Source organism: Silene latifolia, chromosome 7, assembly GCF_048544455.1.
Source record: "Silene latifolia isolate original U9 population chromosome 7, ASM4854445v1, whole genome shotgun sequence".
Classification (NCBI taxonomy): Eukaryota; Viridiplantae; Streptophyta; class Magnoliopsida; order Caryophyllales; family Caryophyllaceae; genus Silene; species Silene latifolia.
This window is the reverse complement of record NC_133532.1, coordinates 125,663,199-125,724,146: the sequence shown is the minus strand read 5'-3', so window position 1 is coordinate 125,724,146 and position 60,948 is coordinate 125,663,199. Positions and strand designations below refer to the sequence as shown.

General features: G+C 40.0%; 3 protein-coding genes and 1 non-coding gene across 4 annotated transcripts; all 4 read right to left on the bottom strand.

Annotated features, from left to right (window-relative positions):
• Nucleotides 1-1,013: 1,013 nt before the first annotated feature.
• Nucleotides 1,014-13,069, bottom strand: LOC141590736 (cysteine-rich receptor-like protein kinase 8). The gene is made up of 4 exons (XM_074411300.1): nt 12,838-13,069; nt 2,328-2,452; nt 1,349-1,559; nt 1,014-1,255 (listed from the first exon to the last, which is right to left on the bottom strand). The coding sequence occupies exons 1-4, from the start codon at nt 13,067-13,069 to the stop codon at nt 1,014-1,016; spliced, it is 810 nt and encodes a 269-aa protein (XP_074267401.1).
• A 3,294-nt stretch (nt 13,070-16,363) lies between these two features.
• Nucleotides 16,364-26,370, bottom strand: LOC141593028 (cysteine-rich receptor-like protein kinase 10). The gene is made up of 7 exons (XM_074413961.1): nt 25,810-26,370; nt 20,400-20,543; nt 19,886-20,001; nt 19,280-19,490; nt 18,174-18,411; nt 17,110-17,260; nt 16,364-16,886 (listed from the first exon to the last, which is right to left on the bottom strand). Exons 1-7 carry the CDS (start codon nt 26,258-26,260, stop codon nt 16,581-16,583), a joined length of 1,617 nt encoding a protein of 538 aa, XP_074270062.1. The 5' UTR covers nt 26,261-26,370; the 3' UTR covers nt 16,364-16,580.
• A 3,195-nt stretch (nt 26,371-29,565) lies between these two features.
• On the bottom strand, nt 29,566-34,453 carry LOC141590735 (cysteine-rich receptor-like protein kinase 6). The gene is made up of 6 exons (XM_074411299.1): nt 33,504-34,453; nt 32,233-32,406; nt 30,681-30,805; nt 30,151-30,361; nt 29,821-30,061; nt 29,566-29,731 (listed from the first exon to the last, which is right to left on the bottom strand). Exons 1-6 carry the CDS (start codon nt 34,333-34,335, stop codon nt 29,566-29,568), a joined length of 1,749 nt encoding a protein of 582 aa, XP_074267400.1. The 5' UTR covers nt 34,336-34,453.
• Nucleotides 34,454-37,684: 3,231 nt separating this feature from the next.
• On the bottom strand, nt 37,685-37,791 carry LOC141593683 (small nucleolar RNA R71). Its single transcript, XR_012521753.1, has one exon. It is a non-coding gene; the product is annotated as a small nucleolar RNA R71 (small nucleolar RNA).
• Between the last annotated feature and the right edge of the window lie 23,157 nt (nt 37,792-60,948).

Below are 60,948 nucleotides of genomic sequence, written 5' to 3'. Positions count from 1 at the left end.
AACGAGAGAAAAAAAACGAGATTTCAATAAAGAAATACGGCATATTTACGAAGAATAATACCTAGCTCGATACCACATTGTGAATTGAGAAATATATCAGATTGTATGAACAAGGTAAATTGTTGTTATCGGATATTTTGCACACCATTTTGGCCTTTGCGAACCTTGATCTAATATAATTCTTTTTTATTTCAAAAAAACATACTACATGCTCATTATGGCTGACTTAGGCCTTAGGGAATATGAAACTCGTACCTTACCAACACACAGGATAAACCCACGACGTAGTCAATAATGGATAAACCCACGACGTAGACAATAACGCGGAATATCCACAGTTTTTTGTCGATTGTTATTTGGTTCACCTAGGTTCGAGTTCAGTGACTGAGTCCTCATTTACCGATAAAGGTATTGATTTACTTGCTGACTGGTCTGAGTTATTAACTTCTTTAGGAAAAGATGTGATTACCATTGGTCTTGCAAAGAAATCTTATTGATGTGTCACTGGTAGAGTAATAGAGTAACAGTCTAATGTCAGGACGACATTAGCCATTGTCGGTCTATCCTCTACGGATTCTTGGACGCACATCAAACCGAGTTGTATGCATCTTATAACATCGGTATTATTTGAGCATGAATCTCTTATTACTGGATCCACAAATTCTAGTGGCGTTCCTGCTTCCCATTGTCTCCAAGCCTACAAATATCGATCACATTCTCTTTGTCACAATTCTACTAAAATTTTTTTGTTTTTGACTACATATTACGAAGTACTTACATAGCTTAGAAGGTCCTCGGCATTACCAGCCTGATTAAATGTCCTGACTTTTCTTCCACTGATTATCTCCAAGACAAGCACACCGAAACTATATGCATCTGATTTCATGGAGAATTTCCCTTCCAACACATACTCTGGCGCCATATATCCACTACAAATTATTTTAATCAAAGTTAAACAAATAATTGGAATGCATAACAAAAATTTAATTAAAATAAGTAACCGTATTTACTTACTATGTTCCTACGACTGCGTTTGTATAGTTGCTTTGGCTGTGGTCAACACCAAAAATCCTAGAGGTGCCAAAGTCGGAAATTTTAGGATTCATCTTGTCATCTAACAAGATATTACTTGCCTTAAGATCTCGATGTATGATTCTGAGTTGAGAATCATGGTGGAGATAAAGCAACCCACGAGCAATGCCTCTTATAATGTTGTAGCGCCTTTCCCAGTCAAGGAGTTGTCGATTTTCCTGAACTAATATATCATAGATAATCATATGTCATTTACATGTATTATATTTTAACTCGGTCATCATATATAACATGGACGGAGTAATGAATAACGTACCAAAGATAAAATTGTCAAGGCTTTTGTTCGGGAGATATTCGTATACAAGTAGCTTCTCTCGTTCAGTATAGCAAAATCCCAACAGTCTCACCAAATTCCGATGTTGAAGCTTGGCTACCACCAATACCTCAGTTTTAAATTCTTGTATGCCTTGCCTAGAGTTTGCAGATAATCTCTTAACCGCTATCAATTTCCCATTCGATAATGTACCCTACACGGAAAAAAATTCTCGTATAAGATAGTTTTATCCAAATCTTTTTTTTTTTTTGGATGAAAGGAACATGCATTAAAAGTGAGAAAAGCGTTTAGAGTACATCACGGGGGCGGGTCGGGGGATAGAGGCTCAGAGGCCAAAACAGAGTCACTAGTACAAAGATCAACAACAAAGGGAGGGGCAAGAGCCCACTCAAAACAACCTAAAAGGGGACTAGTATCATGGACGGAATGGTGAGCAATAGCATCCGCCACACGGTTAGCAGTCCTCTTCTCAAAATTCAGCTTCAAATGGGGTGAGTCCTGCAAGAGGGCCCTACACTCAAGGATGATGTTAGTATAAGGACCACAAGGGGCAGTAGACAGCAAGATAGAGTTAACGGCATCCAGACAATCAGACGCAATCAAGACATTGTTCACAAGGACACTAGAACGTAAAAGCCCATCACGGATAGAAAACACTTCACACAGGGAAGGGTTGCTCCCAGGGAAGCGAAGTGACCAACCTATAACCCAAGACCCAGAACAGTCTCTAATGACACACCCCAGACTGGCTAAACAAGAAGAGGGGGAAAGGGCCGCATCAACGTTGGCTTTGAGCCAACCCAGCGGCGGAGGGGCCCAGCTAACAGGAAAGCTAAAGGCATCAAGGGCGGCGGTACCGCTGCAGGGGGCAGTGGGGGTGTGGGGGTGTGGTCATTGGCTCTAGTCCGAAAAATTAGTATCATTTGAGTTTTTTTTTTATTCTCTTCACTAAAAAGTATACCTTATAGACGCCACCAAATCCGCCTTCACCTAGTTTATTCTCATCCGAAAAATTGCTTGTCGCGTTAAGAAGCGTTCCAAGGTCATATTGCAAGGAGTCGGCAGTGAAATCTTGGTTAGCTAGAACTCCAAATAAGAATCAATAGTCAGGACTCAGCAGGAGATACCGACTTTTGAGCATGTAAATAAGATCAAATGCTAATGTAAATGGGTAATTCTTACAAGTTTCGGCATGAGTAGAGACATCAACTTTCCGTGCTTTGTATTTTAGAAGATAAACGCAAACGCATATCAAACATAATGCTACTGAGAAGACAATCAGAGCAACTATTATGATGGCTGTTGTGCGGAAGCGTGCGTGAATATCCCGTGTTGGGCCTCTGCTGCATCTGTGTCCACAACCCATAATAGTACGATATTGTCCGCTTTGGGCCAAGCCCTCACGGATTTACTCTTGGGCTCCTTCCCAAAAGGCCTCGTACTATTATATTTTCTGGACACTTATAAAGATGATCTTCCATCTTTATTCTACCGATGTGGGACATGGGTTTGCACCCTAACTATCCTCCCCTCAAACCAAGGACCATCATCTTGACTCGGGCCTTGACCTCCATGGAGAACTCCCCACACCATGCAGCCCCATCACCTAGACACCCGCATCACCAAGTCTTGATAACCTCCCCTTAAACGACACACCATGTGTCTCACGGGGCTTGTGCTACACTTGCGTACCAAACTCCTCTGCATCCAATATACCCTGGACTGGTCCGAATCCACCGCCTCAGCACGTCACGCCGGACCGCCTTTTTTGGACTTACCATGGACCGCTTTTGTTGCCTCCATTAAGCCTCAGCCCACCTCGTCGGGTCGCTGACGATCTTCTCTTGGACGGCATGCCGTCTCAACGCCGTGAGACCATGTCGCTTCTTGCGAACATATTAGCTCTCCCTCGAGCTATAGGAGTTCCACGCCTTATAGTGTACGTCCACCTTCAAGTCTTGGCCTGATGAATCTTTGTGTCTAGCCCAAGTCGAACCTTGGGCTCTGATACCACTTGTTGTGCGGAAGCGTGAATATCCCGTGTTGGGCCTCTGCTGCATCTGTGTCCACAACCCATAATAGTACGATATTATCCGCTTTGGGCCAAGCCCTCACGGATTTACTCTTGGGCTCCTTCCCAAAAGGCCTCGTAGACACTTATAAAGATAATCTTCCATCTTTATTCTACCGATGTGGGACATGGGTTTGCACCCTAACAATGGCAACAATCACTTTTGTGGAGATTTTGTTCTTTCTTGTACAATTAAAATTGTATGACCATAGTTAGTATTAAATAAAGAAATAAAGAATTAAAATAAATATGCTATGTATAGACCTCGCAGACAGGTCAACTAGGTCGGGTATGGGTCGGGTAAGTTCGGGTTTACAAGAATTCGGGTCATTTCAGATTGGGTCGGGTCATTCTTTTTTTATGGTTAATGGCCAGTTTGTAATAATAAACATTCGGGTTAGGTCATATCGATTCTGGTTAATTCAAGTTGCAATTCATGCTCGAGTCCTCAGTTGTCGGGTCTTGTTACGTAAAGTTTCTATTCTATGATATGATTATTATTCCTAATAGGTTATTTACAAGTATACTCACTTTGTTGCATATTTTGATTGATATGATTATTATTCCTAACAGGTTATTTGAGTTGGGTCAATTTTACCCGGTCTAGTTATATACTTCAGTACTTGTATTGAAGTCTCTTCACATGTATGGTTATAGTGCTCGAGATAATGTCGAGTAGCATTGTAGTTACGGAGTAGCACCACCGTTTAACCTCTTCTATAAGGGAGTCGGCTATTCCTCCAGTTAAGTAATCAAAGAGTCAAAGTCAAAAAGTCAAAGTCTAGTTTCCTTAAGTAGTCAAACTGTCAACACTCTATCGTTTCTGGGTATGTCACTGTATCAACCATATGTAGCAATGTAGGTATATACGATAATTCAAGATAGTAAGAGATAATGATTTGGAGAAAAATGAGAAATATTGGAGTACGTACCGTTAGAGTCGTTCAGTACAGGTATTGGTTTAGAATCTGATGGCAATGGTGACGGTGATGGTGGATGTACTTGTGGTAGATACGAAAGATTGAAGAAGGGGTAAGTGTAATACTCCGTATTTATATGTCTTGGGGGTACTCTATCGAGTAGCCCTTACTCTGTCGAGTATGGGCAAGTTGCGGAATAAAATAGTTTCTGACCTGTTGGGCACTCGATCGAGTAGCTTGGGCACTCGATCGAGTAGGGGGGTACTCGATCGAGTACCTTGGGTACTCGATCGAGTGTCCGGTTTTACGGGGGAGTTTTCTCGGGTTTTGTTAATTATGCGATTAGGGTATTTAAACATAATCGTCGTTGTTTTAATTCACTTTTACCAAAACCTAAAACCTGTTTAAGAGAGAAAGCAGTAAGTCATCTTCCTAATCGCATCCTTAACAATTCCCGGAGTTCAGACGGTCAGTTCGTATCGTAGTTCGTGTCGTTGGATTTCTTGCGTCGAGGGTAAGTTTTTAATATAATTTATATAATGTTTTGCTAGGTTTGGTCAAACCCTAATTTAGGATTTGGGGGTTTTATGAATAGTAAGTAATTGGTAGTCTTTATGTGTTATATGTTAGGAGGAGAATTCGTAGAAGAGGCGTTTTGAGACAAAATTTGTAGATACCGTCTGCGTGTTGTGCTTTCCGGTAGGATTTCCTACTCGCATTAGTCCCATAATGGGATATTGGTGATGTGCTGTAGTTAGTTGTTTGATATGATGATTGTGATTGTGATTGTGATTGTGGTTGTGTTTGTTGATGGTTCTCGAGATGCGTTCTCGGCTGAGTGGGGTCACTTGCGGGAGTGATCTCACGCCCTAGTTTCGCCCTTCGTGGAACCCGCCACGAAAGGGGATGTGCACATTAATGGACAGGGTTATCGCTCGGTATGATGAGCGGGGCTTAGGTGGGAACGGCTGCGGTCCCCCATCGGTGGTCGGTCCAAAGGGACGGTCGATTGAGATGATGGGAATTGGTTGGTGGTGTGTGTGTGTGTGTGACATTCAAATTGTCTGTTTATCTTATTGTTGATGTATATTGAGTTGTGTGATTAGTACGACCCGTTTAAGTGTTTTAAAAACTGTGGTGATCCATTCGGGGGTGGTGAGCAGTTGCTTGGCAGGTATATCTTGGATACGCGTGGGATCTAGCTGGGGATGGAGTCATCACATATCAGAGTCTTTAGTCTTCCGCTGTGTTTGTTAGGACAGTTCCTTTCAGTTGGTTTATAGTTTGAGAACAGTTGTATTTTGCTTCAGTTGGTTTGTAATGTAATCACTTAAACTTATTTAATTAAGTATGTTTCTTCATTGTCTTATGGTTATCATGCCTCGGGTAACCGAGATGGTGGCATCCTTATACCTGAGTGGTCCTGGTAAGGCACTTGGAGTATGGGGGTGTTACAAATGGTATCAGAGAGACGATCCTGAAACCTGTAACCAATGAACTTAATGAACATAGGGAGTCAATTAAAATGAACCCGGGGTAAAGGTTGTAGGAGCTAATGCAAAGACTTGGGAGACGTCCTAAAGTCGCGAACTCGCCCTACAACTTTGAACCGGTCACATGGGGGAAATGTGTGTTGAGTCATGTGTGTGCGTAGTAACTTGCGTAACAATGTGATGGAATGTGTTGATGGTTGGATGTTCAAATTGGAAGTTGATGAGATGAAAGAAAATTAATGTTATATATATAGACATTGTTGATGAAATGATAGCATGATGGAATGTTTTACAACGTGGCAATTAATAGCATGATTGTTATGATAATATGATTTATAAAGTTAACATGTTAGTATACGACGTAATATGCGGGTAGTTCTTACGTATTGGTGGTACTTGATCGAGTGAGGCTGACTCGATCGGGTTGGTTTTTGGCGATTTTGAGTCCAGAATCGAGTTTTGGGGCACTCGATCGAGTAACTAGGGGTACTCGATCGAGTAGGGGGTCACTCGATCGAGTAGCCTAGATACTCGATCGAGTGGGTTAGAGATCAGAAGGTCTGTTTGGTTCTGGAGTTTGGGTACTCGATCGAGTATATGGGGGCACTCGATCGAGTAGCCCGTTACTCGATCGAGTGGGTTTGGATACTCGATCGAGTAGGTTCTGGGCAACGCGTTTTCGTGTTTTGAGGTTTAGTACGCGTGTTTATGTTTATCCCTTTCTTATATAGCTTCAAGATGCCGCCCAAGAGAAATGCTTTGTATGCGAGAGCTGAGCTTATGACTACGGACGACATCGTCAAGATGTTAGAGCACCAGGACGCTCTTACTGAGACCCTGAAGAGAGTGAATGAGGACAAGGATAAGAGTAAGGAGAAGGAGGTTGACCATGCTAAAGTTAGCCTCTATATTGCGAGGTTTAACCCGAAGGAGTACAAGGGAGTTGAGGAGCCTAACCATCTTGATAGTTGGCTGAGGGAGATGGAGAACATACTAGATTTAGTTCGCTGTCCCGATGAGATGAGAGTGGATCAGCCGCATTCTATCCGAGGGAGGCAGTGGCAAATGGTGGGATTCAGTGAAAGTGAGTGCCAAGGAGATATATACCAACCAGGGGTTACCCGCTATACCTTGGGAGGAGTTTCGTAGGGGGTCATGAGGAAGGAGTTCGTACTTTAACATGTGAGGAGTAAGTTGAGAGAGGAGTTCGACAAGTTTAAGATGACGGCCGAGATGTCTCGTGGGTGAGTACTACAGCAGCTTCAATGAGAAATCTAGATATGCTGAGGATATGGGTTTGAGTGAGGAGAATCTGGCTTTGAGGTTTGAGAGAGGGCTAACCACGAAGATTATGGATAAGTTACCCGTGGGAGTCCTTACTGATGTAAAGGAAGCGTATGAGAGGGCTGGGAGAGCCGAGAGATTAGTGGAGATGGCTCAGGAGAGGTCAGGTGGAGAAAAGAGGAAGTCTGAGAGCGAGGGTGGTGGCCAATCTAATTTCAAGAAAGGCAACCACAATCAATCTAAGGGATTTTCTTCTGGGTCTGGGTTTAGTGCTGGAACTTCCTTTGGGCGAGGCCGTGGGAGCGCGAGCAATAGTTGGGGAGTGACCTGCTTTGGTTGTGGTGGCGTAGGCCACAAGAGACATGAGTGCACAAGTGCACCGGGATCCTTTCAGAGACCTGCGCAGAGCTTTGCGAGCAACAGACCAGCTGGATCATGGCCAAACCGGGGAGGTCAGAGCTACCAGAGTGGAGGCAACCGCAACGGCGGTAATTCTTATCAGAAGACACCGATGAACAACAACAACAATCAAGGGTCGGGTGCTAAGCCGACCGCATCGCCTAGTACTTGTCCCAGGAGGTGGGCGGAAGACCAAAGGGCAAGTTGTTCATGATGGACAAGAAGGCAAATTGAGGAGGATGCGCACGTTATCACCCGTACATTCCTTGTTAATGGTATTCCTACGTTTGTTTTGTTTGATTCGGGGCTCCTCGATCGTTTGTGTCTTCGAGTCATGTAAAACAGTTGGGTTTGAGAGTGTATGAGTCTCGTTAGGGAGCAAGTTTTCATACCTTCAAAGTAGTCCGTATCGTGTGGGAGGTTGTTTAGAGATGTATCTTTGATAGTTGGGCAAGTCGATTTTCCTGTAGACTTGCTAGAGTTTCCTTTTAATGGTTTTGAGATGATAGTTGGGATGGATTGGTTAGGAAAGTATAAGGCTAAGATAGACTCGTCATCAAAGAGAGTGTCCCTTAGAGGTCCTAAGGGTGTAAGTGTGTCTTATCGTGGGTTTCTAGTCAAACCCAAAGTTAAGTTGATTGCAAATTGTCACTTTGAAGTCGTATCTGAGGAAGGGATGTCCTTTGATCCTGTGCCATGTGAGAGATGACCGTATAGAGAGCCCGGCTTGAGGAGATACCAGTGGTGGGAGAGTTTGCGGATGTTTTTCCGTAGGAGATTCCGGGGTTGCCACCGAAGAGGGAGATAGATTTCACCGTTGAGTTGAAGCCGGGGACGGGGCCAATCTCTAAGGCACCGTACCGTATGGGTCCTAAGGAGATGGAGGAACTTAGGAGACAGTTGGATGATTTGATAGAGAAGGGATACATTAGACCAAGTGTATCGCCTTGGGGAGCACCAGTTCTTTTCGTGAAGAAGAAAGATGGGAGTTTGAGGTCGTGCATAGATTACCGGAGCCGAACCGTGTGACGATAAAGAACAAGTACCCTTTGCCAAGGATAGATGACCTGTTTGATCGGTTGAGTGGTGCAACAGTCTTTTCTAAGATTGATTTGAGGTCGGGTACCATCGGTGAATATTAGAGATGTGGACATACCGAAGACAGACTTTCACGTCGAGGTATGGCCATTATCGATGTGGTGATGCCATTTGGGTTGTCTAATGCGCCGGCAGTGTTTATGGATTTGATGAATAGGATCTTCGACGCTTCTTGGATCGGTTTGTAGTAGTGTTTATCGATGACATCTTAGTCTACTCTAAGACTAAGGAGGAGCATGAGGAGCATCTGAGGATCGTGTTGCAGACTTTGAGGGATCATGAGTTGTATGCTAAGCTGTCCAAGTGTGAGTTCTGGTTAGAGAAAGTTGCCTTTCTGGGGCATGTAATCTCTAAAGATGGGGTAGTCAGTGGATCCTGGCGAAGATTGTGGCAAAGACAAAGTGGGAAGCACCAAAGAATGTTGCTGAGGTGAGGAGTTTCTTGGGTTTAGCTGGATACTACAGGCGGTTCGTGAAGGATTTCTCCAAGATAGCTAGACCAATGACGGCGTTGATGAGGAAAGAGAACAGGTTTCGTTGGGATGAGAGTTGTGAGACGGCGTTCCAAACATTAAAGGAGCGTTTGACCACGCTCTCCCGTCCTAGCATTGCTGAAGGGAGCGAGAATTTCGAGGTTTATACGAGATGCCTCGAAGAATGGGTTGGGGTGTGTGTTGATGCGAGAATGGTAAAGTGATTGCCTATGCTTCTAGGCAATTGAAGCCTTATGAGGAGAACTACCCTACTCATGATCTGGAGTTGGGTGCAGTGGTGTTTGCTCTCAAGATTTGGAGGCATTACCTTTATGGAGCAATCTTTAAGGTATTTTCTGATCACAAGAGTCTCAAGTACATCTTCACGCAGAAGGAGTTGAACATGAGACAGAGGAGGTGGATGGAGCTGATTGGTGATTACGACATGGAAATCATCTACCATGAAGGGAAGGCCAATGTTGTTGCTGATGCTTTGAGTAGAAAGAGTGTACATTCCTTGTGTACAGCTCTATCTTTGATGAGGCTGAGGGATGAGGTAGCGAGCTTTGGGATTCATATAATGCGAAAGGAGATGCTATGGGTGATATGACAAGACACATGGAGTTTTATGATGAGATTCGGGATAAGCAGGCTTTGGATCCTAAGATAGTGGAGTGGAGAGCTGGAGTAGAGAAAGGGACAGTGTCCCGGTTTTCCATTCATACAGATGGTAGCTTGAGGTTTGATGGTAGGTGGTGTGTTCCTAATGACGAGGAGTTGAAAAAGACAATCATGACAGAAGCGCATTGCACACACCATATTCAGTCATCCGGTGGAGACAAGCTTTACAAGGATTTGAAGAAAACGTTTTGGTGGCCTGGGATGAAGAAAGAGATAGCTGAGTTTGTGTCCCGTTGTTTGACATGCCAGAGAGTTAAAGGGGAACAGAGAAGACCACAAGGTAAGGTTCAGTCTTTGGAGGTGCCTGAGTGGAAGTGGGAATCCATTTCCATGGATTTCATTGTGGGTTTGCCTAAGAGTCAACAAGGTAACAATATGATTTGGGTGATAGTGGATCGTCTGACCAAGTCAGCTCACTTTGTTCCAATGAAAGATACATGGACTAAGGCACAACTGGCTATGGCCTATCGAAAGAACGTGCTTAAGTTACATGGAGTCCCTAAGGACATAGTGTCTGACAGAGATGCGAGGTTTATATCAAGGTTTTGGAAGGAGTTGCAGGAATCGTTGGGAACAGCTTTGAAGATGAGTACAGCATTTCATCCTGCAACAGACGGCAGACTGAGAGAACAATCAAGACTCTTGAGGATATGTTGCGAGCTTGTGTGATGGATTTTGGTGGTAGCTGGGAGCAGAGGTTGGACTTGATAGAGTTTTCTTACAACAACAGCTATCACACTAGTATTGGTATGGCACCGTTTGAGGCTTTGTATGGGAGGAGATGTAGGAGTCCGATCTGTTGGGACGATAGTCTTTGAGGCAAAGGTTTTAGGACCAGAGATGGTACATGAGATGGTGGAACAGATTAAGATGATCAGAGAACGGATGAGAGCAGCCCAGGATCGACAGAAGAGTTATGCAGATCTACATCGTCGGGACATAGAGTTTCAGGTTGGGGACAAGGTTCTTCTGAAAGTGTCTCCTATGCGTGGAGTTATGAGGTTTGGGAAGAAAGGCAAGCTAAGTCAGAAGTTTATAGGGCCTTATGAGATCTTAGAGCGAGTTGGGGAAGTGGCTTATCGTTTGGCTTTACCGGCTGCGTTGGAGAGAGTGCATAATGTGTTTCATGTATCGCAGCTGCGGAAGTATGTGAGTGACCCGTCACATGTGTTGGAGGCAGAGAACTTAGAGCTTGATGAGTCTTTATCATATCTTGAGGTACCTAAGCAGATCCTAGACCGAAAGGTTAGAAAGACTAGGGGCGGTGAGACAGTTTTGCTTAAGATCCTTTGGTCTAACCACGAGACTGAGGAAGCTACATGGGAGGCAGAGGATATAATGAAAGAGCGTTACCCTTTCCTTTTTGATCAGGTATGTATGGTTACGGGGACGTAACCTTGTTTCTTTTAGGGGGGTAGGAGATGATCGCGAGAGTTTTTAAGAGTTCTATATACACCTTTTATATGTTGTGTCGGTATGATTGTCGGGATAGGTTGGGGTTAGTATCATGTTTACGTTGTGTTTTGTTTGACCTTCGAGTCGGGAGGCTTATGGGAGTACCTTTGTTTAGTGGTGGTTTGAACTTCGGGGACGAAGTTCCTTTTAAGGAGGGAAGACTGTAATACTCCGTATTTATATGTCTTGGGGGTACTCTATCGAGTAGCCCTTACTCTGTCGAGTATGGGCAAGTTGCGGAATAAAATAGTTTCTGACCTGTTGGGCACTCGATCGAGTAGCTGGGGCACTCGATCGAGTAGGGGGGTACTCGATCGAGTACCTTGGGTACTCGATCGAGTGTCCGGTTTTACGGGGGAGTTTTCTCGGGTTTTGTTAATTATGCGATTAGGGTATTTAAACATAATCGTCGTTGTTTTAATTCACTTTTACCAAAACCTAAAACCTGTTTAAGAGAGAAAGCAGTAAGTCATCTTCCTAATCGCATCCTTAACAATTCCCGGAGTTCAGACGGTCAGTTCGTATCGTAGTTCGTGTCGTTGGATTTCTTGCGTCGAGGGTAAGTTTTTAATATAATTTATATAATGTTTTGCTAGGTTTGGTCAAACCCTAATTTAGGATTTGGGGGTTTTATGAATAGTAAGTAATTGGTAGTCTTTATGTGTTATATGTTAGGAGGAGAATTCGTAGAAGAGGCGTTTTGAGACAAATTTGTAGATACCGTCAAGTGTTGTGCTTTCCAGGTAGGATTTCCTACTCAGTATTAGTCCCATAATGGGATATTGGTGATGTGCTTTAGTTAGTTGTTTGATATGATGATTGTGATTGTGATTGTGATTGTGGTTGTGTTTGTTGATGGTTCTCGAGATGCGTTCTCGGCTGAGTGGGGTCACTTGCGGGAGTGATCTCACGCCCTAGTTTCGCCCTTCGTGGAACCCGCCACGAAAGGGGATGTGCACATTAATGGACAGGGTTATCGCTCGGTATGATGAGCGGGGCTTAGGTGGGAACGGCTGCGGTCCCTCATCGGGGTGGGTCCAAAGGGACGGTCGATATTGAGATGATGGGAATTGGTTGGTGGTGTGTGTGTGTGTGTGACAGTTCAAATTGTCTGTTTATCTTATTGTTGATGTATATTGAATTGTGTGATTAGTACTGACCGACCCCGTTTAAATGTTTTAAAAACTGTGGTGATCCATTCGGGGGTGGTGAGCGATTTAGCTTAAGGGTATATCTTGATACGCGTGGGATCTAGCTGGGGATGGAGTCATCACATATCAGAGTCTTTAGTCTTCCGCTGTGTTTGTTAGGACAGTTCCTTTCAGTTGGTTTATAGTTTGAGAACAGTTGTATTTTGCTTCAGTTGGTTTGTAATGTAATCACTTAAACTTATTTAATTAAGTATGTTTCTTCATTGTCTTATGGTTATCATGCCTCGGGTAACCGAGATGGTGGCATCCTTATACCTGAGTGGTCCTGGTAAGGCACTTGGAGTATGGGGGTGTTACAGTAAGTCTCATATCGTACTATGCAGCTCGGCACCAAAATCCGTCCACCCAGCCTCTGTTTATCAAAGTGTTGGATTGACGAGTTCAAACAAGCGTAACAATCATAAGCATTTAAGTTCGGAGTACACTGTGCTAACCCATATATAGGCTGAATCGCCGAATAGTTGATAAACTCGGTTGCAAATTTCTGAAATGAGCCGCCTTCGGCTGCTCGAACTGCCAGTTCATTAGTAATCATATTCTTTACCGCGTCAAGGTACCGCGTTTGATCACCGATTATGTTGCGATAATTCCAAACAGTCATTAATGGACTTTCATCCATACTATCAAAAAAAGACGCGTTTGAATACCGAATCAGACAGTCGTCTCCCCAGAAAATACCCTCCTTCGAGTTTGGACAAGTCTTTCGTATATCCGCAGGCATGGTGGAAAGTAATAGGAATATTTATAATAGTTGGGCCTCAACCATCACCTTAAGGTTTTGGTTGAGATGGTTCATCTATCAGAAAGGACACATCGGTGGCATGAGCTGATGTTCACGCCCCCATAGCAGAGGTATTCGCCATAGGCGGCCTCTATTGACGGATTACCGACTGTGGTTCTATAGAAACCTTGAGAGTTGTTAGTAGCGTTGGAGGCGAGATCACGGAAAACGGTGTTTAAATTGGTTTGATAAGTACTTCCGTTGGCGAACATTTTGTCATTACTGCAGACGCTGGCGGATTCGACTGAGGTGATCGTTGTTTGATGAACCATTATAAGAATTATTATAATTTGTAACAACCGTAAAAACCAAATATTTTGGTACATTTTTGTGCTTAATTACTAACTAATGTAAATTTGTGTTGATGAAGAGTACTTTGTGAACTGTTGAATTTGTGTGTATATATCTCTAAGTACGGAGTATCACTTCGTCATAGTCATTTATTTCTGTTTGATTAAAATATGCCTATGATTCTATGAAAAATACAAAAAGAATAATTGGGACGGAGTGATTATTTATTTGTGGACAAGAATACAACTCGTATTATCTGTTGGAATACTTGAAAGAAAAAAAACAAGTTGATTTTGATATTTTTCAAGGAGTAGGGTTCCGTGAAGGACAAAATTAAGTACCTAAAGTCCTAAACCAACCCATGAAACAATCTAAATGAAGTTGAAATTGAAAGCGACCCGATTGATTAAATAATCTCCAACTCGATTTTTGATGGATCTGATGACTCTTAAATGAGCTAGTTTATAATTGTTAGAATATGACTCGTCCGATATGACTCGTCTCAACACGCTTCCGCGCATAACAATAATCATCTCATCCGAAAATGGCCAAACAGCCGATTTAAGTTTATCTCGGGTATAGGTGGCAATCGGGTCACTCGGGTCGGTTATGGGTCGGGTCAAGGCGGGTCGGATCATTTCGGATTCGGGTCAGTGACGGATTCGGGTCAGTGACGGGTTCGGGTCGGTTTGGTTCATGCCGGGTCATCTTCGGGTCGGGTCATCAATGGGTGGCAAGTCGGGTCGGGTCAGATTATCAACATATATTTTATCTTATATACTTAGTTTTAGATGGTTATTTTATGTTTAAATAATGGGTAGGTGTATTAATTGTAATTTTAAGTGAAAATAATTAAGATGAATGTTAATTTGGTGTTATTTAAACCATTATTAAGCTAGTTCAAACTGAAGTTTATAATAAACGATTTGCGGGATTCCAGGATCCCGAAACAAAATTTCCAGAAATCACCCAGAACATTCCTCGGATCTGGTAAATCGGCCACACAAAATTTGTGGAGCAACTATGGACATTTGGGGGTGCCGGTAAGCGATAAACATGCATTCGTTGAACCTGAAATAATCGTGAAAAATTGATTAATACTCATTATTTGCCCCTGGAATCGAATTGGTTAACTCCATAAATGGCGTCGGACACGTTGTTGAAAAACTGGGAGAAAAAGAAACGTGGTCTGGTACAACCTCCCAAACGGCTCAAATTGAATTGTATAATACATGATTTACGAGATTCGAAGGTCCCGGAACAAAATTACCCTGACATAACCTAGAACGTGCCTCGGCTTAGGTAAAATGGCGACACCAAATTCGAGAAGTAACGGTGGACATTCAGGTGTACCGGTACGCGATAAACCGGCATTCGTTGAACCTGAGATAATCGTAAAAAATGGATTAATACTCGTTATTAAGGACTGAAATCGAATTGGTTAACTCCCGAAATTGCCTTGGACACGTGGTGGAAAACCAGAAGAAAATGAAACGTGGTCCGATACGACCTTCCAAACGGCTCAACTTAAAGTGTATAATACAATATTTACGGGGTTGTGACACGTGGCGGTCAACGGGGCTTGCGGTTGTTACTTTAATATAATATATGATTTTGTGGCTCTATATACTGGACTGGACCGCGTCTAGCTTCAGACGGATGTTTCCCGTCTGAAATAAGATGGACAACATATTACCATTTTATAATAAAATGTTGCTATTTTGTGATAACATGTTACTATTATTTTTCAAATCATTTTCAGGGTTGGTGTCGAGGCCGGCCTAAGGGCTATTTAGGGGGGCAAAAGACAAGGACCCATGTCTAGAAAAGGCCCATGAAGGTGGATTAGGAGTCCGCTAAACTGGCTATAGGTCGAGGCATTTATCAAATAAAATTTATCACATATAATTATCAAAATAAGACATGTAACCTAGTGGTTATTTATCTTATCAATTGGGTAGTGTTCATGGCTACATTCTATTTTTTGGTTTTCTGGAATTCAGGGAATTAGGGTTATCATGGCATAATTTGTAAGAATTTCAACCCGTCTTTAAAAATGGGAAAAAAAATACTCCGTAGTGTTCATGGCTACATTCTATTTTTTGGTTTTCTAAAATTCAGCGAATTGGGGTTGTCATGGCATAATTTGTAAAAATTTACTCATCTATTAGAACTATATATCTAAAATTTGAAAGAATTTCAACCCGTCTTTAAAAATGGGAAAAAAAAATACTCCGTAGTGTTCTTCAAAAGGGTTGTGTTGTTTCGTTTATCGAATTGTATTAGATAGTGACACACGAATTACTCGAAGAGAACTTTTTTAAGAGTCGGGGCTTCCATTTTACAATTTTGCCTAGGGCCTCAAGGTGTTCAGGACCGGCCCTGGTTGATGTGAAGTAGGGATTGTCGGTAAGGAAATGAGGAATTGACGAGCCAAGGGTGACAGAAGCATAACCAATGGTTGAAGGAATGCGTGAGGCAAGGAGACGGAGTTGCAGCAGGGTCATTTTAGAAAGCGATTGTAAAGCCTTTATCGATGCGTTGGAATCGAAGAAGAAGGCCCATAGTGGCTTTCATTTAATCAATAATTAATAAGATCTTCTTGTTTAGTCTTGCATTTTCTGAAGTGGTTTGGTCATTTGTAAGTCGGAAGTTGAATCGCGTAGCGCATGAGCTTATTTATGATAGTACTATGAGTATAGGTAGAAAACCTTGGGTCGATAGTTTATGTCATACCACTTTGGGGTTTCTTTCAAAAAAAGAATCAAGTTTAAACTCCATACACTTTCATTTGATTTCTAATTTATCATTCTGCGAACCAAACATCAAACGCCAAATAATTTACATTGGATAATTGTATTGTGTACTTATTGGATAATTGTCTTTTATACCTCCACAGGCTTTATATCACGGCCCATTAACCTCATGGACCGTTCACAAATCCGTCTTACGGTAAGACCTACTCAATACGAAAAGACCGCTTTATATAACAACTTTGTGTGTATAAATCTCATTCAAGCTATCTAGCAATTCAATTTGTTGATGACTTTTCATCGAACTACCTAGGTTCAATTTCGCTCATAGATACATGATTTGACGAATGAACTATGACAATGTCATTGCCAAGGTCGGAATCTCCTATGTCCTTGTTGAAGAAACCGGGTTCACTTGGTACTGGAAGACTACGAATGTTACTCTCCAATGTCAGGACCACCGTGGCCATTGTCGGCCTTGACTCGACTGCCTTTTGAACACACAATAAACCTAGGTGCACACATCTCGTCACTTCATTGCTCGAGCATGAATCTCTTATGCTTGCATCGACAAACTCCAATGATTTACCCTCATGCCATAACTTCCAAGCCTGTTAATGTTATAAAGGATTAATGAATTACTCCCCTTTCAATCAATAATTGTGTAAAACTGTTTTAATTATTGTAAAACCAGGAAATATTTTACCTAAATAATCTCATTAAAATAACTTCCACAACCATCGCTTTTCCATGATAAGGGCATGAAAGTTTTCGTTATATGGTTTAAAATGATTTTTCTGTAAAATCGTACAACGGGAGAATTATTTAACTTACATAGATGACGAGACTTTCACCGTAACTTTCTTCAGGAAATGCGGAATTTATCTTGCCACTAATGATCTCTAAGATCAATATTCCGTAGCTGTACACATCTGATTTCGTCGAGTATATCCCACGCGTAACATATTCCGGAGACATGTAGCCACTAATATCGTAGAGAACATTAATATATGTGACCATGTGAGTGATAAATTTTCTAAACTATTATAAACTATACTATGTAAATATAGCAAATTACCCTCATAATTTTGATACTATGTGTAATCAAGCCCCCTAACTTATAAATGTAGCAAATCAACCACATAAGTTTCTCTTAATGTGCAATTAACTACATATCTTAATTTTAAGAATAAAATTTGCTAATTAAATATTTTACAATTATTGAAAATCAAAATTATTGATTATATTTTAATCCTAAAATTCTTATTTATTAAAAAACATGTTCCTAATATGAGAATTGTTAATAATATTACAATGAAAAGTTACATGACCAAATTTTTATTTGTACTAAAATTGGTTCGCATTTTTCGTTGTATATGTAAATATTATACTTAATTATTTAATAAATATATTTATAATGGTTTTCTAACATGTGCCCTAAGGGCACATGATAAGAAGTTTAAGTAGGGAAAGATTTTAACATTATATCACTAATTATGGTAAATATGAGTTTCAACTCTAATTTGTTATGATATATTTTCAACAAACTTTGCCTAATTAGCTTATTATCATGTGCCCTAAGGGCATATGTTAGAAAATACGTTATTTTTATAACAGTTTTTATAATAGAAAACAATAAGTTTTAGTTTAAAAAATGGTAAAAAACTTGATTTGTGCTTAATTGCACATTTTTGAAAAGTTATGGGGCTAATTTGCTACAAGTTAAATTTAAAGGGTTGATTTACACATAGTTCATAAGTTATGGGGGTAATTTGTCGCTTAAAAAAATTTAAACAGTAAGATATAGGATTTAAGTAATACGAAGTAGGGTAGGTTTACCAATCTGTGTTTCAATCTAAAAAAAATCTATTTATTTAAGACACATAAACGGTACTCACTATGTTCCAACAACCCTGCTTGTGTTGCTCTGGGACTTGTCATAATCAAACATCCTTGCCAAACCAAAATCAGCAATTTTAGGATTCATTTTTGCATCCAATAATATGTTGCTAGCCTTCAAATCTCTATGTATGATTTTTAAACCCGAGTCTTGATGAAGATAAAGCATTCCTTTCGCAATTCCCTGAATAATCTTGTAACGCAATCTCCACTTTAATTGTCCTTGTTTTGCAGGATCTGAAACATACAACGAATCACAAAATTTATGTGATGTGATTATATGGGCGGGCAACTAGCTTTACCTAACGAGAACACATCTATTATGTGAGTTATAAAATAAAAGCTTTGAAGTTCAAAGTGACCAAAGTTTAACTTGATCAACGAGGTAGAGTACCGAAGATGCATGTTTTAGTTTGCTGGTTTGTGGAGTGAAGATATAAAACAATCAAATCAAATCTTAATCAGATTTTGGTACAGATTTTTTATAGAGTATGCGTTTAGATTATCCTAATTTACCTTAATTATTTTGTTCATATTTATAACATATAAATAAATATTGGGTTTTTCTAAAATATGCCCAATTTGGCACAATAGAAAGAGGTAAGTCTTCCGAAAGTTAACTCGCTGCAGAAAATGATATAAATTGTAGTTACACTAGTATAGATCTTGCAATGTATGCACGGTATAGTCGTATAGAGATAAAATTAATCAAGAAAATTGAGGAATGTCGTTGATGTTACTATCATTTAAATATTTACTAATAATATATTTTCAGCCACAATTTTTTTTTATCATAAAAGTCAATAAATTCTCAATCATAGAATGAGTGCAGCCAAATTTTCCTCATTTAAACTTTGTACAAATTTTGAGATTTTGAAATTTGTATATATAGTTTAATGACTTAGGTTCATATGTAGCGCCGCATACTTATCGAATACATTACAAAAAATAGTCCCAATTCTAGGTAATATGTTTTCGGTGTAAAAATTGGAGTCTGTCTTAGTTTTTTTGTAGATAGGAGATTTTAATCAGTAATAAAACCGATGTAATACCACATCAACAAGCACCAACGCGGAAAACATATAAGTAAGTCCGAGTGAATTACCGAAAACAAAGTTGTCAAGGCTTTTGTTAGGCACATACTCATAAACCAGTAGTTTTTCTTTTTGGTTCAAAGCAAACCCTAGCAACCTAGACAAATTCTTGTGCTGAAGTTTAGCTACTAATAAGATCTCATTCTTAAATTCTTGTGCACCTTGATGTGAGCTTTTAGACAATCTTTTTACCGCCACTTCTTCCCCATTTGGTAACGTACCCTGTGTACAACTATAATTAATAGTGACAAGAATATATCAAATAAAACTTTAAGATAATAACAAAAGGGGAAAGAAATAAAAAGATTTAGTTATAATTCACCATTTCTCTTAGACCTACCCACAGGTCGGGTTGGAGAACCTCGAGGTCAGTTTAGACAATCCCGGGTTCAATCGAGCCTTGACAATTTGCCCTAAACTGGCATCGTGTGTTGTTTTTTTATTTAAAATTTTGAAACATGTTCAGATTTCTTGTATCCTTGATTTCCAATCCACGTCCTTTAATTGAGTTGAAAAATATCGTACATTTGAATTTTCGACACATGCTTGAATCAAACTAGACATGTTACCACCTTTTTATAAGAAAACATGCATCAAAATTCAGGGTAAACGATTACCTTATAAACGCTACCAAATCCACCTTGACCCAATTTGTTCTCATTCGAAAAACCATTTGTTGCTGTCTCTAGGGTTGCCATAGTATATAGCAATGACTCGCGAGTTATGAGATCCTCTTCAATTATTCCATCACACCCAAAAATAGGCATATGTTAATTGATCAAACAAAAACTATAAAGATATATTAATTTTCAGTTATCATGAATAATCATTATAGTTTATATATATGTATAAAACATGAATAGGATTTATAGTTAGAGCGAACCGAATTTTACCATGGGCGAAATATTGAAAAAATAATATAAACTATACAAAAAATAGAAAATTTGAACTAAAATTTTCAAATTTCTTATTATTAAGAGAGGGGTCAACCGTCCTTGCTAGTCGTGTAATATACTTTCTAGATTTTAAGAGGCTCAAGTGTAGAATTGCTCTATTGTAAATTGATTTTAACGTTGAACTTTGAACAATAACAATGTCTCACAATGGGACTATATATAAGAGATTTCATACCAGTTTCATGAGTATCATCATCGATCTTCTTACTCTTACATCGTCTAATAATAAAATAGAACGTTATCGCAAATGATCCAGCTCCAAGAAGAGTCAAAACAACAGCAATTGCGATCGCCTTATTAGTTGATGTTTTATTTTTACCTGCACAATTTCATTGTACTTGGAAGTTGTAATTTTGCATTATACATGTTTCTAGTGCAACCATAAACGTCATACTACAATTAGGCCATCCTATGATCAAAATCTAATTGAACTGAACTAAATTGAGCGAGCTCAATGGAATTAAAGTGAGTTGAATGGAGCTGAACTGAAATGAAATTTGGATAGATAAATGAAGTTGAAGTTAAGTGAACTGATCTAAAATTAGCTGAAATGAGCTGAAATTAAGCGGAAAAGAACATGTCCTTAGAATTGTTAGAAAAAAAACACAAAATTGATAACTACCTGCTTTGTTCCAGGCCAGGCAGGCGCGCTCATTGTGATTTTAGAAAAGTGACTACTTGAAGTAGCGGCATTGATAGTTATCACTATTTTTTCCTAAAATTTTAGGTAAAGTAGCGGCTTTACCTTGAATCTCGAAAAATGATAACGTTCTTACTATTAGTTTCGTGAGAAAAAAAAAAATCATTAAAATAGTTGGAGAAAATTTATAAAATGATTCTTAGTTTTATGGTAAAATAAAAATATTTTCATAAAAAAACACATTTCATAACTTTAGAATTCTCTTTGATTAGTTTTCCATTGCTTTTTTGTTTCATATCAAACTACAATAATGGAGTGAAAAAAATAAATATTAATAAGGTACCTATATATTTTAAATGTATAAATAATACCCCTGGAAATAAAAACTCTATTTATACCGCGCATGCATTGTGCGGGATCTATACTAGTAAAAAAAAGTACACAAATAATTGGAACTAGAGGTGGCAATTATTGACACGACCCAAAAACACGACACGAACCCGACACGAAGTTAGCGGGTTAGGGTTAAGACGTTGTGACCCATTTAAGTAATTGGGTTGACACGGACATGACACGAAACTTAAATGGGTCGGGTTAGGGTTGAGCACGTTTGACACGAACCCGACACGAATAACCCATTTACTTAAAAGTGTCATAATATATTTGGGTTGAATAAATAACCCAATCAAACAACTTAAAAATAAGCATTTTCATTCGTTATTTTTAGGATAATAGGGCTATAAAGCTTAGTTTATGTTATTAGCTTATTGGGTTAAACGGGTTAAGTGTGTTAAAAATGACCTGCTAAAAGATAAATGGGTTAAACAAGTCGAGTTGGGTTATAGAAAAATTAAATGGGTTGGGTTAGGGTTAGGGTTGAGACAAATGACCCGTTTATGTAATTGGATCGGGTTAGGGTTGAGGTAGTTGTGACCCGTTTAATGTTGAAACGGACACGAACACGACACGACCCGATCTGTTTGCCAGGTATAATTGGAACGGAAGAAAAGACTAATTTAGGCTCTATTTGGTGGTAAAACTAACTGAAAAGGTAGATGGACCTGGAAGATAGCTGAAAACTGAAAAACTAACTAAAGCTGCAAATTAGGAACTGATAAGGTAACTGATTATATAAAAAAAATGTTTGGCAAACTAACTGAAAAGCTAACTGATTTTGGTGAAATGACGTAAAATGTTATGATAATTATTTAATAGTATAGATTTAAGGATACAAAAGAAAAATGGGAAAAATGCACGCGGTGCCCTTGAAGTTTCGAATTTTGCCCGAAATACCCAATTTTTTGTTCCGGAAAACTTTAAGCGGCTATAGCTCGTGTCTACGAATTCAGAAAGTGATAATTTTTTTTTTCAAATCGATCATCTTTCCGAGAACTACGATTTGAAAAAAAAAATTGTCGCATTTGGATCCCGTGGCTAGGAGTTTTTGTACGTCAAAGTTTTTTTTACCGTACAAACTTTGAGTGACCATATCTCTTGGTCACGAATTCCAAACACGACAATTTTTTTTTTCAAGTCGTAGGTCTCGAAAAGATAATCAATTTGAAAAATAAAATCGTTACTTTCTGAGCTTGTAAACACGAGTTATAGCCTCTTAAAGATTTCCGGATCAAAAAATTGGGTATTTCGGGCAAAACATCAAAGTTCAAGGGCACCGCGTGCATTTTCCGAAGAAAAATTGAATCGAATCAAATCAAATTAGATATCAAAAATCTCAAATGCTTTCATTTCAATTACCTTATTTAGTTAAATAAATTACTTGTCAAACACTTAAAAAAATAAGATAATTAAAATTTTAGTCTAATAAGTTAATTTGACCAAATAAAGTACCCGAAATACTTAACCAAACATAGCCTTACCACGAGTTTTAGAATCAGTCAACTTTTCAGGAATTACACTCCATAGGTCCGAATGTGTCCACATCCTTCTAGATACGTTAATACGTATGTGTCAATTGTGAGTAAACACCACTAGAAGGACCTAAACTATCACTAATAGGGGTCGTTTGGTTGCATATAGGAATTTGTATTGCCTAGGAAGTCATAAAACACGTGAATTTGGAATTCATGTGAATTGCAAAAAAATGTTTGGTTGCCATGGAGGAAGTGCAATTCATGTAGGCATTCTAACTTACCTAGGGAGGGCTAGGTAAGCAACTTCCTCCATTGTTGAGGAATTGGAATTCATGGGAACTTCCAATTCATGTGAATTGGGGTAACCAAACAACAAACCCATTTTACAATTCACATGAATTTAAGTTCCTGCATTGTGTGGCTTTAAGGACCTCAATTCAATATTTTGACCAAAATACCCTTGTGTATACACATGTACTTATTTGTAGTGTTCATAGGTAGATTTTAGTCTGAACCCACACATTTCGGGTTGGGTTATTTTCGGGTCAATAATTAAGCGGGTCGGGTTATTTGGGTCAGGTTATTTTTCGGCTCGACTTAGCTCGAGTTGGGTCATTTTGAATCTTCACCTTTTTTAACTAAAGAACCATTTTTTTTCTTTTCCTTTACTTCCATTAAATTCAGGGATTAAATCACCGTTCATTTTAATTAAACTCAAATTTTTGTGCTGCAAAAATTAAAGGGAGCCAATAAATGTGCTGTGATTGAATCTGAGGGAACACGAAGTTTTCAACTTTTCCATTTGTTTTTGAAGTCTTAACTATTCAACAATTTACAAATTCTAACGAAGAAAAATAAATGATTAAGAGGGTTAGAAAAATTCATTAAAATAATGTTGTGACTTCAATTTAATGTGACTTTAAATTAGCTAATGTGACTTTAAATTAGCTACATGGGTCATTTAAATCAGGTTACTTTCGGGTTAGATGGTTTCAAGTCGGGTCAGATACGGGTCTAGGAAAACTCGGGTTAAGTTTTGGCCGGGTTAATTATTCGGGTTTTAGGTTGTATTCGGGTTCTACAGCTCGGGTTAATTTCGGGTCTCGGGTCAGCCTTTCCAGGTCGGATCATTCAGATCAGATTGATTTGCCCGGTTAAGTAGAACCCAATTTTGACCAAATGGAGTTAACAAAGTTGTCTACTTACAATCCAATTAAATGATCATTTATTTGAACCAAATCGAGTTAACAAAGTGTTATCACTATTATAGGTACGAAAAAAATAAGCTCGTATTTTTTATGTCTTCAAATAGTCTTATAAGAAATTATTGTAAAACGATCTTATACAACTTTTGGATAAAATAATAGCGCCATTTTTTAGGACTCGTGATAATATTTTGATAATTTAGTTTGAAAATAATCAGCATGTATTTATTTACGTAAATTTACAAGTTATTTCATCAATTTGTTATTTAATCCGATAAATATGTGTGATCCGACTAAAATCTACCTACTAACTAACACTATAAAATAAGTACATGTCTATACACAAGGGTATTTTGGTCAAAATAATGATTTGAGGTCCTTAAAGCCACACTATAAAAGATGAGGTCCTTATAGCTACATTTTATGATAGTTAAGGTCCTTCTAATGGTGTTTATTCTGTCAACTGTTGAACATTCTCAAGTTAATTAATTATTGCTATCATGGTACAGGCGCCTAGCAGGGTGGGGTCCTGTATCCGGGGAGGATCCAACCTCCTCGTCATCAAAAAAAAAAAAAAAAAAAAATTATTGCTATCGTCTCAATAGTTTGAGTTGTGAGTTGTGACCGTTTCAATCATAATATACTCCGTAATATTCTATCGTCTCAATCGTTTTTTTATTGTATCAAATGCGTACTTAGCATTGTAGAGTTAATTAATTATTGCTATGAAATTTCTCACACGCTAGCTTTTTTTCTTTCATGCGTACTTTGGCGTATCAATTGGTCTTGAACATACGGAGTTACAAGCTTGATAGACCAATTTTCATTCAGTACACTCAAACTATGACCAATTTAACTAAGCTTATTTATATTTTTCCGAGCTTTCATAAATTTGGATTTATATTTAAACTTTTTACTGTCAAAAATTAAAATTTAGTTCAGCTCATATATACTGTATTATTTTTGAGTTTCATTATAATTTTTTATGTTCAATATTTTTATAATATAGCTCATATTTCTTCAAATAAAGTTCGTGATTTGTAGGTCTAAACTCAAAAAACACAATATAAAGCTCGGATTTTATTCAATACAACCAGTATAACTAATTGGTTGTATAGTGATAGTGGGGTTTGTCGCACTCCCCCAATCAAACAATTCTCAACTACTGTAGTAGGGTAGTCGAGGTCGAACCACAAGGAGAACAAGGTCGAGTACTAGTTTTGTCTTAAATTATAAGTTAGCTACGTAAATCATGAAATTGGTTGATATTAAACTAATTAATTAAATTAATAACAAAGACAATTAAAGTATCGGATCGGGTTATTTGAGTCGGTCATTCTGATCGTGTCAGTCTTACCAGGTCTACCATAAACTAGTGGACTATTCCTCTTACCCAGTCAAATAGTCAAACAATCAAAGTCTTTTTATACTCCCTCCTGTTCTATATTTTCTTCCCATCTCATTTTTACACAAGAAATAACAAAGTGAATTTGGACCACACTAAACACACTACCCCACATATCATTGAATTTAGACCACACAAATCATCCCAAAAAAAAAATAGGGAAGAAAACCCGAATAACCGAATAAGAAAATAGGGAAGAAAATATAAAATAGGAGGGAGTATTAATTAAGTAGTTGAAGTCTTTTTTAATTAATTTAGAACATATATAAGTAGTCAAACTGTCAAAGTCATACTCTGTGCCCAACCCGAGTCAAACATAATATTCAATCGACTCACCTAGTCACGTCTACTATTCTTATCCCGACTCAAACCCGACCCATTATTCAACATATATAGATGTATACGATAATTCAAAATAAGTGAAATAATAATTTGTATAAATGAAATGAGAGATATGGGAGTACCTGATGATGGCAACGGTGACGGTGACGGTGACGGTGGATGTACTTGTGGTAGATACGAAAGATTGAAGAAAGGGAAAGCCTCAAACCGTACAATGCAGCTCGGCGCCAAAACCTGACCACCCGGCTTCTGGTGAAAGTATTGGATCAACGAGTTCAAACACCCATAACAATCGTTACCAATTAAAATCGGGGTACATTGTCCCAACCCATATATAGGCTGACTCGCCGAATAGTTGACAAAATCGGTTGCAAATTTCTTAAAAGACCCGCCTCCGGCTGCTTGAAGCGCGATCACATTAATCATATTCGTTACCGCGTCCATGTATTGGATTTTGTCACCGATTATGTCGCTAGCATGCCAGGCGATCCATCCAGGTAAATTATCCATATAGAAAGACGAGTTCGTATACCGAACCTGACATCCGTCGTACCATACAATAGCCCCCTTCATGTTAGGACAAAGTCTTGGAATGTCCGTAGTGGTGGCGGTAGCGACACATTGATGACATGAGCTGATGTTCTGGTCCCCTCTGCAGAGATATTCGCCATAGACAGCTTCTATTGACGGATTACCGACGGTGGTTCTATAGAAACCCGATGGGTTGTTAGTCGCGTTGGAGGCGAGAGCGCGAAAAAGGGTGTTTAAATTGGTTTGGTAATGTTAAGATAAGTTATGGAAATTCCTATGGAAATTCCGATTTGGAAAGTATTTCCTATTTCCGTTTTATATTAGTTATTATATCTTTACCTTGGGCAATAAGTCTTTCGATTGTACTATAAATACCGGCCTTGTGTGCCATGAATAACATAAGTTTGATTTTACCTAAATACGTATATCTTAGCATGGTATCAGGAAACCTAAAAATACAAAAATAAAAATCATCAAAACCTACCCCTCCTCTGCCGGCATGGCAATTGACGACCCACCACCGCCGCCGCCTAAAATCGAACCTACCTCTCCTTACTATATCGGTTATCATGACCGGCCTGGCGATCATATTACGGGTACACGCCTCAATCTCCACAATTTCACGGAATGGAAGACCGATGTCAGGAATGCCCTCAAAGCTCGTCGCAAATTTGCCTTCCTCGACGGGACTATCACGACGCCTGCACCTCCGTGCACAAACGATGATTGGGAAACTCTTCATGCTATGTTGATTGCTTGGCTCATGAATCTCATTGAGCCCGAGGTAAAACGCCTACTTTCTACGTATACTAATGCCAAACGATTGTGGGACGATCTTCATGATCGGCTTGATATGGTTGACGGTTCCAAAATTCAACAAATTAAAAGTGATCTTCGTGATTGTAAACAAACCGAGAATATGTCCGTCGCAGTCTATTATGGTACGCTAAATCAATTATGGGACGAACTCGATATTTATGAACCCATTATTACTTGTACATGCTCCACTGCGGTTGGTCAAAAACACATTGATCGGCGTGAAAGTGATCGTCTTCATCAATTCTTGCTTGGTTTACTTAAATCATATGAAACTTTACGGTCGGTCATCTTAGCACAGTCTCCCTTACCCTCGGTGAGTCGTGCTTTTCAAATGGTGAGTCAGGAGGAAAGAGTGAAAGGCCTTCATAAACCTGCTGATTCCGCTCCTCTGCCCGAACTTTCTACTTTTTCTGTTCGACCTCCTGCTCCTCGCCCCTCCGCTCAACTTTCTCGTTCCGAACGACGAAAGTTGGTCTGCACCAAATGTAATAAATCCGGGCATGATCGTAGTATGTGCTTTGAATTGATGGATGAAATTCCTGATTGGTGGTACGAATATCGTGGCATTAAAAATCCTAAACGGAATGGCTCTACTACTCAGGGGAGTGGAGGTGCTCGGTCCAGCTCTCAGAACCGCACCCCTGACGCTTCGCCCAAACCTGCCAGCAGCAATGCGGTTCACACACCGACTGCCCCACCGCAATCCTCTGCTTCGGATCAGCCCTCTGTTTCGGTTTACGGCACTCCTTCTCATAATTTTTGTGGTAAGTGGCTAATAGATACAGGGTGTTCTCACCACGTTACTGGCGATTTGGCTGCTTTACATAATATTCGCACTATTCCAAATCGCGTGGTAGGACTTCCCGATGGCACTCAGGTTCATGCTTCACGTATTGGGAGCATAAAAGCCTTGTGTGCCATGAATAACATAAGTTTGATTTTACCTAAATACGTATATCTTAGCAGGTAAGTACTTCCGTTGGTGAACATTTTGCCATTACTGCAGATGGGGCCCAATTGGGCTGACGCGGTTGTCGTTTGATGGATCATTGTAACGATTAGCACCGGTAAAAAGGCTAATAACCAACTAATTTGGTACATTTTTGTGCTTAATTACTAATTAGCTAAGATTAAAACACAAAATGAAAAATTGTGTTGAATTGTGTTGATGAAGAGTATTGTGTGAACCGTTGCATTTATTTGTATATATTTAATGGGGACTAGAGTACTGTTATGGGTTGGAATCCTTCAAAGGAAAAAAAAGGTGGATGTTGATATTTTTCAATGTCTAAAGTTCGGCGAAGGAGAAAATCAAGTTCCTAACCAAGAAAAGTGTCATTAAAGGAGAAAACTAAGTACCACAGGAGTAGCCCCCTTGACACTCTTCCCACACAGGTTCACTTTTAAGTCAGACAGGAGCCATCAACGGATGAAATTTTCTTCGACTGGGCCAAATAAGAGGTCCACAAAGCCATGGGCTCTGATACCAGATGTTAAATCATGCAAATGGGCCTGAGCCTTACCCGAATGGAGGAGAGACGGACCACTTAACAACGCAAAGGAGGTTACATCCTAAAACCAATTAGCAATAAGAGGAGTAGTCATCTTGGTTATAAAGTGATACAATCTCTCTTTCTCCTTCAATGTGGGACACTCACATGTGGAATAATATGGGATTCTTCACAAAAACGAAAATGACAAATCGGGTATATGGTCGTATGGAGTTATTAATTTGAATAGAATTTAGAGTACTCTGAGTTGATAGACCGTGATGAACACGATCCTCTAAAGTCAAACCATTGTGGAGTCTTCTGAGCGATTTCAGTTCTTAATTTTTTATTATGTTTTCATGTTAAATGATAAAACGGAGGGAAATTGTGTAGCGCATTATGTAGCTAGACTTTGTTTGAGTGCCGATTGAACCTTGCTTTGTATCGGATATTTGAAACCATTGTGGCAATTGCGAAACTTGATCAAAAATAATTCTTCGTTTTCTCTCCAAAAAACATAACATTTCTCTATATATAGCGAGTTTTACATGCTAATTATGACCGACTTGGGGAATATGCAACATGTACATTAACTGAACACTGGATAAACCCGTCGATTGTAATTTGGTTCACCGAGGTTCAAGTTCAGTGATGGAGTCTTCATTCACAGATAAAGGTATTGATTTACTTGATGAATGATCTGAATTATTGACTTCCTTAGGGAAAGATGTAATTACTCTTGGTCTTGTAAGGAAATCCGATTGCTCTGGCACCGGTAAGAGTAATAGAGTAACTGTCTAATGTGAGGACGACATTTGCCATTGTTGGTCTATCCTCTACCGATTCTTGGACACACAACAAGCCGATCTGTATGCATCTCATAACATCGGTATTATTTGAGCATGAATCTCGTATGAGTGGATCCACAAATTCTAGGGGCGTTCCTGCTTCCCATTGTCTCCAAGCCTGTAGATATCGATCACATCCCCTTTGTCACAACTCTACTCAAATTTCAATCATTTTTGTCTTGACTACATATTACGAAGTACTTGCATAGCTTAGAAGGTCCTCGGCATCACCAGCCTGATTAAATATACTGGCTTTTCTTCCACTGATTATCTCCAAGACGAGCACACCGAAACTATATGCATCAGATTTGATTGAGAATTGTCCTTGCAAAGCGTACTCTGGCGCCATATATCCACTACAAAATTTGGGCATTGATAAGTGATTCTATATGTTTAATTAAGTATACAGAAAGAGTTCATGTAACAGCAAACCGTATTTACTTACTATGTTCCGACAACTATGTTCGTATAGTTGCTTTGGCTGTGATCCACACCAAAAATTCTAGAGGTGCCGAAGTCTGAAATTTTAGGATTCATCTCGTCATCCAACAAGATGTTACTTGCCTTAAGATCCCGGTGTATAATTCTGAGCTGAGAGTCATGATGGAGATAAAGCAACCCACGAGCAATGCCTCTTATAATATTGTAACGCCTTTCCCAGTTGAGTAATTGTCGATTTTCATGATCTAAAACATAATAGGACATATGTCATATAAAATGCCTACAATTTTGTTTAAACCGTTCAAAATTATGAATGGAATAATGAATAACATACCAAAGATGAAATTGTCGAGGCTTTTGTTGCGAACGTATTCGTACACAAGAAGCTTCTCTTGTTCAGTATAACAAAATCCTAGTAATCTCACCAAATTCCTATGTTGAAGCTTGGCTACCACCAAAACCTCTGTTTTAAATTCTTGTATGCCTTGGCTAGAGCTTGCGGATAGTCTCTTCACCGCTATCAACTTTTCGTTCGATAATGTACCCTATGCACACAAATTCTCATATAAGATAAGTTTTATCTAAATCTACATCCTTTACCATTTCAGTTAGTTTAATTTGATTTTTTTTTTCTATTCACTAAATAGTCAAATTGGTGATTATTAGTAGGGCTGGTCAATGGTGCGGGTCGGCCAGGTTACGAGGCGGGCCGGGTTGACTTGGGAGACCCGGAACCGGCCCGGATATAGGGCGGGTTGGGAGACGGGTCAGGACGGGTCGACCCGCACTTTTGACCAGCCCTAATTATTAGCGGAAATTAAGCACCTCGTCTTGAATATTAATACAAGTTTCGTGTGAATGTACCTTATAGACGCCACCAAAACCGCCTTCGCCCAATTTATTCTCGTCTGAAAAATTGTTTGTCGCGTTGAGAAGTGTTGCCAAGTCATATTGCAAGGACTCGGCAGTGAAATCTTGGTTAGCTATAACTCCGAATAAGAATCAAAATCAAGTCAGGAGATATCGACTTATAAGTATGTATGTAAGATCAAATATTAAACGTAAATGGTATTATGTTAGAATATAAAACGAATCAAGGAATTTCAACCATCAGCTTAAGCTTTTGGTTGAGATGGTTTCTTGACATGGTATCAGAGCCTGGTGACCAAAAGGTCACGGGTTCGAATCCCACCCCCTCTATTCTAAAGTGGATCATCAGAACAGGCCAGGGAATCCCGCCTGCACCCACACTTCAAGCCCAAAAAGAAAAAAAGGGCCTTCGTGTGAGGGAAGTGTTAGAATATAAAACGAATCAAGGAACTTCAACCATCAGCTTAAGCTTTTGGTTGAGATGGTTTCTTGACATATTCGGATATTAGGCCCATTAGGGTTAGGTCACAAGATATGACGGCTACCGTATAAGGTTTAGGGTATTGTAATTTATTATATATATCCTCGTATTCTGATCGATCAATCATCACATTATCAATAACAATTTACAATTTCCTTATGCAATCTTCTCCCTCCTATAATCTTATCATGGTATCAGAGCCTCACGCTCTTGAGGCCTAAAACAAATTTCCGCTACCTCGCCGGTGGGTCGATAATGTAAAACACCCACCGGCGGGATTTTCTCCGTTGATCTAATAATAAAGATTAGTTTAATTTTAATTTTCATTTAAAAAAAAAATAAGAAAAAGAAAAATAAGAAGTTTGCCGTTAGATATCATGGCCAAGAAGCTATTTTCAATCCCCTAATTTCTACCTGACGAGCTGACGGATTTGCATTTTTAATGATCTGGTCTAATTCCCTCATTCTCTTGTTGAATAGAAAAAAAAAACATATTAGTTGTTTCTTTGAATCTTTAAAATCTTCAATTTCTCGTTCAAGGTGGTACAAATTTATTGGGTAGTTACGCAATTTTAATCACCATGATGGTGGTTCAGATCTAGTTGGAGTTCGAAAAACTTGGCGTTCTCCAAACTTTAAAATTAACGGATAATTTTCCGTCTTACTGAAATTTGTTTAGGTCCGATTAGTGTTCCTAACAAATTACTTGATATTCGACAAGTTCGAAAAACTTAACGTTCTTGTTCGAAGAAATTTTCTAACGAGTTTATACTCGTTTATCTTGCCAACTTTGCGGAAATGGAGATGGAGAAGTTGACGAAGAAGTATTTTTCTTATGTTTTTCTTGTATTTCTCCAATCGTAAAGTTCGTACTACGTACTGCCTTTACGATTGCGGGAGGGTATTAAGATATTAGGCCCATTAGGGTTAGGTCACAAGATATGACGGCTACCATATAAGGTTTAGGGTATTGTAATTTATTATATATATCCTCGTATTCTGATCGATCAATCATCACATTATCAATAACAATTTACAATTTCCTTATGCAATCTTCTCCCTCCTATAATCTTATCATATTATTCTTATGAATTTCGGCATGAGTAGAAACATCAGCTTTCCTTGCTTTGTTCTTTCGAAGACAAACGCAAGTGCATATCAAACATAAGGCTACCGAGAAGACAAGCACAGCGGCTATTATGATGGCAACAATCACTTTTGTTGAGATTTTCTTCTTCCCTATACATTTAAAATTGTATGACAATAGTTAGTATATTGGCTAAAGAATTATTCAAAGAAAGTATGTTATTTATAGACTTTGTAGACCGGTTACTCCGGTCGGGTCTAGGTCAGGTAAGTTTGGGTTGGGTCACTTTTTGGTTTGCAGAAATTCAGGTCATTTTGAGTTCAGGCTATTTTTAGGTCTATTATTAACAAGTTTTTTATGGTTATTGAATGGCAAGTTTGTAACAATAAACATTCGAGACTGGTCAATTTTACCTAGTTTAGCTATGTACTTGTATTGAAGTCTCTTCAGATGTAGAGTAGCATCGTGGCTACAGTGTTGCACCACCACTGAACCCCAACAGTTCTATTGTACGACCGTCTTTTTCGTATTTTTGACAAATTATGACCACTTTTTAGTAAATAGTGATCAGTTTATGGCAAATAGTGATCACTTTGAAAAAGATGGTCATTTTTTAGTAAAAAAATGGTCAATATTTTCTCAAAAATGGTCACTATTTATCAAAAAACGGTCACATTCCTCTCGTCACATGTACCACACGGTTGAACTCCTTCTATAAGCTAGTTCTCTATTCCTCCTAGATAGACCTGGCAAAGGGGTTGTTAGGGTCGGGTCAATTTCGGGTCGAGTCATTCCCCGTCAACAGACTTCAGGTCGGGTCGAGCCTGGTCATTCGGGATCAGTTAATTCTTGGGTCAACTATCATCAAGGTCTCGTGGATAGTAACCAGTTTGGAACAATAAAAATTTAGGTCGGGTTATACCGAATCTGACAATTCGGATTCAGGTCAAGTTCGAATATTGGATCGAGTTATTTGGGACGGGTTATTCGTGTTAGGTCAATTTTGCCAGGTCTAGTTCCAAGCTACCCAGTTAAGTATTAGTCAAAGAATCAAAGTCTAGTTTTTGTTTGATCCAAGTAGTCAAAGTCTTTTTAAATTAATTTAGAACATAAAAGTAGTCAAAGTCATACTCTCTACCCAACCCGAGTCAAACACAATCGAGTCACGTTTACTAATTTTGTCCCAACTTAAACCCGACCCGTTATACGATAAAGTAATAATTTCGATGATTGAAAGATATGGGAGTACCGTTAGAGTCGCTTGGTAGCGGTATTGGTTTAGAATCAGACGGTGCTGGCAACGGTGACGGTGATGGTGGTAATGCTTGTGGTAGATAAGAAAGATTGAAGAAGGGGTAAGCCTCAAACCGTACAATGCAGCTCGGCGCCAAAACCCGACCACCCGGCTTCTGGTGAAAGTATTGGATCGACGAGTTCAAACACTCATAACAATCGTTAGCATTTAAGTTCGGAGTACACTGTCCCAACCCATATATAGGTTGAATCGCCGAATAGTTCACAAAATCGGTTGCAAATTTCTGAAATGACCCGCCTTCCGCTGCTCGAACTGCGAGCACATTACTAATCATATTCGTTACTGCGTCAAGATACCGTGATTTGTCACCGATTATGTTGGCATAATTCCAAGCAATCATTGCAGGGGATTCATCCATATTATTGAAAAAAGACGAGTTCGAATACCGAACCAGACATTTGTCATACCATACAATACCCACCTTCTTATTAGGACAAAGTCTTGGAATGTCCGTAGTGGTAGCGGTATCGACACATTGGTGACATGAGCTGATGTTCAGGTCCCCTCTGCAGAGATATTCGCCGTAGACAGCTTCTATTGACGGATTACCAACTGTGGTTCTATAGAAACCCGATGGGTTGTTAGTCGCGTTGGAAGCGAGAGCGCGAAAAAGGGTGTTTAAATTGGTTTGGTAGGTACTTCCGTTGGTGAACATTGTGTCATTTTTGCAGGTGTGGGCGAATTGGGCTGACACGGTTGTCGTTTGATGGATCGTTGTAATGATAACCATCGGTAAAAAGGCTAATAACCAATTAATTTGGTACATTTTTGTGCTTAATTACTAATTAGCTAATATTGAAACACAAATGAAAAATTGTGTTGAATTGTTGATTGAGAGTATTGTGTGTGAACCGTTGCATTTATTTGTATATATTTATTGGGGACTAGAATACTGTTATGGGTTGGAAATACTTGGAATCCTTCAAAGGAAAAAAAGTGTCACAGGAGTAGCCCCCTTGACACTCTTCCCAAGAAAATGAAAAAAAGTTCCGCGAAGGAGAAAATCAAGTTCCTAACCAAGAAAAGTGTCATTAAAGGAGAAAATTAAGTACCACAGGAGTAGCCCCCTTGACAAATCGGGTATATGGTCGTATGGAGTTATTAATTTGAATAGAATTTAGAGTACTCTGAGTTGATAGACCGTGATGAACACGATCCTCTAAAGTCAAACCAGTTGACTAAAATGATCCGTGAAGACAATTGGGTTATATATCGGTTATCAGTTTGGCATTGGATCAGATGGATTTTAATCTTTTTGGGAAAAAAAAATTAGTTTTGAATTTGGTGGCTCTAAGCCTCTAAATAGTAGGCCCTATGTCTACATGTTGGACCATATATGTACGGGTTTGCTAAAGATCGCCCCTAGTTTTACTCATCTCGCCCCTAAATATTACCTTTTTGCCCTTGAGTAATTAAAACCCCATATACTTTCCTTTTTACTCATTTTCGATTTTAAATTTAAAATTTCAAAAAAACCGCTTCAGAAATTAACAAAAACAAAACCGTCTCAAAATAATACAAAATAGCGATTTAAATTGGACAAAAATTGACGATTAAAGAACCAAAATACTTAAAACGATCATAACTTTGTGCTCGGGTGTCCGATTGATAACACCATTTTAACCCCCATATTTTGATGTCCCGGACCCATTTTTGTCATAATAAATGAAGCATTATAAACTCATTTAGTTAGTATTAGCTTTACCCGATTACTTCCCCTCCACTCTTCGCGTAGGACATGTTTTGAGCATTTTTTCCCGTACTTATGAACCCTTTTTTGTAGGTACCATGCTCCAAGATATAAGAAGAACGAAGTTGGAAGGTGATTCGCTTGAAGAATGGAAGTAACTAGGAGAAATTACGGCCGAGAGGCAAAACTTTGCCTGGACCGGGCATAATTATACCCGCCAGGTAAAACTTTGCCCGGACCGGGCATAATTATACCCGGCCGGGTAAAACTTTGCCCGGACCGGGCATAATTATGCTCCTCGGCTGCAGATTTCGTTTCTCTCTTGTATTCTCACCTAACTTTTGTACTTGATATAAATACTTAATTTCCCAGAAAATTAGGGATCTAATCCTAGTTTGGGGAAGAAATTTGTAAGGTTGGAGAGGAGAAACTCAATTCCTTTGTAACTTATCAATCATTCTTCATCAATCAAAGATTATTATTATTGTTCTTACTTTGTTCTTCATCATTTTTCATCCTTCCATAGTTGGTATTGCTTCTTTACTTCTTCCTTTTTCTTCTTTGTTCATCAATTGTTTTCAATAGTTGATTTTAGTTCCCTTTTTGCTAGTAGTTGTTGAGAGTTGTTGTTTTGATTGTTGTTTTTCTCTCTCCTGTTCATCTTTTCTTTGTTCACCATTGTTATTTTCACCCAAAGATTGAGTCTTTGATTCCCTTGAGTTAAAGATTGAATCTTTGAGTTGTTTTTGTTAAAGATTGTGTCTTTTAGTTTAACCAACCTTGTTATTAGATTAAATTATCTCCCTTTACAACTATTGTTGGATTGTTGCATGTTTAGTAGTAAGATTTACCTTCTCACCATGTTTATGACCAAAGTTTCCATCTTTATTGTTTATTTTGCAATTAGGACCATGATTAGTGAGTAGTCTTCTACTAGGGCTCGGTTTGACCCAACATGAGTAATCTCACTAATTGAATCTCATAAAGGCTAATTATTTGGGGAAATTGGTGAGGGTAGTTTGGAGGAATGATTTGGGTTATGGGTTGACTTTTGGGTAGTGTTGACTTACGACCCTTGTCCACCAACGAGAGTTGGTTAGGTTGTGATTTGGATACCCGGGATTTGACCTTATTGTTAACCTCGGTTGAGACCGAAAGGGAGAACCGGGGTAGGACACCTCTAAACTAGCGTTTGAAATCGACCCTCGAGAGAGGGAGTGGGATGACCCGGGAATTGATGGGGCTTAATGACCTTAGCAAATATTGGACTACCTTGGGAAAATGCATGTTTTTGGGGTAGTCGGGTATTGAGTTAGGGATTCCGACCTTCGAACCCGAGAGGGGGGTTGGTGGGTAGTGCTAGTGTCCTATTTCGAACCCGAGAGGGGGGTCTTAGGCGAATTAGAGCCGTCACCTCCTCACCTAGATACCCTTATGATTGGCCTAGAGATTTGATTGTATGGAGTTGCGAATTGTTTGGGAAGAACCGAGTCTTAGGTTTTTAATCTATTTGATTTACATCCTTTCATTCTATCTTGCTCTTTCTCCTAGTTCTTATTTAGTTTGTTTTACCTTCTTGTTGGTAGTTCTAGCATAACCTTCTCCCTTTATTGTCGACTTAGCTAAACTATAGGATTAGAACAATTAGTAGTCTTTTCAACTCCTTGTGGGATCGACCCTTAATAGTGTACAACGATAAAATCGTGCACTTGCGAGGTATAGCTTGATACCATCAAGTTTTTGGCGCCGTCTTCTTGGAGTTCGGCTAGATATTAATTGTTTTCGTTCTTGTTTAGACTAAGTCTTTTGTTACTAATCCCTCTCTTGAGTGTGTAGGACTTTTTGCATGGTTAGGAGAGCTCGAAGAGGTCAACCAATACGCCCGATTGACCACGAGATCGAAGCAACCGCGAGAAGACTAAATTCACTCCGTAGAAGAGAGCTTATAGAAACGCCGATTCCTCAAGAAAATTCAGTAATTGAGAACCTTCGTGAAGAACCACGGGTCTTTGAAACTTTCGAAAATCCTTTTGCAACACCGGAAACGGAAGTAACAATGGACGCGGTTCCTATGAGAGATAACTTGGCTCCGAAAAAGGTGGTGAATCCGAGTATTGTCAAGCCACCTATTCAAGCCAACAATTTTGATGTGAAAGCCACCTTGCTTCAACTTGTCCAAGGGAACCAATTCGGAGGGAGAGCCACCGAAAACCCCAACGAGCATCTCAACGAGTTCTTGGATAGTTGTGACATGTTCAAGGCCAATGGAGTGACGGAGGATGCCGTACGCCTTAGGCTTTTCCCTTACTCTTTGAGGGGAAGTGCCAAGGAGTGGCTTAAAAGTTGTGAACCCGATTCTCTTCGGACTTGGGACGATGCCTCTAAGGCTTTTCTCAACAAGTATTTCCCACCCCAACGAACCGCAAGAATCAAGAGTGAGCTCCAAGGCTTCACCCAACAAGAAGATGAGACCCTTTATGAAGCATGGGAGAGGTACAAGGGCCTCCAAAGGCTATGTCCTCACCACGGTATTGGGGATGATGAGCTCATCAACAATTTCTATGAAGGGTTAAACAATGAGATGAAGATGAACCTTGATTCCGGCTCGGGGAAGGGAGCTTTGGATAAGATAGACCACAAGACGGCGAAAGAGCTTATTGAAGAAATGGCTTCTCGTACCTTTCATTGGAACAATGATAGGCACAAGAGGAAAGGGAAGTCAACGGTCGAATCGGCCAACAATGTGGAAGTGAAAGAGATGATAGAAGAGCTTAAGCAACAAGTTGCCTTGATGAGCTCAAGCAAAACATCTAGCAATTCTTCTATGAGGAACCAAGTCTATAGTTGTGAGCTTTGTGGAGACCAAGGACACCCACCCAATGAGTGTCCTTTGGTGGTTGGAGATGGAAGTTGTATGGAGCAAGTGAACGGGATATGGGAGTCTAGTCCGGCCAAGCAAGCATTTAATAACAACCAATATCACCCCGGAATGAGAGCCCACCCAAACTTCTCTTATGGCTCTCAAAATGTCCAAAACCCAACATTCCAACAAAAGTCGCAACAACCAAACTTTCAAACTCAAAAACAAAACACAACATTCAATCAAGGTCCACCGGGTTTCCAAGGAAGAAGCTTCCAACCAAGACAACAACAATTTCAACCACTCAACCAACCAACCAACCCGCCTTTCCAACAAACCACCCAACCTTTCCAACAAACCACCCAACCAAAGTCAAGCTTGGAACTCATGATGGAACAATTGATGACTTCCCAAAACCAACTTGTCAATACTCAAACACAATTCATCAACCATTCCACTCAAAAACATGACGAGACAACCTCATCCATCAACCAACTTAGGACCCAAATGCAAGCTTCTCAACGGATGACGGACAACCAAATCTCCCAATTGGCTACCCAAATGAGCCAACTACAAGCCTCCCAAGGGAAATTCCCGGGTAAAACCGAGGAAAATCCAAAAACCATGAATGCTATCCACTTGAGGAGTGGTAGGGATTTGGAAGACCGGGAATTTGTCAAGAAGAGGAAGAGTAGTAGACCGGCCAATGTCATTGAACCTCAAGTTGTGGTTGAACCTCCTAAGGTAATTGAAGAAAAGGAGGGAGAAGATGAACTCGTGGAAATTGTTGTGGAAACTCCAAGAGTGATTGATGAACCAACAAAGGTGGTTGAAGAGCGTCAACAACAAGTTGTAAGAACTTATGTGCCACCAATTCCTTTTCCACAAAGGTTGGCAAGAGCCAAACTTGAACAAAAGTATGGGAAGTTCATGGACATGATGAAGGGTATCAACATTACCATGCCTTTCATTGATGCCGTAAAGGAGATTCCAAGCTATGGAAAGTTTTTGAAGGAGCTCATCTCAAACAAAAACTCTTTGAGCCCGACAACCACGGTGAACTTATCCAAGGAGTGTAGTGCAATTCTCATGAATGAGGCTCCTCAAAAGCTTGAAGACCCGGGGAGCTTTTCTATACCTTGTAGGATTGGGACCGTGCACATTGAGAGGGCTTTGTGTGATTTGGGGGCAAGCATTAGTCTTATGCCCCTCAAAATTTTCAAGAAGTTGAAAGGTTATGAACTTTCACCAACAAGGGTTTCTCTCCAACTTGCGGATAGGTCGGTAAGATACCCAATTGGTCTTGTGGAGGATGTCCCGCTCAAGGTGGGGAAACTTGCATTTCCATGTGATTTCTATGTAATGGACATCCCCGAAGACTCGAATATTCCCATCATATTGGGGCGCCCATGCCTTGCTACGGGGGGTGCCATGATTGATGTGAAGAATGGGAAGCTTTAGAAAGTGGGTGAAGATAAGGTTGAATTCTCTTTGAACAAGGCTATGAAAGAGCCTTCGGAAGAAAAGTCTTGCTATATGATTGATGTGGTAGAAGAATGGGTTGATATGAAGAAGTTTGATGAAGACAAGGGTTTGCAAGGGTTCCTTGAGGGCAAGGTAAAAGATTGCAAGGAACACCGGGAGTATGCTTTAGCTATGGAAGCAACGGTTGAAGAAGACCCGGACAAAGAATTTGAAAGCTTGAGAGGAGATGGTAAAAAGGAGGAGAGATCTACGCCTCCTCAAGTGGAGTTGAAACCTCTTCCCTCTACTCTTAAGCATGCTTTCCTTGGCCCTAATGACACTTACCCTATTATTGTCAATAGTGCACTCAATGACACCGAACTTCAAAAGTTACTTGATGTTGTGAGAAAATACAAGGATGTCATTGGGTACTCAATTGATGATATTAAGGGGATTAGCCCTTCTTTTTGCACCCATCGCATTCATTTGGAGGATGAGAGTGCATCTTCCATTGAGCCTCAACGCCGCCTTAACCCCGCTATGAAAGAAGTGGTTAGGAAGGAGGTGTTGAAACTCTATGATGCAAGCATAATTTACCCTATCTCCGATAGTGCTTGGGTGAGCCCGGTGCATGTTGTGCCAAAGAAGGGCGGGGTCACGGTAGTCACCAATGATAAGAATGAACTAATTCCAACAAGAGTCACAACCGGGTGGAGAATGTGTATAGACTATAGGCGCCTCAACAAGGCAACTAGGAAAGACCATTTCCCCCTCCCTTTCCTTGACCAAATGTTGGAAAGACTTGCCCAACATTCTCATTTTTGCTACCTTGATGGGTTTTCGGGATTTTTCCAAATCCCGATTCACCCTAATGACCAAGAAAAGACCACCTTCACGTGCCCATTTGGCACCTTTGCCTATAGGCGCATGCCCTTTGGGCTTTGCAATGCGCCGGCCACATTTCAAAGATGCATGCTAGCTATATTTTCCGAATATGTTGAGAATATCATGGAGGTGTTTATGGACGATTTCTCCGTCGTAGGCACCTCATTTGATGGATGTCTAGCTAATTTGGGTAAGGTCTTGAAAAGATGTCAAGATAGTGGTCTAGTCTTGAATTGGGAGAAATGTCACTTCATGGTGACATCCGGGGTTGTTTTGGGTCATGTAGTGTCAAGTAAAGGCTTGGAAGTTGATCAAGCCAAGATAGAAGTGATTAAAACTTTACCCCCTCCCACTAATGTCAAAGGAGTAAGAAGTTTTCTTGGGCATGCCGGTTTTTACCGGATATTTATCAAGGATTTTTCTTTGATTGCCCGACCTTTAACATTGTTGCTTGGAAAAGATGTGCCATTTGAATTTACTAATGAGTGTTTGGATGCTTTCAATAGGTTGAAGGAAGCTCTCATCACCGCTCCAATTATGCAACCTCCCACTTGGGGAGAACCTTTTGAGTTGATGTGCGATGCTAGTGATGTAGCGGTGGGAGCGGTGCTTGGACAAAAGAAGAACGGTAAACTCCATGCCATATATTATGCAAGCAAGACCTTGGATGAAGCTCAATCACACTACACCACCACCGAAAGGGAGCTTTTGGCGGTCATATATGCCATGAACAAGTTTCGTTCTTATTTGGTGGGCTCTAAGGTAATTGTACACACCGATCACACGGCATTGAGGCACTTGCTAATCAAGAAGGAGTCAAAACCACGCTTGATTCGGTGGATACTTTTGCTACAAGAGTTTGATATTGAAATTCGAGACAAGAAGGGTGTGGAAAATGTGGTAGCCGATCATCTTTCTCGGCTATTACATGTGAAGGGTAAGGATGGATTGCCAATTGATGACTCCTTGCCGGATGATCAATTATTCACACTTGCTTTGATGGATGTCCCTTGGTACGCGGATTATGTCAATTACTTGGTATCCGGGGTCATCCCACATGGTTATGACTCCCATAAGAAGAAGAAATTCTTTCACGATCTTAAGCAATATTTTTGGGAGGAACCATGCCTTTACAAGTCTTGTGCGGATGGGATAATTAGAAGATGCATCCTGAATGAAGAGGTAAAACCCATAATCTCTCATTTCCATGACATGCCAAGTGGAGGGCATGGTAGTTCACGAAAAACCGCCGCAAGGTTACTTCAATGTGGTTTTTATTGGCCTTCTTTATTCCATGATGTGGCAAGCTATGTCAAGGGGTGTGACAAATGCCAAAGAAGTGGTAACATTTCAAAGAGGCATGAAATGCCAATGAACTACATACTTGAAGTGGAGGTATTCGATGTATGGGGCATTGACTATCAAGGCCCTTTCCCCTCATCAAATGGGAATGAGTATATCCTTGTAGCAGTGGACTACGTGAGCAAATGGGTTGAAGCTATCCCGACAAAGACTTGTGATGCAAAGTCGGTGACCAAACTCATGGAGACGATCATATTCCCACGGTTTGGGGTTCCACGAATTGTGATTAGTGATCGTGGAACTCATTTTCGAGAAAGGACTCTTGATGCTCTACTTAAGAAACATGGGGTGCAAAATAGGCGTAGTCTCGCCTACCACCCACAAGCTAACGGCCAAGCCGAAATCTCTAACCGCGAGATCAAGATGATTCTTGAGAAGACCGTGAGCCGGTCAAGGAAAGATTGGTCAATCAAGCTCAATGATGCATTGTGGGCTTACCGGACCGCTTTCAAAACACCGATAGGAACTTCACCGTTCCGGTTGGTATACGGGAAGCCTTGTCATTTGCCGGTAGAGTTGGAGCACAAGGCGCATTGGGCAATTCGACTCCTTAACTTTGACTTGAAGAGCGCCGGAGAGAAGCGACTACTCGATATCAATGAGCTTGAAGAGTTTAGGCTAGAGGCTTATGAGAGCTCTAGATTGTATAAGGAGAGGACCAAACGATTCCATGACAAGGCCATAATTCGGAGAGAGTTCAAGGAGGGAGAGTTGGTTCTCCTCTTTAACTCAAGGTTCAAGTTGTTTGCGGGGAAGCTCAAATCTAAGTGGTCGGGACCTTTCACGGTGGTCCGGGTTTTTCCCTATGGGTCGGTTGAAGTATCCGATGGAGATCAAGTCTTCAAAGTGAATGGACAAAGGCTAAAACACTACATTGCCGGTTCTCCCGTCTTGAAGCATATAACTTTCATTGATACTTGTCTTGTCCATCCTTGAATCCCATTTTATTCTTCATGACTTGTCCGTTTATTTAAGTTACTTCTTTGCTTGGTCGAGCCAACGACGTTAAACAAAGGCGCTTCATGGGAGGCAACCTATGCAATAATATTCTTGCAATGTTGGAGAGTCAATAGATGGGAGTCGGTTGTCTAAGGAGTTAAGTTTTGAGTCCCGAGGAGGTGTAACTAAGTTGAAGGAACAATGGAAAGGCGACACCGAGTTCGGGATTGCTTTTGAGGTTTAAATTTGCTTGAATTGAGTGCTATTTTGCCTTCTAAGGATGGATTCTAGCAAATTTTGCAGTCAAGGGGCAAAATTATACCTGTGACGGGCATAATTATACCTCTCGGAGGACAGAAAAAAATTCAAAAATAGGCCTAAAAGAAGCTTGCCCCAGCCGGGTAAAACTTTGCCCCTGCCGGGCGTAATTATACCCGACCGGGTAAAACTTTGCCCGGACCGGGCATAATTATGCCCCTCGGCTGTCACTCGAAATTAGCCCATTTTGGCTGATTTCCTTCACCTTTTTCTCATTATTTCCACTTACCTTCTTCTACCTTTTACACTCTCTCTCCAAAAATCATAAAACCACCATTAAAACTCCACCATAACTCAACTTAAGCCTCCATTTTAGACACCTTCCCTCCATCTTTTTCACTCCTAATTTCACCCAAGTGATCCTTGCTACCCATATTCCTAGATCCCCATAAAAATTTCGAGTTTCCCCCTTTTTCCCGAAATACCCTCCGTCCGATTCATCATTTTTTCGTCCATTTTTAGTAGGTTGGGGACGTTCTTAGCCTATCCTCGTGTTTTGGGCTGCAAAATTTCATGGTTTTTTCGGGTTTGTGAAGCTTGAAGGGACTGTTTTAGGGGTGAGCATTGTTTTAGGGGTTTTTCAAGCAAGGCGAAGAAGTATGGCAACAAAAAGGCAAAGGGCTCTAAATATTGGCAGCTCATCTTCAAGGTCACAGGTAAATGCTCCTCCCGGATTTACTAATTCCGTTCATAATGTGACTTTTAAAACGAGTAAGCATCTCAAGTTATTTGACTTATTGATGACGGAAATTTGGGAGCCTACTAGGTGGGCTTGTGGGGAGACCTTAGAAAGGATGGGAATTAATGACGAGGTGGCCGAGCTTTGCAATAGAATAGGAATTTATAGAATTTACGATGCTCAAGAGTTGACTTACCTGGCCCTTGCGGCGGAATTCCTTGCAACCTTCGAGGCGAAATTCAAAGATGATTATAGTGAATCTTCAGTCTCGTTCCAATTGGGGGGGGGGTGGGGGGGGAATTCCACCGTATGTCCCTGTCTGATTTTGGGGGGCACTTCGGGTTTAGGTCTTGTCCGGGGGGTGGATATAGACCAAGTCAAACTAATGATCACATTGCGGACCGAAATGCCTTTTGGAGGCGTATTTCCCGGAGGGTGGAGTTTTCTAGTGGTAAGGAAAGCTCCATCAAAATTAGAAATGCTGTAATTCGTTATTTCGCAAGGATTTTAGCTTCCTCCCTTTTCTCCTCGGGTGAGACTCATCATAATTGTAGTGTCTTAGCCCTCCACTTGATACAAGAGGCCGTTCTCCAATGTGAGCGGTCCGTTGATATCCCCACCGCCCTCGCCAAGCACTTCCTTGGCATAAGTGGTAAGCCCCGTCCTATTATCTCTTGTGGGGGGCTTATTTCGATATTAGCGGATTCACTCGGGGTCGAACATAACCATGCTAGTGTGGAGGGGGGAATTTGGCTTGAGGAAGACCATTTGCCTTGGCTTTGGGATATTAAGGGTCACCTATTCTATGCTATCACCGATGACCGATTTATAATTTTACCCAATCCTGCCGTCACCACAATTTCAAACCCATTGAATTGGGGGATGCCTTATCGGGACAATGAATTTGAGCGTGTGAACCGTAAGTGGAAAAAGAAGGAGTATGATTGGGAAGTGGGATACATTTTGTATGGACCGGGGGATAGGGAGCCTATCGAGCAAGTTCCCATGGTACCTCAACCTCAAGTTTTTGATGACAATGTAGAGGCACCTAGTCACCAACCCCAACCCCAACCTCAACCGGAGGTCCATACACAAGAGCAAGGAGGGGGAGTATACCAATCTACCTTTGACGTTGGGGGGTCTTCAACCCCCATGGAGACCGACCAACGTCCTAGCTCCCCTCCACAAAACCCCGCTACCAATGATGATTTCTTTTCCGATTTTGATTTCACCGCCTTTATGCACCAAGAGACCGAGTTTAGGTACCAATCACAACCCCAATCACAACCTCAACCTAGCCAATACTCATACCAAGGACCTACTTCCAATCAATGGGAGGAAATGTTTGGCTTGATGAAGAAACTAGGGACTTTTCGAGAGAGGCTCGGGACCTTAGTTTGAGCACTCAAACTTATAATGAGGAAACCCGACGTATTGTCATGGAAAATCAAAGAATATTTGAGGAGAGCCGTGGCTACATGAGAGATACGAGGAATATGGCCACGACCTCCCTCCTCTATAGTAGACGGAACACCGACCGTCTCCGTGACATCTCTCGAGTCCAAGCCGACATGGCGGCACAACTAGATGCACTCCACTTGTGGAGTCAACAAGGGAACCAAGACCCTCCGACCCAACCACCACCCGACCTTTACCAATAGGTGGTGTGTTTCTTGGTGACTTGTTTACTCCGGCTTTCACTCTTGTGCACTTTTAACGATTTTTTTTTTCTACTTTTTAGAAGTAAAGAGTGTCATGCGGGGTGGTTCTATGTTTGTCTTTCCATGTCGGTTTTCTTTCCGGTTGGTAGTTTTGGTTGTGTTGGTGCCTTTGTGTTGTTGCCTTACCCTTGACCTTGTATTATTTCACCTTGTTTTGAGTGTATTTTTGACTAGAGTTGGTCCGGTGCGTTTCACCTAGCACCAACACCCTTGATGTAGTCGGGTGTGTCATATTGCTCCCCAATTTAAAATCCAAAGCCTTCGGTATGCTCCCCATATTCAATCCAAAATGACAAGTATGATCTCTCCCTTTTATCCAAATTCTCTCCTTCACGTTTAATTTTTCGCATGCATTTAGTTGATAATTCATTTAGTTGCATTCATATAGGATTGCATTAGATTTCAAATTTGTATTATATTGTCACATTTAGTAATTGCATTCACTTAGCATAACTTGCATTGTCATTTAAATTTTGCATATAGAATAGAGCATGCATTGCATTTTCAAAATAAAAACCAACTAAAAATTGAAAAATGACTAAAATCACCAAAAACATGTTATTTTATTTCACTAAATTGCCCTCCCATGTCTATAAATAAGTGTGGGGAGGGCCTAAAAAAAAAACAAAAACATGCTTTTAATTTGAATTCCCTCCACACATTTATTTCCATTTGGAAGTAATGTAAATAAATAAGTGTGGGGAGGGAGTTCTTATAAAAAAATCAATCAACAAAAATATGTCTTTTTAATTTTTCAAAAACAAAAATCACAAAAATATGTTATTTTCCCTTTGAAAAATCAAAAATCAAAAAATATGTTCCTTTCTTTTTCTTATTCACTCCCTATGCTTTTGTCCATTGAGGACAATGTACATCTCAAGTGTGGGGAGGGAAATATCACTCTTGTGAATATTTGTTTATAATTGTAAATGTTTATAAATTAGATAAAATGCCTAAAAATTGAAAAATTTCTGAAAAATTCAAAAAAAATTTGCATTGTATATATATGTTTTGTCTAACCTTTGGCATGGCACATTGACCACTCGAGGCAAAAAGGAGCTAGAAGACCGCTTGGTATAATCCTTCCTATCTCTTGCTCCTTTTACTATTCTTTCTTTTTGGTATCTTGGATATTTTGAAGGAGAATGGGAATTTTTTTGCTTTGGGTGTCTCCTTGGGAGACCGTTTGGATTTTTGGTATTGATGTGTTGCTAGGATTAGCCAATTTGTTGCACGTTTCATTTCATGTTTGTTTAAAATTCCGCATGCATTTGTTCACATGTAAATATATGTTGCATTTCTTCCTTTTTGCATTGAGTTTGTATATAAATTTTTAAGGAAGAACATGGTCAAGGAAGGGAACCAAGTACCCCCATGATGAACTAATGTGCCCAATTGTGCCTTTCCCCTCCTCGTGACTCGCGCCCGTGGCCTCTTAGTTAGCCGAGGAAGGAGGGCTTGACCAATGAGTTTAGACCGATCTTGTGAGACCTAGGGCCGTAGACTAGACCGTTGGCTCGACTTAGCTACTCAAAGGTAAGGGTAGAGCCTCCTAGGGTGGGTACATTCATACCCCGCCCTCATCTAGGTTTGAGAGTAGGCCTCCTCGCGAGGCGTGTCACATCACTACGCATAAGTGTGTCGCATCGTCCTTAGACCATGAAATTGCATTACATTTTTGTGCGTACGATATGAAGCAAAAATCAGTTTTTATGAGCCTCACATAAGCCAAATAGCCTTGTTTTCTCCCCTACATTGTTCCTCTTTTTGATTCACCCCCTTTGAGCTTAGCCTTTTCATTTGGCAAACTCACCTAAATAGCTACATTCCCATAACCACCCTTCCTTAATCAAGAATTGGTCGGTTTTTGTAGTTGTGTTGTAGGAAGTGATTTGGGGCATAGTTGTGGATAGTATACATATCCACTTGGGTCGGAATTTGGTATGATTTGGCATTATATATAAATAAGAGGTTTTGAAAAAGAAATGAAAAACAAAATAGAAAAGTGAAAAAAGTCATGAAAAATCAAAAAAATGAGTTGTGTTGTATATATTCGTTTGTTGTCAAGAAAAAGAAAAAGGCAAGCAACACCCCTACTCATCATTTAAAGGGGTAGAAAAAGCCGTTGCTAAATAAAAGGGCAAATTGATGTTTTTCCAAAGATGAGTCGGGTTTACACATTTTTTGCATGGCTTGGGAAACCGAGTCGTTGTTACGGTGTAGACGTTACCATTTGTTGAAATAAAAGGAGTTTTATCAAATTTTCCTACTTGAGTTGGGTTTATGCAATTTTTGCATAGTTTTGGTCATCAATGCTATGTTAGGGCATAGACGTGTCTCATGTGTTGCAATAAGAGATGGGATGTGATGTGTCGACGATTCTTGATTTGAGCTCCACATGTCCAAGCGGTGCTTGCACCAATCCCGTTTCGACCTACTCCTTAGCCCCGTTGTAACCCTTGCTTCATTTTTGTGTGCATTTTACCATTGTTTGCATTTCATTGGACATAGGACGGTTTTACACATTAGATTGCGGGCACGTTTTTGCTAGTTGAGTTAGTTGAGTGATTTTGGTTACTTTTTGTCACAAAAATCACCTTGTTCTTTCATTGAGTGACGAGTGAAAACCGTGAGGATGTCGTTGCCTTGGTCCCCTTAGTCATGGGTCCTTTGGTTGAATCTCGTGTCGGTTTTGTAATTCTCGGCGGTCTTGCCCTTTTCTCCCCTTACCCCGCTCTTGAATTTGTTTCTTGAGCATTGGTCACACAAGGGTTGCTTTTGTTACATTTAGGGGGTTGGCACCTCAATTGGCACTTCTGAGACGGTACTCCCGACCGAGACCATGTTTTGTTGTTTGAAGAATCCGACCACTTAGATGAGGAAAGTGGATCATTTTGTTGGATGCATTCTATTTGTTGATTACGTGCTTTCATGATGAATGTGTCGAAAGTTTTGTAGCAAGACCCAACTTGCCTTGCAATAGGGCACTCTCCCCTCATGGGTGTCAAATTGCGAGTTGAAGGGGCGTTGAGTGCGCTAATACTCAATCGGCTATTAGTTTAGAATAATTGAGTGATGCTTATATTGTACACACGCTCTTGATGGATATTATAGTAGTCTCTTGTGCTTAGGTTTTGGACTTACTCGGGGACGAGTAAGGGTCAAGTGTGGGGAGATTTGATAACACCATTTTAACCCCCATATTTTGATGTCCCGGACCCATTTTTGTCATAATAAATGAAGCATTATAAACTCATTTAGTTAGTATTAGCTTTACCCGATTACTTCCCCTCCACTCTTCGCGTAGGACATGTTTTGAGCATTTTTTCCCGTACTTATGAACCCTTTTTTGTAGGTACCATGCTCCAAGATATAAGAAGAACGAAGTTGGAAGGTGATTCGCTTGAAGAATGGAAGTAACTAGGAGAAATTACGGCCGAGAGGCAAAACTTTGCCTAGACCGGGCATAATTATACCCGCCAGGTAAAACTTTGCCCGGACCGGGCATAATTATGCTCCTCGGCTGCAGATTTCGTTTCTCTCTTGTATTCTCACCTAACTTTTTGTACTTGATATAAATACTTAATTTTCCAGAAAATTAGGGATCTAATCCTAGTTTGGGGAAGAAATTTGTAAGGTTGGAGAGGAGAAACTCAATTCCTTTGTAACTTATCAATCATTCTTCATCAATCAAAGATTATTATTATTGTTCTTACTTTGTTCTTCATCATTATTCATCCTTCCATAGTTGGTATTTCTTCTTTACTTCTTCCTTTTTCTTCTTTGTTCATCAATTGTTTTCAATAGTTGATTTTAGTTCCCTTTTTGCTAGTAGTTGTTGAGAGTTGTTGTTTTGATTGTTGTTTTTCTCTCTCCTGTTCATCTTTTCTTTGTTCACCATTGTTATTTTCACCCAAAGATTGAGTCTTTGATTCCCTTGAGTTAAAGATTGAATCTTTGAGTTGTTTTTGTTAAAGATTGTGTCTTTTAGTTTAACCAACCTTGTTATTAGATTAAATTATCTCCCTTTACAACTATTGTTGGATTGTTGCATGTTTAGTAGTAAGATTTACCTTCTCACCATGTTTATGACCAAAGTTTCCATCTTTATTGTTTATTTTGCAATTAGGACCATGATTAGTGAGTAGTCTTCTACTAGGGCTCGGTTTGACCCAACATGAGTAATCTCACTAATTGAATCTCATAAAGGCTAATTATTTGGGGAAATTGGTGAGGGTAGTTTGGAGGAATGATTTGGGTTATGGGTTGACTTTTGGATAGTGTTGACTTACGACCCTTGTCCACCAACGAGAGTTGGTTAGGTTGTGATTTGGATACCCGGGATTTGACCTTATTATTAACCTCGGTTGAGACCGAAAGGGAGAACCGGGGTAGGACACCTCTAAACTAGCGTTTGAAATCGACCCTCGAGAGAGGGAGTGGGATGACCCGGGAATTGATGGGGCTTAATGACCTTAGCAAATATTGGACTACCTTGGGAAAATGCATGTTTTTGGGGTAGTCGGGTATTGAGTTAGGGATTCCGACCTTCGAACCCGAGAGGGGGGTTGGTGGGTAGTGCTAGTGTCCTATTTCGAACCCGAGAGGGGGGGTCTTAGGCGAATTAGAGCCGTCACCTCCTCACCTAGATACCCTTATGATTGGCCTAGAGATTTGATTGTATGGAGTTGCGAATTGTTTGGGAAGAACCGAGTCTTAGGTTTTTAATCTATTTGATTTACATCCTTTCATTCTATCTTGCTCTTTCTCCTAGTTCTTATTTAGTTTGTTTTACCTTCTTGTTGGTAGTTCTAGCATAACCTTCTCCCTTTATTGACGACTTAGCTAAACTATAGGATTAGAACAATTAGTAATCTTTTCAACTCCTTGTGGGATCGACCCTTAATAGTGTACAACGATAAAATCGTGCACTTGCGAGGTATAGCTTGATACCATCACCGATTTTGACGATTTTTTTTTTCAAATCACTTAACTCGACGAGACGAACACAATGGTAAAAAAAAAATATTGAAAAATGGTCCATTCGTGTAAAAAACACGAATTGGCCTGGGCCGATTCATGTAGTTTACATGAACCTGTCTGGGCCAGTTCGTGTAATCCACATGAACTGGCCTAGGCCCATTCGTGTGATTTACATGAACTGGCCAAGGCTGGTTCATGTAAACCACATGAACCGGCCTAGGCCAGTTCGTGTTTTTCACACGAATGGGCCCGCTTTCCAATTTTTTTTTTTTTTTTTTTTTTTTTACCATTGCGTTCGTCTCGTCGAGTTAAGTGATTTGAAAAAAAAATTCGTCAAAATCGGACACCCGAGCACAAAGTTATGATCGTTTGAAGTTTTTACGTTTCTAATCGTCAATTTTGTTTCGAATTTAATCGTGCTTGATTATTAATTATCGTAAAATGGGTCACCGTTACTCATATTTTGAATTACCGATAAAAATTAGTTTTGAGAATGTTTTAGAGTAAAGGGCAAAGTTGGAAAGTGAAATGAACATTAGGGGCGAGATGAGTAATATAGGGGCGATCTTTAGTAATTTTGTATATGTATCAACATCTTTGAGTAATTATACATACAGCTGTGTATTAACAATTACATAAAAGGTTAATAAAAGAAGTTGACTACATTGACTCAAACAAGTTGACTACAGTCTACATAAAAAGTATAGAGTTTAAGCTTTAGAAATGCAATCGTGTTAAAATTTATGAGTAAGAGCTTTACGATCCAAATAGTTTTATACGGCTCAAATCCGGATTAAACTGGATAATATATACTAAAAAAAAAATAGAGTGTTTCAGACTCTCTTGAACTTTATGTACAATTTGTGGAGTCTTCTGAGCGATTTCAGTTCTTAATTTTTTATTATGTTTTCATGTTAAATGTTAAAAAGGAGGGAAATTGTGTAGCGCATTATGTAGCTAGACTTTGTTTGAGTGCCGATTGAGCCTTGCTTTGTATCGGATATTTGAAACAATTGTGGCAATTGCGAAACTTGATCAAATATAATTCTTCGTTTTCTCTCCAAAAAACATAACATTTCTTTATATATAGCGAGTTTTACATGCTAATTATGACCGACTTGGGGAATATGCAACATGTACATTAGCTGAACACTGGATAAACCCGTCGATTGTAATTTGGTTCACCGAGGTTCAAGTTCAGTGATGGAGTCTTCATTCACAGATAAAGGTATTGATTTACTTGATGAATGATCTGAATTATTGACTTCCTTAGGGAAAGATGTAATTACTCTTGGTCTTGCAAGGAAATCCGATTGCTCTGGCACCGGTAAGAGTAATAGAGTAACTGTCTAATGTGAGGACGACATTTGCCATTGTTGGTCTATCCTCTACCGATTCTTGGACACACAACAAGCCGATCTGTATGCATCTCATAACATCGGTATTATTTGAGCATGAATCTCGTATGAGTGGATCCACAAATTCTAGGGGCGTTCCTGCTTCCCATTGTCTCCAAGCCTGTAGATATCAATCACATCCCCTTTGTCACAACTCTACTCAAATTTCAATCATTTTTGTCTTGACTACATATTACGGAGTACTTACATAGCTTAGAAGGTCCTCGGCATCACCAGCCTGATTAAATGTACTGGCTTTTCTTCCACTGATTATCTCCAAGACGAGCACACCGAAACTATATGCATCAGATTTGATTGAGAATTGTCCTTGCAAAGCGTACTCTGGCGCCATATATCCACTACAAAATTTGGGCATTGATAAGTGATTCTATATGTTTAATTAAGTATACAGAAAGAGTTCATGTAACAGCAAACCGTATTTACTTACTATGTTCCGACAACTATGTTCGTATAGTTGCTTTGGCTGTGATCCACACCAAAAATTCTAGAGGTGCCGAAGTCTGAAATTTTAGGATTCATCTCGTCATCTAACAAGATGTTACATGCCTTAAGATCCCGGTGTATAATTCTGAGCTGAGAGTCATGATGGAGATAAAGCAACCCACGAGCAATGCCTCTTATAATATTGTAACGCCTTTCCCAGTTGAGTAATTGTCGATTTTCATGATCTAAAACATAATAGGACATATGTCATATAAAATGCCTACAATTTTGTTTAAACCGTTCAAAATTATGAATGGAATAATGAATAACATACCAAAGATGAAATTGTCGAGGCTTTTATTGCGAACGTATTCGTACACAAGAAGCTTCTCTTGTTCAGTATAACAAAATCCTAGTAATCTCACCAAATTCCTATGTTGAAGCTTGGCTACCACCAAAACCTCTGTTTTAAATTCTTGTATGCCTTGGCTAGAGCTTGCGGATAGTCTTCTCACCGCTATTAACTTTCCGTTCGATAATGTACCCTATGCACATAAATTCTCATATAAGATAAGTTTTCTCTAAATCTACATCCTTTACCATTTTAGTTAGTTTAATTTGATTTTTTTTTCTATTCACTAAATAGTCAAATTGGTGATTATTAGTAGGGCTGGTCAATGGTGCGGGTCGGCCGGGTTAGGAGGCGGGCCGGGTTGACTTGGGAGACCCGGAACCGGCCCGGATATACACTACTACAAATACAGGCTATAACAACGGTCAAAAACCGTTGTTGTATAAAAAAGCGGACGTTGTTAAAGCGTCCGTTGAAAAGGTTTTAACAACGGTTGGTTTTCTTAAGGAAACCGTTGTTAAAAATATTAACAACGGTTTTAAGTATAAAAACCCGGTGTGGAAAGTGTGACTCAATTTTGGGGGGGAAAGTTATAACAACGGGTTTTAATATACAAAACCGTTGTTATAACTAAAGACAACGGGTTGTTTGTAAATAACCATTGTTGTTTGTTCTTAAAAAATAAAAAAAATTTAAATTAAATATTACTAGATGCATGCATAATTACGGCCCGTTAAAATTCCGATGCATGCATTATTACTGACATCACTGTACATATGAACGGATAATATGGAATGAGAAGGGTTAGTAATAAGATTTGAAGCAGCATTGAGAGATATGATGATGATTATGGCACAACTTCCTAACATATATATTAATTAAAAAACAACTCAACCCACACATTGCTTAGTATAAATACATTGCATTATCTCAACTAACATTTCCATTATCTCAATATATTCATCTCCAAACCTTAACTGCTAAAACAAACTCTACTTAATCTTTCAAAACAAACTCCAAAAACTCCAACAAAATGAATGATTTCATCCTTAAGACTCTTACCATGATCGAGAACAACAACAACTTCATCCGCCTGTTCCTCCATATTGAGGAAAGTTTCAGAGCTACCTTGCGGATGCTCGATCCGCACCAAGCACGCCAAAGAAGATGGCTTGACGGAGCAAAGAAAGCAGCGATTGCGGCTATATGACGATATAGCAATCTGCGAACGGAACCTCCAAATAGCCAAGGAGGAGAGGACGGATACGATAGAGCATAATAAGATCCTCTATGAAAATATAAGAATTGCATTTTTATATATGTATTTTTTTAATTTATGTATTTATATATATATATATATATATATATATATATATATATATATATATATATATATATATATATATATATATTAATTATATTTATCTTGCTTCTTCATCTTGCTTCTTCATTGTTTTACTAACTAATTATGCGAACAATACTTAAACAAATAACATAATGGTCGATAAAAACACATACATGCAAAAGAAATAAATAGAAAAAGAAAATAATGACGATGAAACTAACAGTGACGGCGAGATTTACCTGATAAATACAGAACGTAATAGACGATGAAATCAACAAACGACGCGAGAAGATAAAGCGACGATGAGAAAGAGAGAAAGAGAGAAAGAGAGTGTGTGTTTTGTGTTTGTTTGTCTGCTGTGTTTGTGTTTGTGTATTAAGGGTTGTGTTTTGTGGCTGCAGCAGACTTCTGTTTGTGTGGTTTATAGTATGGAAGGTATTGACAACGGTTATTAAACAACAACCGTTGTGAAATATGTTTTAACAACGGTTGTAAAAAACACCCGTTGTTAAATAAGTTTTAACAACGGGTTTCAAAAATAACCGTTGTAATTACTTTTCACTAACTTTGCGCCAATTTTGCGCCAAATTATTAACAACGATTGTGCATGTGTGACCCGTTGTTAAAACTAATAACAACGGTTTTTATAACCATACCCGTTGTAATTGATTTTAGTAAAATTCGCGCCATACATTCTACAACGTCTATTGTGATTTTCGTGAATAATCGTTGTTAAAGGGGCGTTGTAGTTGCCTGGATTTGTAGTAGTGATAGGGTGGGTTGGGAGACGGGTCAGGACGGGTCGACCCGCACTTTTGACCAGCCCTAATTATTAGCGGAAATTAAGCACCTCGTCTTGAATATTAATACAAGTTTCGTGTGAATGTACCTTATAGACGCCACCAAAACCGCCTTCACCCAATTTATTCTCGTCTAAAAAATTATTTGTCGCGTTGAGAAGTGTTGCCAAGTCATATTGCAAGGACTCGGCAGTGAAATCTTGGTTAGCTATAACTCCGAATAAGAATCAAAATCAAGTCAGGAGATATCGACTTATAAGTATGTATGTAAGATCAAATATTAAACGTAAATGATAATTTAGACGGTATATTTGATTTGGTAATTTTGTGTGTTACTTCTCATTATCATGCCATTGCTTAAATACATTTACAATAATTGAGACGGGATTAAACCCTAATTGTTATTGGGCCTAAATCGGCCTAATAACCCCCCTCAAACTGGAGCGTGTAGATCAAGAACGCCCAGTTTGCAGAGGAGAAATTCAAACTGATTGGAGCCTAAGGCTTTAGTAAAAATGTCGGCAATCTGAGACCGAGAATCAACATGAGAAGTAGAGATCAATCCATCGGAGATAGAATCGCGGATAAAATGACAGTCCACCTCGATATGCTTAGTTCGTTCGTGATAGACCGGGTTTTGAGCGATGTGAAGAGCCGATTGATTATCACAGAAAAGTTGTATAGAGCGCGGAAGCGAGACACCCAAACAGGATAGCAGACCTTTAAGCCACTTGAGCTCACATAAAACAGCGGCTATAGAGCGATATTCGGCCTCAGCAGAAGATAAAGAGACCGTCTGTTGTTTTTTTGTTTTCCAAGAAACAGGCGAGTTACCGATAAAGACGGCCCATCCCGAGACAGAGCGACGGGTTAAAGGACACCCTACATAGTCCGAATCACACCACCCAGAAACATGTAAAGTGCTATCGGCCCGTAAGAGAACCCCCTGACCCGGCTTGCCTTTTATATAACGAACGACACGAAGAGCCGCGTCCATGTGCTCTTTGCGTGGCTGCTGCAAAAATTGGGACAAAATATGTACGGCATAGGATAAATCAGGGCGTGTGACGGCGAGATAGACAAGTCGACCCACAAGGCGACGATAGGACTCGACATCTTCGACAAGAGTACCCGAGGCCAAACCCAAATTGTGGTGTTGTTCGATAGGAGTGATCGTGGGTTTGGCGCCGAGCAGGCCTGCTTCAGAAATAATATCGAGGGCATATTTTCGTTGATTAAGAAAAATGCCTTCGGAATTCCGAGCGACCTCAATGCCCAAAAAATATTTCAAATGACCCAAGTCTTTCATATGAAAACAGCTACTAAGGTAGGTTTTGAATTTAGAAATAGCTACGGTATTGTTTCCGGCAATAACGAGATCGTCCACATAAACCAGAACATGGATACATACCTCACCTGAAGTGTAGCTAAAAAGAGAGTAATCTGAGTAGGATTGAGTAAACCCATATTCGCGCAAAGCGGAGCCAAGTTTTGCAAACCAACAGCGAGGCGCCTGTCGTAACCCATACAATGACTTGCGCAAGCGACAAACTTTTCCTTCTTTTCCTTTACTAAATCCCAGTGGTAATCTCATGTATACTTCTTCGGTGAGATCGCCATGTAAGAAGGCATTATGGACATCCATCTGATGTAGTTCCCATCGCTTAATGGCAGCCACAGCGAGAAATGCACGAATTGTCACCATTTTTACGACAGGAGCGAAAGTTTCGCCAAAATCAATTCCCTCAACTTGGTGATTCCCAAAAATCACAAGACGGGCTTTATATCGCTCGATTTGGCCATCGGATTTATACTTGATTTTATATACCCAACGACACCCAATCGCCTTTTTATCCGCAGGAAGATCGGTAAGGTCCCATGTACCATTTTTTCGAGAGCCAAGATTTCATCTCGCATAGCTTGGCACCATTTAGGATCAGTAATAGCCACACGGAAGGAAGGAGGCTCAATGCCTTGTGTAATAGCTGCAAGAAAGTGACGATGGGACATAGAAAATTTATTACAATTAATGTAATTGGCAAGAGCGTAGGGTGTACCTGAGGAGGAGGAAGGAGATGAGCTTGCGGAAGAGCTGTCGGGGGAGGACGGTGGTGTGGTGGGATCGGCAGCTGTACCTACGACAAACCCACGCAGCCTGGTGGAAGGAATCTTAAGGCGGTGGCCACGCCCAAGGACAGCCGTATCAGGTTCATCATGAGGAATGGTATGTGCAACATTATCAGCATTGTTGGAAATATTATCTTCAATAGAGGCATTTGCAATACCATCAATATTGGGAGACTTGGAAATATCAGACTCGAAAACATCAGACCTTGTGTCCGAATGAGCCGAACTGTCAGAATGAAGCCCAGAATCACCCGCGAAATTTGAGGTGTCGGCATCCCCTGTATGTGGCGAATCAGTACTGGACATATCATGCTCCTCGTGGTCCGCGTATGGAATTAATGGATCAAGAGGAGCGTCCTGACCCGAGGGACTAGGAGTCGTATAGGGGAAATGGGATTCGTAGAATTGAACATCCCTTGATACAAAGATATCACCGGTGGCCATATCGTAAACCTTCCAACCCTTTTTATTGTATGGATAACCCACGAAGATACATTTACGGCTCCGACTAGCAAATTTGTCACCTTTTGTATATTGATTATGAACAAAACAGAGACAACCGAAAATCCGAATATTATCATACGAAGGAGGAGTCCCAAACAATAATTCATATGGGGTCTTCTTGTCGAGGAGAAAAGAAGGGGTGCGATTAATCAGATAAGCGGCAGACAAGACACACTCCCCCCAAAAAGAAATCGGTAAGTGAGCCTGAAACATCAAGGCGCGGGCAACATTGAGGATATGACGGTGTTTGCGCTCAACTCGCCCGTTTTGTTGTGGGGTACCAACACATGAAGTCTGGAAAATAATGCCATTGGAGGTAAAAAAATCGGCAATGGCATTAAACTCTGTACCATTATCGGAACGGACTGTTTTAACCCGTTTTGAGAATTGAGTATCAACCATGGCTAAAAAATTTTTAAACATAGAGGTAACTTCAGTTTTATCAAACAAAAGATATATCCAGACGGCCCTTGAATAATCGTCAACGATAGTCAAAAAATACTTGGCACCACAAGACGATGGTGTTCGATAAGCACCCCACAAGTCACAATGAATTAACTCAAAAATGTCCGATGCTTTATTATTACTCAAATAAAAATTAGAACGGACTTGTTTTGCATGATGACAAATATCACAAGGTGCGTCAATAATAGAATTTTTGCTAACAAGAGGAATTAAAGTGACAACTTTATTGGAAGGGTGGCCAAGACGTTTGAGCCATAAGTCAAAAGAGGCTTCGACGCTCACCCGATGCACTTCAGCTTTCCGTCCCACCACTCGAAAAAAATAGAGCCCATCCCGCAGCTCACCGACTCCAATCCTCGTCCTCAACGAAGGGCCCTGAATGTGACAAGAATTGTGAGTAAAGCTCAAAATATAATTAGTCGAAGCAACTAATTGAGATACAGAGAGCAAGTTACAGGTTAGACTAGGCACAAATAACACATTAGTTAATATCAATTTGTCACTTAAATAAGCCGTGCCAGCAATTTTGGCTAAAACACATTGTCCATTAGGAAGGGTTATGGGACAAGACGGAATAGAGTGAGTGCTAGTTAACCATGTAATATCGCCGGTGACATGATGGGAAGCTCCTGTATCAATTATCCAATCAGAAAACATACCAGAGAGACGATCAGTAGAACACGAGTGAGGGTCGGTCATGAGTGCATTTGCACGAGCAGAGGAAGTAGAAGCACCAGAACCCGTATTAGCCCTTTGACGAGCCCGAACTTCTTCAAGGGTACGGGGACGGTCGCCCCACCACTCCGGAAATTTCTGCAATCGGATAAAACACCCTACTGATTCATGATCAGGCATAGTGCAGTGAGAACATGTCAGCTTACGACGTTCCTGTCGCTCTTGTTCCCGAAGTGCCCGCCAATCCGGAGCAGAGGCAGCAGGCTTTGTGGCAGCAGGAGGATGACGGACAGCAAACGCCGCCACCTCAGGTGGCTCCTCCGAGAAATTAGACCCGCACTTCAGGCGTTCCTCTTGCAAAGCTAACTGAAATGCACGATTAACAGAGGGCAGGACGTCGAGGGACAAAATGTGAGACCGTAAGTTACTGTAAATTGTACGGTCTAACCCCAGGAGGAATTTATGCAATCTTTCGGAGTCTTGTCGAGCCAGAGCATCCGTGGAAATGCCGCAAGTGCAATTACCACATTTGCACGAAAATGGAGGCTCGTAATTTGCGAGAGCATCCCACAAAACCTTGAGTTTCCCAAAATAAGAGGTGACAGACATACCTTTTTCTTGTTTGAAATCATGAAGATCGGATTTAACACCGTGAATTTTTGATCCGTCAACGGCCGAGAATCGGTCTGCCAAATCGTTCCACGGGAGATGTGCTTCGTCAAAATCAGAAATGCTACTCCGTAAAGACGGATCGATAGTATGCATAATCCATTGCACAAGTGTGCAATGAATCACCTCCCATTGCTCCAGAAGTAATTCATTAGTCGGTTTTTTAATCGAGCCATCGCAAAAGCCAAATTTGCGGCGTGATTTAAGCGATTTCTTGATGGACCGACTCCATTCGTCGTAATTGTCATGACGGAGTTTAATATTTGTGATAACCAGATTAGGAAGATCATGATTCCCGAGATAAAAGGGAGACATGACATCAATATTGGTCGAAGAACCAGTTTCAGCTGTTGAGATAAGAATCTCGCCGTCTTTCGTCATAATTGTGGAAGACGAAAAACAGAGGAGAAAGAAAGGATTTTTGGGGAAGAAGAGGCGCGGAAGCTAGGAAAATAGGGTTAGGGATCGAAACATGAAAGCTGATACCATGATAATTTAGACGGTATATTTGATTTGGTAATTTTGTGTGTTACTTCTCATTATCATGCCATTGCTTAAATACATTTCCAATAATTGAGACGGGATTAAACCCTAATTGTTATTGGGCCTAAATCGGCCTAATAGTAAATGGTATTATTCTTACGAATTTCGGCATGAGTAGAAACATCAGCTTTCCTTGCTTTGTTCTTTCGAAGACAAACGCAAGTGCATATCAAACATAAGGCTACCGAGAAGACAAGCAGAGCGGCTATTATGATGGCAACAATCACTTTTGTTGAGATTTTCTTCTTCCCTATACATTTAAAATTGTATGACAATAGTTAGTATATTGGCTAAAGAATTATTCAAAGAAAGTATGTTATTTATAGACCTTGTAGACCGGTTACTCCGGTCGGGTCTAGGTTAGGTAAGTTTGGGTTGGGTCACTTATTGGTTTGCAGGAATTCAGGTCATTTCGAGTTCAGGCTATTTTACCTAGTTTAGCAACTTTGTAACAATAAACATTCGAGACGGGTCAATTTTACCTAGTTTAGCTATGTACTTGTATTGAAATCTCTTCAGATGTAGAGTAGCATCGTGGCTACAGTGTTGCACCACCACTGAACCCCAACAGTTCTATTGTACGACCGTCTTTTTCGTATTTTTGACAAATTATGACCACTTTTTAGTAAATAGTGATCAGTTTATGGCAAATAGTGATCACTTTGAAAAAGATGGTCATTTTTTAGTAAAAAAATGGTCAATATTTTCTCAAAAATGGTCACTATTTATCAAAAAACGGTCACATTCGTCACATGTACCACACGGTTGAACTCCTTCTATAAGCTAGTTCGCTATTCCTCCTAGATAGACCTGGCAAAGGGGTTGTTAGGGTCGGGTCAATTTCGGGTCGAGTCATTTCCCGTCAACAGACTTCAGGTCGGGTCGAGCCTGGTCATTCGGGATCAGTTAATTCTTGGGTCAACTATCATCAAGGTCTCGTGGATAGTAACCAGTTTGAAACAATAAAAATTTAGGTCGGGTTATACCGAATCTGACAATTCGGATTCGGGTCAAGTTCGAATATTGGGTCGAGTTATTTGGGACGGGTTATTCGTGTTAGGTCAATTTTGCCAGGTCTAGTTCCAAGCTACCCAGTTAAGTATTAGTCAAAGAATCAAAGTCTAGTTTTTGTTTGATCCAAGTAGTCAAAGTCTTTT

What these genes read in the sequence shown, in the direction of transcription:
- LOC141590736 (XM_074411300.1), bottom strand. Translation starts at nt 13,069, where the DNA reads ATGGATGAAAGTCCATTAATGACTGTTTGGAATTATCGCAACATAATC. An exon ending in GATTTGGTGGCGTCTATAAG is followed by an intron (nt 1,560 to 2,327) that starts GTATACTTTTTA and finishes TTTTCCGTGTAG; the next exon opens with GGTACATTATCGAATGGGAA. An exon ending in CCTTGACAATTTTATCTTTG is followed by an intron (nt 1,256 to 1,348) that starts GTACGTTATTCA and finishes ATGATATATTAG; the next exon opens with TTCAGGAAAATCGACAACTC.
- LOC141593028 (XM_074413961.1), bottom strand. Translation starts at nt 26,260, where the DNA reads ATGAAGGGGGCTATTGTATGGTACGACGGATGTCAGGTTCGGTATACG. An exon ending in GATTTGGTAGCGTTTATAAG is followed by an intron (nt 19,491 to 19,885) that starts GTAATCGTTTAC and finishes AGTTGTACACAG; the next exon opens with GGTACGTTACCAAATGGGGA. An exon ending in GTGAAAGTCTCGTCATCTAT is followed by an intron (nt 16,887 to 17,109) that starts GTAAGTTAAATA and finishes TAACATTAACAG; the next exon opens with GCTTGGAAGTTATGGCATGA.
- LOC141590735 (XM_074411299.1), bottom strand. Translation starts at nt 34,335, where the DNA reads ATGTACCAAATTAATTGGTTATTAGCCTTTTTACCGATGGTTATCATT. An exon ending in CCTCGACAATTTCATCTTTG is followed by an intron (nt 30,062 to 30,150) that starts GTATGTTATTCA and finishes ATTATGTTTTAG; the next exon opens with ATCATGAAAATCGACAATTA. An exon ending in AACATAGTTGTCGGAACATA is followed by an intron (nt 29,732 to 29,820) that starts GTAAGTAAATAC and finishes CAAATTTTGTAG; the next exon opens with TGGATATATGGCGCCAGAGT.